Source organism: Myxocyprinus asiaticus, chromosome 30 (assembly GCF_019703515.2).
Source record: "Myxocyprinus asiaticus isolate MX2 ecotype Aquarium Trade chromosome 30, UBuf_Myxa_2, whole genome shotgun sequence".
Lineage (NCBI taxonomy): Eukaryota > Metazoa > Chordata > Actinopteri > Cypriniformes > Catostomidae > Myxocyprinus > Myxocyprinus asiaticus.
The window spans coordinates 7,349,228-7,408,168 of record NC_059373.1 but is presented as its reverse complement, the minus strand read 5'-3'; the positions used below and the strand labels follow the sequence as shown (position 1 = coordinate 7,408,168).

The 58,941-nt window shown below is 37.8% G+C and overlaps 1 protein-coding gene across 1 annotated transcript; it reads left to right on the top strand.

Moving 5' to 3' along the window:
* Nucleotides 1-21,426: 21,426 nt before the first annotated feature.
* Nucleotides 21,427-57,668, top strand: LOC127421082 (sodium/potassium-transporting ATPase subunit alpha-3-like). Its single transcript, XM_051663829.1, has 21 exons — nt 21,427-21,768; nt 30,059-30,172; nt 30,495-30,554; nt 31,709-31,912; nt 33,279-33,392; nt 35,097-35,231; nt 35,657-35,774; nt 39,080-39,348; nt 43,777-43,975; nt 46,021-46,265; nt 46,950-47,142; nt 47,435-47,747; nt 50,738-50,888; nt 51,134-51,302; nt 52,188-52,342; nt 52,649-52,772; nt 53,491-53,636; nt 55,888-56,018; nt 56,147-56,248; nt 56,424-56,515; nt 56,618-57,668. Exons 1-21 carry the CDS (start codon nt 21,763-21,765, stop codon nt 56,644-56,646), a joined length of 3,069 nt encoding a protein of 1,022 aa, XP_051519789.1. The 5' UTR covers nt 21,427-21,762; the 3' UTR covers nt 56,647-57,668.
* The last annotated feature ends 1,273 nt before the right edge of the window (nt 57,669-58,941 follow it).

The following is a 58,941-nucleotide window of genomic DNA, read 5'->3' as shown; positions in this document are numbered from 1 at the left end:
GGTATGTACACGCTCCTGGCCCTCGCTGGGGGAGAGGGTGGCAACGTTCTCCATTGACCACTCGCCAGCTGCAGCGAGAGACAAAACATCATCCTCAGCGTCAGAACCACAGAACATGACGAGGCCATGCGCTCCTCCATAGGGCCGAAGCTCATCACGCACATACTGTATTGGCAAAGATGTAGCATATGGAAATTGAGGGGCTCACGGGGCGTGTGCCGGCATGAGGTCCACCTCAAATTCATCCTGCTCGCCCTCGCCGCCCCACCGTGCTTCCTCGTGTGATCCCTCTGGAATCACAGAAGGCGTGGATAGGAGGGCATGGGAGGATGAATCATCCATTAGAACGAAGGCATTTTGCGAGCGAAGTGTCTTGAGGCTCATGCCCTCACAGTGAGGGCAGTCTGTCTCTATGAGAGCTGTCTCTGCATGGGTGCAGCCCAGACAGTGAATGCAGCTGTCATGCTAATCTGACGGCGGGATGTGTCCCTCATATAAGAAACACTTACGAATTACATCTTTACAAAGATGCAAACACGTAAGTGGCTCTTCTAGTTCCAAATTTAGAATTGCCGTTTTTGTAGAAAGGTTTCAACTAGGTCGTATAGAAGGACACTCCCCATACCGTCAGCTTCCTGATGCAATGTCAAGTGTACTGAGTCATAAGGGAACAACTTTTATAAGGTTACTGATATTACTGGAGTCTTCATCTCACGTGAGTGGTTATAATTTCAAACATATATTGCAAAATTACAATTCATTTCTTAAGCAGTAAAACTTTATTTTATGAGGAAAATTACTGAGTGCACTTTTAAAGCATTCAAAAAATTCAGTGGGGTGTGGGTTAAGCAGTTTATAGATCAATTTTGTGCAATTTATTCAATTCTAAATCCTTCCTTTCCTCTTTCAACATTTAACCTTCATACATATTCAGTACATCTAGGTAAATGTACTCATACATATATGTTAATATAACTCATAAACACATTAGCACCTACATGTAGCCAACCTGTTTGTTTTGCTTCATCCATCCTTTTTTGGCATCAGTACCCTCAATCCATTCTCCCTCCCACCATTCCTCTCTTTCTATTTCACACACACACACACACACACACACACACACACACACACACACACACACAATCCTCACATTTTCTCATCAACCATCGTTGCCCCATCATTTCCCCGGTGACGGCTTCAGCAGTACCGTCGATAAACCATCACCATGGAAACAGCCCAGCAACAGGGTGGCCCCTCACGGCCAATGAGAGCGTGAGGTGTCCTGGATTCTCCTCCAATGGGGGCGGAAGGCCTAGTGAGCTCAAGGTGAATGCTCAGGGAGGTGTGAGCACGCACTTCCTTTCTGGTATATTTAGCAGCCAGCGTTGCTGCATCTCTCTTCCTTTCATTCTCCTTTTCTTTTCTTCCCTGTGCTTTTGATAATTTGGATGCAAAAACACAATACACTTTTCTCTAGTAGATGAAAATGCTGTATTCAGCAGTGTAGGTGTTACTTGGATTGCCGTATGTAATTGGTTTGGTAGGCTTGGTTTTCTGGAACAATACTAAAACCTTAAAGGAGGCAGATTGTGCTGTTCTTTGTAGGGGATGGAATTTCTGAAAATATCACTACCGGGTCCTATATTGTTACTTTACCAAATTTTTTGCTAAATGTTTTTTACCTGGCATGTTGTACGTGCTGTGGTGAAATGAACACTAGAGGCGCTACAACAACAATTACTTTTATACACTTTCACACAAATCCAGAGTAAAACAGTGGATTATCAGTTCATAAACACTGTTCGCTCTGTTCCTCACACAATGCTATCTTATGAAATCTAACACTCTTACTATAGCACAATATTGTAAGGTGATATATTTTAACATTTGCATGACATTACCAACTACATTTACAAGCTCGTTTGACTGCAAGCGAATTGTGCTGTAGCTCAACTGATGGAGCGTAGCACTTGCAATGCAAAGGTCTGGGGCACGCAAGTCAATGTGAGCCGAAAATGTAATAGAAGCACCACAAAATGACAAGGTTGCTTTAACACAATGTTTTGCATATTACATTTGCTTTTTTATGACACTTATCAGTTAAGTTTAGGTTTAAGTTCTAGGGTAGGGATGTAGGTTTTGTTCATTTAAAACTCTATAAGGCATTAACCTTCAAAACCTCATCTGTTTGGGAGAACAATTAACTTGTGTAACACAGCTCAATGGAAAGGAGGAGGTGAGAACCGGCTTGACAATATAAATGATAATTTAATGAGAAACTTAACCAAAAAGACAAACACACACAGGTGTCGGACAGCTGTCCGTAACTCTCTCTCTGTCGCACTGCCATCACCGGTCGGCCTTATCCCTCTTGGGCTTAATCAGCCTTATTAGGAGCCGGGTGTGCGGAATCATGACCCGGCCCTGTCCTCCGCCCTGCCACATTCCTCCCTCATTCTTTCAGGCCGGGGAGCCCCCGACATGACGTTCATTCCTCAAAACAATGATTGGCTGATGAGTTTCTAGAGAAAGCTGTTTCTTTTTTGCAATTTCTGACCTAATATTTACCTTAACACAAGCCAGTCTATTGCACACTGTGGCAATTCAAAAACAAACACAAATACAATGTTGAGCTTCATTTAACCAATCAAATAGCTTTCAACTGTGTTTGATATAATGGCAAGTGATTTTCTAGTACCAAATTAGCCATTTAGCATGATTACTCAAGGATAAAGTGTTGGGGTGATGGCTGCTGGGAATGGGGCCTGTCTAGATTTGATCAAAAATGACTTTTTTCAAATAGTGATGGTGCTGTTTTGTAGATCAGTAATGTCCTGACTATACTTTGTGATCAGTTGAATGCCACTTTGGTGAATTAAAGTACCAATTTCCTTCCGAAACAGCAAAAGCTGTACATTATTCCAAACTTTTGTCTGCCAGAAAATATATATGATATTGTTAATAAGATTCTGTCTTAATGACTGTTAGGAATACCAATCCCACAAACATACATAACATAACATAACTAAGCATTTGAATATGTTGCATAGATTTGCAAATGAACCCGCATGAACATTCAAGTAAATATTCATAGAGAGCAACTAGTACAGAGGCAACATCAGTGTTGATGACATAATTCAGCCTACAGACAGCTACATGATGAAAGGAATAGATTGAGTCATTGCTTGTATAATGACCTCAAAATACAGAGAAGCAGAAGCTTTCAGTGTTCACACATCTACAGTATAAACAGTACAGTCACTCAATCAACAGCAATTTAATCATGCACTATGTTGCTGAATATCCCTTCTGCATTCCGTTGATGTGGAGTGAAATGGATTATGTTTTAATGCTGATGGATCTTAGTTGTATTCTCAGTATAAAACAAAATGATTGGAGTGTGTGTGTGTGTGTGTGTGTGTGTGTGTGTGTGTGTGTGAGTTGCATCTTGAATGAGACTGCATTCCATCCCAATGCTAGTCATCTCCAGTCACGTGACCTGCCAGCCAGTGGTCTCCTAGCAACCTCCTCCCCTCCCCCTCTCCATCCTCCCCTCCATCTATTTCTGGCTGTATTCTGTTACTCCGAAGGCCGTGTGTGCGTGGGAGTGGGTGTGATGGAGTGAGCCAGCAAGGAATATGATTATTTATAGATCTCATGGAAAGAGGTGGGGGAAATTTCGTGTTTGCTCAAATTAAACTATCTCTTAGGAACCCATCCCAGCAATAATCCATCACACACACACACACACACACACACACACACAAACTTGTTTTTATATCATTGTGGGGACTCTCCATAGACTTCTATGCATTTTATGGATTTTATACAGATCTAACAATAATTTCTATCCACTAACCCTAACCCTACCCCTAAACCTAACCCTCACAGAAACTTTTTGCATTTTTACATTGTCAAAAAAACATATTTAGGATGTTTACTAAGCCATTTCCCTCATGGGGACCGCTGGCTGGGCCCCACAATGTAGGTGATCTCAGGTTTTACTATCCTTGTGGGGACATTTGGTCCCCACAATGTAGCATAAACAAGTGCGCGCACACACACACACACACACACACACACACACACATGTTGGTGCGGTTATCCTGATGAGGACTCTCAATAGACATAATGATTTTTATACTGTACGAACTATAGATTCTATCCCCTAACCCTAACCCTACCCCTAAACCTAACCCTCACAAAAAAAAACTTTCTGTATTTTTACATTTTCAAAAACAAAACATTGTTTAGTATGTTTTTTGAGCGATTTGAATTATGGGGACATGTCCTCATAAACATAATATCCTTGTAATTACAGTTTGTAACATAAAAAATCGTCCTCGTAAACCACCCAAACCCCCCCACACACACACTCATGCACAAGTGTGTAACACACCCTCCCTCTGCAAATTACATTCATAACATTAAAGATTAGATAAGGAGAAATGAAGGAGGGATGTGAGTTGGGGGGATGTAAAAGAGGGCAAACACGTTATGTTTAAAATTAAGAATAAAATTAAGAGGTGTGCCATGAGTTTGGAATTCTAAACAGCTTATATTACATAATCTGGCACATTTTCCTTGACAGTTCTGTGTTAGTTAAATACAGCATATAATTAATTTTATATTTGCATTTTTGTTACCTTCATACATAGTACACTAGAGAGAGGGCAGGAAATGATGTAGGTGTAAAGGGTGAGACAGCATAGGAAAATGCCAGATTCAAACTTGCATCACCCACATAAGCATCACAACTCAATGGCTTCACAACTCAAAACCTAGTGATCTGTCTACATTTAAAATTTTAATTTTAGAACATCATAGGCATAATTTTACATTTTTCTAAGATATCTTATCTATCTTTTAACCAAATTCTAAGGTGCAAAGAAGGCAATCCCATAAATCCATCCAAGATGATGGAGGAAACACCTTGGTCTTTTGATGCAAAATCAAAAGAAATTGATGAAACAACAAACAATGTTCTTAAGATTTGTCCAAAGTTTAACCCTTAACACAAACCCCAAACCTAACCATAAAGTATAACCCACTACCAAGACCCTAAACCTAACCATGATTTAAATAATAAATAATAAATAACTTTTGTGTACCATGGCAGAAAGAAAACATTGGGTTTGGAACGAGAGGAGGCAAGAGGCACCCACACAGACAAGTGGGCACCCTGAACTCCACCAGCCATCTCATTTACAATCACTCCCCACCACCCCCCCGGTAAACAACTTTTGTTGTTTCAACTATTGTTTAGGTGTTGGTTTAGGGTAAGGATGTCTGTTTTGTTTAACTCTTATTTGCTTTTATGACACTATTGTTTAGATTTAGGTTAAAGTTTTAAGTTAGAGTATGAGGTATGTTTTACTCATTACAACCTCCATCTAATATTCACCTTAAAAACCTTGCCTGATTACAAAACCATGTCACTCACTTTTTGCATCCCCTGCTGGACATTTCTCTGGGAAACTGCAGTAAAACGTGTAATAGAACACGTCAACATTTGTTTTGCCAACATTTTTGCCACGGTCATGTAATGTTCATGAAATTAGGGGGGTTAAAATCAGTTGACCGATGAGGTTCGTCAGATGTTTTTCCAGTAACTGATCATGTACTAAGTTGTGGTACAAAAGATTTGAAAGTACAGGTTTGGAACAATATAAGTGACTACTGTAAATAATGATAGAATATAAATTTTTGGGTGAACTTTTCCCTTAACATCAGGAAGCTGATCTCAGACCTTGGACCTATAACTATTTATAGTGCAGTCATATATCTTTTGCCTGATGAAACTGATTGCAGTTGTTTTCTCAGGTAGTGTGATCACTAGCACAGAACCATTTTAGATGGGATTTTTAAAGCAGAGCACTAGGACCCAGTGGAGTGTGAAAGAATATATGGATGTAATTAAAGGCCTTTGTTATTGGTTTGATGAGGTTGATTGGTTTATAATGATAGGAGGTTTGCCATCACTGCTCCTGTTGCGGCTTGTGGCACACTGCCTGATTGATTGACCTCCTGCAATGATAAAAGACAGGTTACTAAGCTTTTCTCTTCCCCCTTTCATTTGTCAGTGGACTGGATTGATTTTTAAGATGGCTTGTAACTCAGACACGTAGAATGGATAAATACAGATGGCGCGGCGGGAGATGAAATTCAGCGTCATCTGTCCAACATCTTGGTGATGCTGACAAAGGTTGTTGCTGACTTGGAGGATCTCGCTGTAATACGTCGATCGATTACGCCGATGGAAACAAAATTCTCTGAGTTGGTCACAAGAGTGACAGAAGTTGAAAAACGAATCGATTCTCTTGAGTCATCAGAAAGGGAATTATCCGCTAATCCACCTGTGACCAAAACAGATTTGGAATTAATTTAGGAAAAACTGGAATACCTCGAAAATATGAGCCAAAGGAATAACATACGAATTGTTGGAATTCCTGAGCATGAAGAGGGCAGAGATATGGTGAAATTCCTGGACGAGCTCTTCCCGAGTCTGCTCGAAATAACAGGCCATAAACTAGAAATCGAACGAGCTCACAGAGTCCCGGCTCGAAGATCTGCTGAGGGAGATAGGCCTTAATCCATTCTGGCCAAATTTCTGAAATCATCCGATAAAGATCTCGTGTTGCTCCAGGCGAGGAGTAAAGGGAAGCTTTCTTGGAAGAACCATAATATTTTCTTGTTCCCGGACATTGCGAATTCAACAAGAGAGAAACGCGATCGGTTTCAAAAACTCTTACACCAACAGAAGATAGCTTTTGCATTGATGTTCCCAGCCAAACTGAGAATAGAAACAAAGAATGGTCGCAAAGTATTTACATGTCCAAAACAGGCACTCTCCTTCATAAATACATTGGCGTAAGCCATTTGATGTTTCTTATATTAGTGGACTGCCTCACGGTTGAGAACTCTATTATCTGAGAAAGCTGGGTGCCATTTTTGTTTCTTTTTGCGCTGGCTCCGCCTAGCGGCTGGAGTTTGTTTTATGTGAATGTGAATGGGTTGGGGCACCCTATAAAAAGAAGGAAGATTATATCTTTTCTTAAACGTAAGAAATATGATATTGTGTTTCTTCAAGAAACACATGTTTTCCTGCAGGAAAATTTGGTAAGATATGGGGTGGACATGTTTTCTTTAGTGCTGGTTCAAGTAAGAGCAGGGGTGTCATTACAATGATAAATAAGCATCTACAATTCAAATGTCTCAAACAGATTAAAGATAAATTAAGAAGTGTCATTGTTGTTTTAGGAGAAATTCAGTGGCAAAGGTTGATTTTGGCTAATATTTACGCACCTAACGTTGATGATCAGGGCTTTTTTATAGATCTTGATGGGATCTCTTATGACATAATATCGGGAGGAGACTTTAATCTTTTGATGGACTCAGTCCTTGATCATAGTGAAGCAAAAGTGTGTAAGCCCCCTAGAGCAACACTGACGCTTCACAGGATCTGTAAAAATGTTGGTCTTGCAGATGTCTGGCAACTTTTGAACCCATCTGGTAGGGATTATACATTTTTTTCATCAGTTCATAAGATTTACTCTAGAATATATTTTTTTTATATATATATATATCTAAGTCCCTCATTTTGTCTGTTGTGGATTGCTCAATTGGAAACATTTTAGTCTCAGTTCACACCCTGGTGAACTTAGAGATCTTGCCACATACAGAGAAAAAGAAATCATATAGTTGGCGCTTTAATGTATCCCTTTTGCAAAATCCTGATTTCCAACAAATGTTAAAGACTGAAATCAATGTTTATATGGAGACCAACTGGTCCTCATTATCTTCTGTGGGTGTGGCTTGGGAGGCACTTAAGGCGGTTCTTAGGGGTCGGATCATACAGTACACCTCAATCTCCAAAAAATCCAAAGTACGAGAACTCGTGGAGTTGGAAGGAAATATGAAAAGTGCCGAGGCAGAGCTGAAGCGCCGAATGTCGTCTGATGGTCTCAGAGAATTGACCTGATTGAAATATAGATATAATACTATTTTGTCACAGAAAGTGGAGTTTTGGTTATTCAGGACAAGAGAGTCATACTTTGAGTCGGGGGACAAAGCAAGGAAGCTTTTGGCTAGATATATAAAGCAGAGAGAGTCTTTTTCTACCATTCCTTCAGTGAAATCTGCTGGTGGTGAAATTTTTACCTCAGCCATTGATATTAATAATGCCTTTAAAGAATTCTATCTTGATCTCTATAGTTCCACGTCTTCGTCTACTGATGAAGATATTAGGAACTTTGTGGAACCATTAGAACTCCCTAAACTGACGAATGAGCAAAAAAATTCTCTTGATTCTGAGATAACCTTGGAGGAGCTTGACAAAGGTAATTAAGTCCTTACCTACAGGCAAGGCTCCGGGGCCAGATGGTTTTGCCGCTGAGTTTTTTAGATCCTATGCTACAGAACTGGCTCCACTTTTGTTAGAAGTTTATACCGAATCATTAAAGAATGGAAAGCTTCTGCCAACCATGACACAAGCCCGGATCAGTCTGATTCTTAAAAAAGACAAAGATCCAAACGAGTGTAAAAGTTACCGTCCAATTTCCCTGATCCAGCTTTTTTGGCAAAAATTTTGGCTAAACGATTAAGTAAAGTTATGACATCTCTTATACATATAGATCAGGTGGGGTTTATTCGGGGTCGTAGCTCTTCTGATAATATTAGGCGTTTCATCAATATCATGTGGTCAGTGGCGAATGATCAGACTCCGGTCGCTGCCATCTCACTTGACGCCGAAAAGGCATTTGATATGGTAGAATGGGATTATCTTTTTTACATTTTGGAAATGTATGGGTTCGGGAATACGTTTATTGGTTGGATCAAGTTACTTTTTAGACACCCTGTAGCAGCGGTACAAACAAATGGATTAATTTCAGATTATTTTACTCTAGATAGGGGCACCCATCAGGGTTGCCCTCTTTCCCCATTATTGTTCTGTCTTGCCCTGGAACCATTAGCAGCCGCAACAAGAAAGGAGGATGATTTTCCAGGGGTGACGGCGGGAGGCGTGGCACATAAGCTTCTGCTTTATGCAGATGATATTTTATTATTCGTCTCTGACCTTACTAAATATATGCCTTGCCTCCACAGGCAAGGTCTTTTCCAAATTCTCAGGATACAAAGTCAACTGGTCTAAATCCGAAGCTTTGGCTTTGACAGCGTACTGTCCAGTAACGGCCTTTCAGCCAGGCGCCTTCCAGTGGCCCAAACAGGGCATTAAGTATTTGGGCATTATATTCCCAACAAATTTGTCTGATTTAGTCAGAGTTAATTCTGACCCTTTAATAAAACGGTTTTCGAGCGATGTAGACAGGTGGGCTTCATTACATTTATCGATGATTGGGAAGGTTAATGTTATTAAAATGAACTGTATTCCAAAATGTTACTACTTGCTACAGTCTCTCCCGGTAGATGTCCCCCTCTCTTATTTCAAGCAATTTGAGAGCATAGCGAAGTCTTTCATTTGGAGTGGTAAGCGCCCCAGACTACATTTCAATAAGTTACGTAGGCCGATTGACAAAGGTGGGCTAGGCCTACCCAAGATTTTGTTTTATTATTATGCATTCGGTCTCAGACATTTGGCTCATTGGTCACTTCCACTTGAAAGGGCCCCTCCCTGGTTCTGCATTGAACAAGAACTTCTTGCCCCTATTTTGCCATTGCAAAGCCTTTCCATCAAACTAAATAGAGAAGTTAAATCACACCCCATTATTTCACATTTGCACTCAGTATGGACAAAAGTGTCCAGAGTGTTTAATTCAGATATTTATCTAAATGTTGCCTCGAGCCTATGGCTAAACCCCAAACTATGCATTAATAAGTCCCCTTTTGTTGGTCAGAGTGGATTGCGAGGGGGGTTAATTCACTCGGTGATCTTTATGAGAATGGTGTGATGAGATCCTTTGAAAATCTGGTTCAATATTTTGGGATCCCCAGATCTCAGTTTTTTAGGTATCTTCAGTTAAGCCATTTGCTCTGTACTATTTTTGGGAATAGCATACACCCCCCCTAAAGCAGCAGATACTCTAGGAGAGGTGATTTCTGCTTTTGGAAAGGGCCATGAGGCATCAGTGTATTACTCCTTATTAATTCAGAGTCTGAGGGACGGAGTCTCAACCACTCTCAAGAGATTAAGGGAGAAATATTTAAACCTGGAACTGGAGGAGAGAGAATGGGCTCGGATTTTAAAAAACGTAAAAACTGCATCGAGAGATGCAAGGGTGCGCCTTATACAATTCAAGATTTTACATCGGTTCTATTGGACCCCCTCTAAATTGTATAGGCTTGGTCTTAAAGACACACCAACCTGCTGGCGATGCCACTCAGAGGATGGAGACATGGCCCATGTTTTTTGGTGGTGCACTGAGATTTAGGAATTTTGGTTGAAGGTACAGAGTGTTCTGTGTGACGTGTTGGGCATTCGGATTTCGTTTTGCCCCAGACTCTGTGTTTTGGGTGATGGGGCGGTCATTGACGTAGGTGACAAATACATAAACAATTGGGTCCCCACCAGTGCGATGATAGGCAGGCAGATTGTTTTAAGGGGTTGGAAGTCGGTGGGAGCACCTTCAATTCGGGAGTGGTGCGAGGAGATGGGAAGGGTGGCAGCCTTCGAAGAGGTAACATGTAGAAGGCTGGGGATATGGGATTCTTTTATTGGGAAATGGGGTAGATATTTGATGTTTTTGGGGGGCTCTCGCAGTGGGTCTGTGGAGAGAGAGGTATAGTTTAGAGTTGTATGTTTATTATATGTGTATGTATGTATGTATGTATGTGTATATATATATATATATATATATATATATATATATATATATATATATATATATATATAAATTATTTTATTCTCTGTATATGTGTGTACTTATGTAAGACCACTGGGATGTTCGTTTGGGGTCGGGTGGGGTTCTTGATTGGGGAAGGGAAGTAGTGGGAGTTAATGTTGAGTCATTGTATATATGTTTTGTTTTTCTTTGTTTTGAAAAATTAATAAAAATGTTAATCACAAAAAAACAAAACAAAAAAAAAACAAAAAAAACAATGACTTGAATCTGTCCATAAAGTATTAAATTTAACAATAAACTAGATTTTAAAATTTTCTGAGTAAAATGTGAGAGGTGCTTGCTTGTGCAACATTTGACACTGAGGCGTTTTTGTTTTTTATAGGGCGCATTTTTTTTTTAATATGCTGTTAAAACTGTTTGCTAGGGTATTCTGGGTGGTCGCCTACTGGCCCAAGTCAAAAAGACCATCTCCAAGTCTCTATGATGTTGTGGTCTCAATATATGACTCAGGTCCCTCCTTCAATACAAGTCTTGGAGATTTTTTCGCATGTTTTGTCATCCAAAATCGTAAGTCTAATCGCTTTAAAAGTAATAGCACACCTCTTCTCAACAAGCTGTATGATTTGAGGTATGATTCATGTCTGTAACACAAATGGTGTAGGGCAAGATACGCACTTAAGTTTAATACTTATGGTTTCAGCCAGGGTTTGTTCAAATCCAGAGCATATGAATGCAATTCCTGTTCACAATTGTGTCTGACCACAACTCATAATGCACTGTAAGTACAAGTTGCATTCTCAATGTTGTCACAAGGAGCACTATTGTTGACATTAGCATAAACTATGTTCAGTTATAGCTAGATTTCTCTTTCTTGTCAAGTACTGTCATGGCGGAAGGGCTTGGTATTGATACAGATTTCTTGATTTGATGGTTTCAGATTCACAAGCTCTTGATTCGATTCAATTTCAATACAACTCAATTCTGATTCATTTGGATATATTTCAGTTATAATGTCCATTCTGCTCATTGGCAAATTCTCAGGGCCAGCAAAGCCTTCTCTGCTGGCCTAACTAATAAATAAATATTTTTTCATCCTATCATTCTCATTCACCTTTATGCCTATGCATTTACAATCGCTTTCCACTTCTTATTTATCTACAAACGAATAGCAAAAAATGAAAAGTTTATCCAATCAGAATGTATTCCTTGATGCTTACAAGCGAAGCGTGACGGCTGTTTCAAAAATTGCATGCTGAAGCAGCACGAGTCTGAGCTCCACCCAATTAGGCCTTCAGAATTTCTACAGAATCCCTCAACAGTGCAAGTGAATCAGCCAGTCAGATTGATTTATTTGTTTTTGTTGGGTGTGGTCTTTAGAATATGTCCCAGTCGAGGCCTTCTAGCTTTAAGTGATGAACGGAATTTGAGATCAAGCTGACAAGTCGGCTGTCATCACTGCCACTATCACCACTGAAGAAGAGATCCTTATGATTAAAAAACCCGAGATCTAAACAGGAAAGGAGGGTTGATTTTGACTTCAAGTAAATTGGTAAGGGATTTTTGCATTGTTGTAGCAACATCAAGAGTTTTCTAACTGTAAATTAGGCTGGCTGGAGTATTCAGTGTAATTTCAAGTTTTGAAAAGTAACTGTGTACAAAACAAAATTTATTGCAAGCAACATTTAAATTGCAAATATTATTAGATAGCTTTTTCCTGGTATTGTAGACCTCCTTGGTTTTGGCTTTGTGCATGAATGTGTTGGTATTTCTAGTTGACTGCGAAGTAATGTATGATGTCCATTGGCACAGATTTTCTTATTAATTGTGAAATGGTGTTTTCTTAATGGCATGAATCGCACTGAAGGCCTAGACTTAAAATGCACAGCCCGCCACTGATTCTGCTTAAATATGAAATTAGCTCTCAGCAAATTCTGTAAATTATACAGGGAACCTAACTTGGTACACTACAAAAATATTAATTTAAAAAATAAACATCAGGCCCCAAACTATGCAGTTCAATTGCTATTTATTTAACAGATAAGATGATCAATACAACCAAAACTTAAGCAACCTAAACTCGAATGCGATTAATCAGAATAATTTTTCTTTCCCCCAGGACAACATGGCAGAGCAACAGTTTAAATAGAACCTTGCTAAGCACATTAAAGTTTACTAAAGTGCTCAAGCACTGAATGCGTACGTCCTGACTTTTCTAACCGCGCATTCTATGAACGCACAGAATGCGCACGCGCCTGGAATTATTTGTACTGATTAATGGGTCCACAAAGTAGCAATACTCTCAATTGAGTCTTCGCTGTAACGAAACAATAGGGGACGTGCTTGTGAAAATAATGAGTAGCGAATTTGCAGCAAGTTTGCAGCATTTTGCAGAAACTCTAGATTTTATGTAAGGGAGTACACAAAATGGAGGCTGCCATCTTTGCTCATGGGCGCTCAGTTCCAGGATCAGCTGTCATGTGACCGATTGCTCGTAAATGGAAACAGATTGCAACTTAAATCTTGTCTGTGGGGGAAAAAATCATCAGAAAACATTGCTTCTTTTGAATGGCTGTCAAAGGAGAAACATGCTTTTTGCCATCACAGGGTGTTGTTCCAGCATCTGACAGCAGGGGCTAACAGGGACCTGCTAACCAGGCTATTCCTGACACCCTGAGTTTAATAGCACTGACAGTTTAGGTAACTATCACCCCTTGAGCACCGAGGTTTATTGCCACAAGCAAGAGCGCATGCTGTGTTCAGAAGGAACTATGCAATTGCAACACATGGGCCAAGCATTCACATGTGCATTGCTGTACTTGGGTAAATTATGTTTCTGGTCAACGTATGAGCAATATTACCAGTGATGCCTGCTGTAGCAAGAACGACTACCTATGATGCAGGAGAAATATGTAGGATCCTGCTTCCACCGGCTGCATATTACAAAATGTATTTCCTGTTAAATGGAGTGGCATATAATGCAGGCAGTGCCCCTGTGATTCTTTGTGTGTTTGTCCTACCAGTACCTGGCAGTAATAATGTGAAATTGCTCCGGAAGACCACCTGTCAAACCCAGCCATCTGTAAGACAAGGAGTGGAGGTTAGAAAGAGAGAGCGAAAGAGAGAGAGAGAGAGAGAGAGAGAGAGAGAGAGAGAGAGAAGCTAGGGCTTTTTCATTGATGTGCGTTTTACAGACTGAAGCTCTTGACTACAAATGTAGAGATTATGAAACATTTACGCACATGGATGTAGTGAGGGAGAGTGGGAGGAGGTGAGATGGAGGGATGTGGAGGGGAAGAGATGCAGGGGAGATGGGGGATACCAAGCGCAAAAACCATCCGCTGGAGGATTGGTGTGTTTCCCTGTCAACCTTCCCTCCATCAGTCTTTTACCCTCTCTCTCTCTCTCTCTCTCTTCTCCCCATCTCTCCCTCTTCCTCTCTCTTGAATCCCATTTATCGCTGCCTTTTATACACCCTTGTTTTCAGTCATCCTGTTCCCTTCTCATCAAGGTCGCTGGCAAGGACGTTTACAGCATCTCTTCTCTGATTGGCTGACACAATGGCTGGGACTTAAAGAAACAAGAGTGTTTAAAATGGCAGCCATCTTGGATTCTTAGTCTATCTTAGAGCAAATATTTAGCATTTGAAACACAAAATAATCAGAAAGGATTCAACACAGTTAATGTTACTACTCTAAAAAGAAAACGTGTTTTTGTCATTTTGTCATAATGCAGGTAAAATTGCAGTTTTCAAGAAATATTCTTGCAAATCTAATACAGAGTCAAAGGACAAAACAAGGTTAAAAGGATTTTGCATTCACAAGCAGACGACAGTATTGATTTTGAAGAGGCTAGTTTTGTATACTGCACATCTGTTAGTTGTTCATGCTTCTTTGAGATTCTAATGCACTATATTTGATGTATAGAATATTGCAAGAAAATGGTGCAAATATAAAGAGAAATAAGATATACAGAAGAACAGGAGATGAGTTTGTATAATGGAGATTTTTGGCAATTTTATTATAAATTCTATTGTAAAAAGAGTCTAGTTGTACTGCAGTAATGGCTTTAAGTGTGGTAATGAAGGGAAGCACTGTGGTTTCATCACGCTTTACAGTAAATTGATGGTTTTTATGGAGAAACCGAAGCTTTCATGTTTTGAGTCACTGTAGTGTATCAACTAAGCAAACCCAGAGGAATAATAAAGGAAGGAGACACAGAGAAAGACAGAGCTGAGACAGTCTGCACTCACCCAGACATATTCACACACGCACACACATACTATACGTATGCATACACAATGTCGGCACATAAATCGAATTTCTAGATTTGACTTATCAACATCATGCATTTAATCTTGCCACATAAATGAATGTATCCTAGCCAGACGGAAATCTAATTCCATCCTACATTTCATGCAAATCAGACCTCAAATATACTGCAACTACTGTTTTTTTTTTTATTGTTTTTTTTTACCCCACTATACACATTATATATGGCTGGACTGTGCAATTTAACCCTCCAAAAGATGATTTTTTTTTTTTACGGTGACATTTTCCTCTACATCTGTTATGCAAAATAGCACCATCCTCCTTCATGCCTTGTTTGTCTGAGCAGATCTGGTAACTTCCTATCGTTGTGTTACAGCTGGTAGTTCTACTGTATGCGCAGGAAAATGTATTTGAGAACATGTAAATAATCACTCTGTTAATCATTTCTCGTATTCCCTGCTGTAGACAAAGCTTTCCAGACACAATATATGGAGTAGAGGAAGGACAGTGAGAAGAGGTGCTTAACAAGAAAGAGGAAGCTAACAGAAAAAGAAAAAAAAAAACAGCTTGAAGGCAGATTAAGTGCTCTAAAAACGGGAAAAAGAATACGAGAGTGACATTAGCAACCAAGACATGTTCACGGAAATGTGAAGTTCTTACACTTGTGGAATAGTTCCAGCATTAATATGAGCATTACAGCAGTTTCAGCTTTCTGGAAACATCTTCCAGGTTTTCAGAGAGTTTACGCATAAATGTACATGGTATTTTGATATGTTATGTTAGTATGAACGGAAGTAACACTAGCCGAGACTTGGGGATGTTTTGGAGAAGTGCTAGGTTCACATACACCTACATTCAAGTGGCCATACACACAGACACAACTATCAACCCTTGCTCATCACAGGTTATGTAACAGCATCAGGTCTGTGTGTGCCTGTGTGTTAGCCTTTTTGGGTCTCAAGATGTATTTTATGTGGTTCAACGGTGCTTTTTACACATGTTGTTTCTTCCAATTCCACCTTGATCATTTTGTGAATCCTTTAATCTTATCATGTATATAAAAACACATTTTCCTCTATGTATTCTTCCTGTTTTCCACTCATTTCTCTCCTTCACTCTTTATCTTCCTTCTGTTAAATTCTTGAAAACCATCTTGTTTTATTCCTCTGTAGAGAAGACGAGTAGTACTGCTCCCAAGCATATTTTGTTTAATGGATGCATGAGTGCTGGTGTTCACACCTTTTTGAATATATTTACTATACCAGAAAGACTACCTTGGTAAACTGGCTTCACTAATGTTGGTTGAGCTGCTTCACTAGCTAATTTTTTGCTGGTCTACAGAATAGCTTCTTTGTTGGTATATGTTTTTGGAAGGTGACCCCACCAGGCTGCTTAAAGGGTTAGTTCACCCAAAAACAAAAATTATCTCATAATTTACTCACCCTCATGCCATCCCATGTGTGTATGAATTACTTTCTACAGCAGAATACATTTGAAGTTGAAAAATATCTTAGCTCTGTAGGTCCTTAAAATGCAAGTGGATGGTGACCAGACCTTTGAAACTGTCAGTGTGATTTTTGGAGCTTCAAAGGTCTGATCACCATCCACTTGCATTTTAAGAACCTATGTACTGAGCTATTTTTTTTTATTTTTCTTCATGTGTATTCTGCTGAAGAAGGAAAGTCATACACACCTGGGATGGCATGAAGTTGAGTAAATAATGAGAAAATATTCATTTTTAAGTGAACAATCCCTTTAACTATATTAACCAGCAAGACCACCTTTATTTAATTAGCCTCACTAGAAAGACAATGCTGGTTGAGCAGCTACACCAGTTAAGTTTTGTTGTTAAACAGTGTAGCTAGATCTGCACCACACCAGCACTAACCAATATAAACCAGAGTGCCCAGTGCAGAAATTCCAGACTGATCACACAGTAAATTCAGTGACAGTAGGTTGAAAGTTCTTAAGTGAGAATCAGCCTGTCCTTACCGAAATGTGAACAAACTGCTCCAATGTCCGAAGCGGGAAGTGTTGTTGAACATATTCGGGCACGTGTGAGCTCCAGTTTCTGGGAGAAATGTCCAGAGTGGCAACAAAAGCGAGTTTAGTTGTATATTATGTAATACAGTGTGCTGATTTTGTTAATGATACGCCCGAACTCCAACCCTAAACCTAACAGTCAGTGGAGTAAAAATATCATTTTAGAGGGAAAATGCTATTGTTTACGTAAATGCAATGACGTCCTGGTTTCCACGTGGAATCCACCGGTGTCTCTGAGACTGCTGATGCAACATGCTATCTGTCGCACCACAGGAAAAGGTAAACACATTTGAACTGATTAAGTAAAATCTGATAGGAGATGCCGCTTGTCATTAACACGGCAGAATCGGCTCGGTGTCAGGGTACTGGAACATTCGGTAGCAACATGTCGCTTTTACATGTGATCATGTTGGAAATTCTTGCTGGTCTTAGCTCGTCTTTTCAGCAGGGGACATCCATCCAGTCACGCCAATCTGTCTCTCTGGTGGGCCCTCATGGTGGTACTCAAGACAAATTAAATCCTTTAAAATCCATACATTCAATACATTCTGAAAAAATACACATAACCACATGCAGACCCCTTCACTCCTATTCATGTGTAGGATGGTGGTATTTCAAGGCTCCGCAGGAGTAATCGTTACTGATTTGATGTTTCAAGACATAGTCAGGACACCCAGGTTATTGATTTAACACAGAGAGCTGCTGGTTTCTTGCACTGTTGAGAATGGTACTAATCCATCAGTTGCTTTGTGGCTGCTAATTCTGACATACTTTCAACCCTTACCATGATAATTAATTATTGCCTGATAATTTACTTTTATAGATAAAGGTTAAACATAAACATGACTAAAAACTTCTGCAATGCTTTTTGTCAAAAACAAATCTACATTTAACATGGCATTTATATATTGACCAAAATGTGTCTTGGGAAAAACCTTATTACTATATTGTGCAAGAAAAACAATACTACACTGCAAAAAATGCAGATTTTTATTTATTTATTTATTTATTTTTGTCTCTTTTTAAACATCCTTAAAATCAATTTCCTTGAGAACAAAAATGAGTCTTGTTTTCAGAGAAATGTAACCAAATGTACTGGATTTTATGCTTATAAAAGAAAAGAAATAAACTTTTTGCCATTTGGGTAAGCACAAATAAACTTAATCAAATTTTATTTTTATTTCTTACCCCATTGGAAAAGTTTCAAGTATAAAACCCAGTAAAAAAAATTTTTATTATTATAATTTCTCTGAAAACAAGACAAAATATGTCATTTTGCATCTTAAGTAAATGTATGTTGTTTTAAGAATATTTAGATATGGTCTGAATTTTGACCCACTGTAAAATCTATTGTGTATTTTAGGAACTTCAATAAATATTTCAAGTACCTCAAAAAACACTCCTGTTACTTGGGCCACTAGAGGAAGGTTTGATGGTCTGTAATGTTCTTGCAGAAACTTGTGATTCCATTAAGCACTTAGTTTCAAGCTCTAATGTTCTTAAGACCCACATTGACTCCATTGTGAAAAAGGCCCAGCAGAGGCTGTACTTCCTTCGCCAGTTGAGGAAGTTCAACCTGCCACAGGCGCTGCTGATACAGTTTTACTCAGCAATCATTGAGTCTGTCCTCTGCACTTCAATAACTGTCTGGTTTGGTAAGCTATATAACAGATTTGTATTTGTACATACGTATATATATATATATATATATATATATATATATATATATATATATATATATATATATATATATATATACTTATATTTTCTGTTCGCTTTTTATTTTTTTATTACCTCTGTCTTTTTGTATTGTTGTACACTGGAAGCTCCTGTCACCAAGACAAATTCCTTGTATGTGTAAGCATACTTGGCAATAAAGCTCATTCTGATTCTGATTACCTGAAACTAGTGAACCTAAAACCCTTTTAAAATCTTAAAAGGGTTCTTCTGAAATTTAATTTCAGCTGCAATCAAATGTCAGACGTATCTGCTTAATGTAGACATTTTGGCTTCAAGAGGTTAATTAAACATGTCATTCAGGCCCCAACTCCATCCCCACATATCATTTTCTCAATAACTTACTGGCATGATTAGGGGGCAAGGTTACTTAGCAGCTGTTGCTATGGGGACCTGATAGAGGACAAAATGAGAATTTGAGACCAAGGATTTAGTATATTGTTGCTTGGATGCAGTCAGCCAATTCGTTTTTTGGAAAAAGAACTTGGTTCACCAGACTGACATGGACATAATCAGATGATGCAGACAGAAAACTTGAGTTACTAAAAACAACTGCAAAAGATTTATTGATTGTAGCACTGTATTTCTGTGTTCTCATGTGGCCTTGAGAACACAGTAAGAAAGCAATGCCTAGGATAGAATATATCTTACTGATTAGAACAAATACAAAAGTATTTAAAAGTAATTCCGAAAATTTGATTTAAGGATGATTGGCGTGATCCTGATTGTTCTAGACCTCAATCTATTCTTAGCATCTTGTCGAACACTTATAAACCATCACTTTATCTCCTGTCTTTCTGAGCTATTTTCACCCATTTTATTCTCTTTATGCATCTTTTTAAGGTTATTTTCACTCTGTATTCTCTCCATCCAGACTCTGAATAGAAGGCTGACTCATTCTGTCTCAACTCATTTTTAATCCTCTCACCCTCTTTGTTTGACTAACTTCCTCGCTGCGTTAAAAAATATTGAGGTATCTCTTTTTGCCCTTATCACACTGTCCGACACCCCCCCAAATACTTACAAAAATGTCTCGCCTGTATGACTTATACACAGTAATGTATTGTATTTTCAACCCATTTTCACCCCAATAAACATTTGCACACAAATCTCTGTTTTTCTCTCCCTACCTGTTTTTCAATCTGTAATACACCCACACCGCATTTGTCCCCTCTCGATTCGGCCAGTCCCAGGGTTTAGATAACAACGTAAAATTGGCTTATCTTCAGGAGCAAGTGCTGAGAATGAAAATACGTTTGAGACACCTTGTGCATTGGCAACAGATCACAAGTCATCCACTGAACAATCTTTGGGTGTGGTTTTTGACATCTGTTGAGACGATTTATTCTATGTAAGCTTTCAACATGTTATTAGACTAGAAAGGTATTGCATGGGCTACATACATCTCAATATATCGAAATGGTTATTCGTTTTGGATGTGTTTTGTTACTGTTTAATCAGTGTTTATAGTTTTTGACCATAAAAGGAATAGTTCACCCTAACAATGAAAATTCTCTCATCATTTACTCACCCTCATGCCATCCCAAGTGTCTTCTTTAATCCATGTCTTCTAAACCAATCCAATCGGTTTTGGGTGAGAACAAACCAAAATGTAACTCCTTTTTCACTGTAAATCTCGGCATCAGCAGTGTCCTTGGCGATCATGATTTCAAGTTCCATCACACTTTCTAGTGCTTGACGTGTGAAAAGACCGCTAGATGGCACTAGGAAGTGTAATCAGGCTTGAAATCATGATCGCCAAGGACACTGTTGATGTCAAGATTTACAGTGAAAAAGGGGTTACCCAAAACTGATTGGATCACTTCAGAAGACATGGATTAAACCATGGGAATCTTATGGATCACTTTCATGCTACCTTTATATGCTTTTTTGAGATTAAAAGTTCTGTCCACCATTCACATGCATTGAATGGACCTGCAGAGTTGAGATATCCTTCTAAAAAAATCTTCATTTTAGTTCTGGGATGGCATGAGGGTGAGTAAATGATGAGAGAATTTTCAATTACTTTAAGTTTAAAGCCAACTTCTGTGTTCCGTTGCAGTAATGGTAATACCATGGTACTGAATATACTTATACTTATCAATAGTAACATACCATTATATATACATGGTACTGCAACGTACTTCACAACATACTATGTCGTAGGCTAGATGTCCAGGAAAACATGTTATTTCAATGGTGCATGTTCAAAACACCCTGTGTAATGTCTGAAAAAAGCAATGGTAGTACCATGGTCCTTATTTGCCATTTGGTCTATTATCCTGTTCATTGGTTCTGCCATGATTCAACAAAATTAGCCAACTTAAAAACCAAACAGACAAACAAGCAAAAGTATGCAATTCAAATATTGAATTCAAAGAGATATCCTCATAATTTAACTGTCTTCTGTAGTATAGCCTGACTATAATCTTCTGGAACATTATCTGATTTATTAGAACGCCATTTCTTTACATTCCATGCGTCAATTAGGCGCTAATTTCACACGCGGAGTGATGCAGAGGCATCTGGCACTATAGCGGCGGAGGCACACAGAGAGGCAGACGAAGCGCTTCGACTCTTCGTTTCGCCGGTATCATTCGCCTGCGATTCAGCCAGAGACGCTTCATAATCCTCTGCGCTGCATATGCTCTTCTACCATTATATCAACGGCAGCCACATGCGCTTTTAAAAACCAATGCAGCTTGGTCCATTCTTTAGGTTTTTTCTTCATTTAGACCCGCTCTAGAACATTATTATACATGATACCTACGAGTAATTTGTTACATCTATACATATATCCAAAGAGGGTCGTTTGAGCGTTGTCGTTACTCGTCCAACAGCATCATTCCTTCTTCTATCCTCATTGACCAAACGCAGTTTGAAAGACTAAAGAAACAGCGACTGACGGCTGCAAAATGGGGGTAAGATTCAGTATTCTCAATGCATGCATGTTTTTACATGGATGCACCATTAGAATAACTCTGCTGAGGCAATTGTGTGTTATTTCAGAATTGTATAGTAACATGTCTATATGTACAGAACATTTTCTGAATGGTTTCATTTAACAGGTGCATTTAACTTGAAGCTATTTATTACTAGTTATTTCACATTTACGGCATTGCTGACAACTATACCCATCGCAAATGGCATTTATCCGTTAATCTAACTCCAGATTGTGATCGTAGCATCTTTGACGTTGCTCAATAACGGTGGTCGATCGTTGGGCAATTGCGTCAAATCTGGCCACTTCATATCCTCAGTTTTGCACCCGCTCGGATGCGTCATAACGCGAATACAGGGGGAGAAAGGCGAATTCGGTTAATATAAATGCACAAATCGTCGCAATATGTATATACGTAACGTCATAATATGTTTTGACGCTTGGCATAAAACGTTTGACATTGGACATATTTTGGCGCTAAGCGTGCGTCTTTCATATGGATGCTCGTATTCGTCAGGCGCATTCGTGGACGCGCAAAAATTGCATATTCATGAACACCCTATAATATATCAGAATATCATAGATTATATGTAGGCTACTTTTTTAATTTTCCTACGGTTTCTGTTTGCCCTCCATACCGTTTGATTAAACGTGTGATGACAGCTCGTCAGAAGGATGAGTCTGAGGAGAATTCCTCTCGGTATCCTAAATGAAAAGGCGTTAACCGCAGATGGGGTGGGGGGCGTATGGATTTGGGATGACTGCATCTGTACTGGCCCCTTTCGAAGGTTTTGCACGCGACTGTCTGACATAAACTAGTTTTGTACTTGATCTGTGACACAAAATATATCCAAATGTGCCAAAAATCGAGTAGAATTTGTCAAAATACCAGCGCAGACAACTGCGTCAAAATCGATGTCTGTTGTTCCCAATTTGGACGCTGATTCATGATATAGCCTAAGCACCTTCTAGATTGTGTTATTTTGCGACCTTGCAACTACCAGATTAGTGAATCTCAAATTCTTATCAAGAGAGACCAATTGTTCAAGTAAATATGAAAATAAATGGCGATATGCTATGACGCACGCGCACGACAACGGAGCGGCGCGAGGCCATATCCTTTTTCAAACCATACTTATAATTTTTAATCGCCTGTGAAGTAATGTCGTTCTTACATGCTGATTTCGGTCGTGATGCCCTAAGGGGGAGCCGCGCTCGACACGGTGACTGCGTCAAAGTGGAGGTTGATCAATGACAGTGGAAATTCCCGGACAAGTATTGCGATTGGTCCATGAAGCGCCACGAGGGCGGCAATGCCTAGAGGGCGGGTTCGAATTCACAAGTCACCGATGATTGATCTGCAGCCAGTCAATCAATAGACTGAGGCTGCGTGATTGGCCAGATGCGCTGCCTGAGGCTAAGTGAAGCTTTGGAGCTGGATGTGGTGGTGGGGATTGGCTGATATGGGAAGGGAATAAAATGGGCAGGGAAGGTTAATGATGGGGTAACAGGAGGTGGTTACCTGGTGTCACCTTGAGAAAGGCACAGGTGCATTTGGGTTGTCAGCAATTAGTATGTGGTAATGATGCTTCCAAGAGTGTGTCTCTGAGATGCCCTTGGGACATTAGTGCAAACCCAAATAGCACACCTACATCTCCGAGCTGTCTGTTTTAGATCTTTTCATCTGGAAAGCATCACGATCTAATTAAAGGTATAGTTCGGCCAAAAATGAAAATTCCCTCATCATTTACTCACCCTCATGCCATCCCAGGTGTGTATGGCTTTCTTTATTCTGCAGAACACAAATGAAGATTTTTAGAAGAATATTTCAGTTCTGTTAGTCCTCACAATGCAAGTGAATGGTGACCAGAACCAGAAGAAAGGACATAAAGGCAGCGTAAAAGTAATCCTTAAGACTCCATTGGTTAAATCCATATCTTCTTAAGCGATATGATAGGTGTGGGTGAGAAACAGATCAACATTTATGTCCTTTTTTACTGCAAATCTACACTTTCACTTCCACATTCAGTCACCTATTGGTCGGTGCTGGTCAAAGGAGAAGAATTATAGTAAAAAAGGACTTTAAAATTGATCTGTTTCTCACCCACACTGATCATATTGCTTCTGAGGACATGGATTAAACCACTGCAGCCATGTGGATTAATTTTATGATGCATTTATGTGCTTTTTGGACCTTCTGAGTTCTGCTCACCATTCACTTGCATTATGAGGACCAACAGAGCTGAGACATTCTTCTAAAAATCTTCATTTTTGTTCTGCAGAAGAAAGTCAAACATATCTGGGATGGCATGAGGGTGAGCTAATGATGAGAGAATTTTCATTTTTGGCTGAACTATCCCTTTAACATCTGATAAACATCTTAAAAACATCAGATTTACAAGCATTCTAAATCCTAAACATCTCAAAGACATCTGCTGAATGTCTTATTAACATCCGAGAGGAGACGTGTAAAGATGTATTGCAGATGAGCAAACAACCTAAAAAAAAATCTTCCAGATGTAAACACACATCAAATAGACGTCTGGGTGATATACGTGTGCTATAAAAATGCAATTCTGTCTGAAGGCTCCGAGGCCACTACACATCCCTGATAGCACACGTACATCACCCAGACGTCTATCTGACTCATCTGCAATACGCCTATTAGACATTTCCTCTCGGATGTCAATAAGATATTCAGCAGATGTCTTTGAGACATTTATGATTCAGAGTGTTTGTAAATCTGATCTTTTTAAGATGTTTAGCAGATGTTAATTAGAATGCATCACCTTCCAGATGAAAAGGTCTAAAACAGACATTTCGGAGATATGCATGTGCTATCTGGGTGAATTGAAAAACAGTTCAGGTGTTTAGGTAAATAGGAATGTTTTGGTTTCTGCTAATGTGACATGACATTTAAACCAGCTTGGGAAACTCTATTGGGATATTCACACTGGAAAAGCCCTCAATGCTGAAATTTGAGACCGAGCAGCTTTTTCATACACTAGTATTTGCCACCATTTTGTTTAAAGTATAAGCTTCATTTTGGTAGAGAAGCAGACAAGGGGGTTTAAACATCTGTCACCTTCACTGATTTTTATGTTGCCTGTGTAATCAGCACATTATCCACCCTGCTGTGTGCATTTGTGTATTGTGTAGAGGCTTATAATAGAAGGTTGTGTAATGGACGGCGTTCAATATCTCATTCTCACTGAGTGATTTTGGATATGTACTATGTGTGCATGTAACTTTCCACTAATGCATGCAATCCAGCCTTATTTTGTGCCAAAGCCTGAGGTCAGCAAAGCTAGCAGACACGCTATCAGTCAATTTGCCAGTTGCCAACATGATGTCATATCCTTTGGCACCTTCAAGGTCAGCCAGAAAGCTGATTTGATTGGCCCCCAAATGTCAATAGCAGATTTAAATCCGCTTGTTCCCCTTTAAGGCTGGTTTCCTTTACATTTACTGTAGCTAATCACAGTGACCAGGGTTGCATCAACAAACAATACTTGTTGAATCAGGGACTGCTGTCTGTGGTGCGATTAAATTTAATTCCTTGTAAAATAGGTATGCTTAGATTTAAATTCTGATTACATTAGAATGTTAGAAGTGCCAAGGACAATGACAGGAAGATTTAAAAAATGTGATGTAAGGATTTTTCTTCAGGTCAGGGCATTTAACTATTACTCAACTGAAGATTAGGTTATTTTACAATATGTCAAGATTTTCTTACAGAATTTCAGAATCTATAAATAAGCTAGCGAACAGAGAGGGACTGAATCCAAGAAATGGAAACTGGAATGTCACAGATTGAATGTGGGAAAAAAAACAAGAAATTTATTTTGCATAAAGAAAATGAAGCCAATTTTTGGGATCTTATTTTGTGACAGTATTTTCATGACAGTTGAGCACATTTCTCTCCATGTAAATCTCATTGCCATTAATATCTGGACATTACTATTAAGTTTAACTTGTAATCTCAGTGAGATTCTCATTACTTTATTACAGTATTGTTTACTGTATTACAGTAAAAATACTGTAATCTCAATATTTTTTTATGGAAATCAGCATAAAAGGCAGTTAACAACAAATACCACAATGATGTTAACAAACACGACGAATGCCTCCTGGCATCCACACCAGGCCGGACAGATGGAACAAACCAGGGAGTAGGCAGAGGGGCAGATGACAGACCAGGGGCGCTGCAGCAGACCACGACACAGGGACCCCTCTCCTCTTCCTCCTCCTCCTCCTCCTCTTGTGGATGGAAGGAGCAGCAGGCTCCTCTGCCTCCTGGCAGTCAGCTGCAGGCTCCTCCGCCTCCTGGCGGTCAGCCACGGACCCCTTGGCCTCCTGACAGTCTGCAATCGGCTCCTCCACCTCCTGGCGGTCAGCAGTGACCATCTCCTCTGCCTCCTGGTGGTGAGCGACCGGCTCCTCCGCCTCCTGGCGGCCCGCAGTGAGCTCGGCCGCCTCCTGGCAGTCAGACGCGGGCTCGGCCACCTCCTGGCAGTCAGACGTGGGCTCGGCCACCTCCTGGCGCTCAGACGCGGACTCGACCGCCTCTTGGCACTCAAACGCCATAGATTGAATACTTCCACATTATGCTTCATTTCTTAATATGACTCACTGCACTGCTTAGATATCCATATCCACATCTTTATTCAAACACCCACCACTCTCTTAACCAATTTAGCTTTCCTACTGCTGTGATGCCAATTAATTAGTAATTTAGTCAAAATAATCATATGTGTCGGTTTGTCATGTTTTATTTAAAGTCTTGAATGATAAAAGGAGTAGTTTCTATAAATATTGCATGAAGGAGCAAGGTTTCTTTCGAAGGTTTACGGAGGGTGTCTAATGCATTTTGTTAATCTGCTAGAGCGTGTTCAGGACACAGTGTATTTTCATGTCCTCAAGGTCATTAGATGAAGCCTTGGACAGCTGTGGATAGAAAGAATATATGCTGCTGGTTTTTAGTTGGAGAGGGGGGTTAAGTTGTACATTTGTGGCCTTAACCACCGGATGCATTAACACTTGGCAGAGTTGTGCCTTGTATGCATCTCAAACCTCCTACTGAGGTTTGAGTGATCGGATTGCTATTCATCTCAAATGTATCTCAAACAGCATTTACACTTGATCTTTTCATGACCAAGTGTAAATACCCCGATAGATTTCAGTCCTTGGGCCCTCTTACAGTCAATCTGGGATCTTGTGAACTTAATCAAGTCTAAGACAATATACTCTACTTAAAGTAGAGCAGCAACTGCGTATCAGAAACCTCGTAAATCACGCTTCTTGTGGCCTCAGAGGCACTGTGGCCAATGGTTTTTGGCATTAATGTGCACGTGGCCCTTGTCTGATCTTGGGTCATGACTGAGTATGTACTCGGTATTGCACGTGTGCAGGCGTGCATGAGAAAGTTGTAGAGAACAGCAAACAGTCAAATGGAGGATGTTTCATGAATGAAGATACAATGAGAACACAGTGTGCCAGATGCAAGGCTGCTCTATCAAGCACACTTGATTAGATGATGGTAGAGGACCATTAAGCAGCTTCAGACTCTATAAAGTATATAATGTTTATCATAGAAAATGAGCGATTTAATGTATGAATAAAAGAAAGGGAGACAGCGGGATTACAGTTGTTCAGTAGGTTAATCCAGAATATAGTAAACAGTCTTAATCCTACATTGCATATCACCCAGAGGATATAAAGGGAATCCTTGACAGATGGTCAAACTGTTTCAAAACACTGGCACAAGGATGATACAAATTTGGCCTTTTTGTAATTGTAGTAAAAAATGTTACCCTGCTTTTGAATACATTAACATAAAACAAAAAAACGTATTATGTTTTATGTTTTTCTTTTTGCATTTGCATTGTATCTGTGATTGCCTCCCTTTAAAATTATGTTACTCCATTACATTACATTATCTTGGTAATTTCACTTCTTTGGCTTGTTAGACTTTATAAATAACTACTAATAGTTCCTTATTTTTTCATAATTCAAGACATATTTCATTTCAAATAAAAGCATGCTCATAAATGAAAGCTGTTTCATCATTGTTCAATATAATAAAAAATTCAAGTTAAATATTAACTATCAGTTAAGTTGATATTTTTGGATTGCCCCATCCCCTTTATTTAATATAGATACAATAAAGTTTTAAATAACTGTTTTAATATTAAACCTTATGATGAACATAAATTATTATAATAAATTAATTTGGTTAAAATTAAAAGCTAAATATTAACTGTTATCTTGATTGTTTTTTACACCTTTTTTAATAACATAATAGTTTCAGTTTAAAGCGTAATTGATGGCCAATTTAGTACAAATAAATTCTGCTAATATATAACAGCTGTTTATCATAATTTAATGTTTATATTATATTAAATGAAAAAGTTACACATTAACTACTATATAAGATCCCATCTGCTTGAAGGAAGCTCATGGAATGTCAATAATTCCAGTTAATTCTGAATAAGCTCTACAAGACATTCTGTGATCTGTATTTATTTATCTGACGTTTACTTCACAATCATATATAGATATTTTTTAATGCATTGCATTTTAAAATCTAAGCATCCTGCTGTGCCGTAATGGTGGATTTGACTGTAATGCCTTCTGGTTGTGTTTGCAAGCAAAAATAGGTCACAGAAGCACACATGGCAAATCAGGGAATCAATGAAAAGCCCTAATGTGGATTTAAGCACACTAGACAGACACACACCTCCCCCCATATCCTGCACGGGGTTCCTGGTTAAGCTTTGCAGTTTCAAAGATAATCAGGTTTGTGGATGGGCATTCCCTGATGGTTGGCATTTCCCCTCACCCCCTACATGAGTTCCTGGACTTTGTGTCTCTTGCAGTGCAGCAGAAGGTGTTCAAGTGTGACGCTTAAAAATGAGCCTTCTGTGCAACTGCATCTGTATAATTTTTTTTCTGAGATGCATTTCATTTATTTTCTCTGATACTGTATATACATCAACTTATATTTGTTTTTGTCATTGGTCCATTGACTTTCTAATATGGAATGTACAGTATGTAATGTCCTAAAACAACTTATGCTTGCAAAAATGTGTCAATATCTTTTCATGAAGATATTAACGTAATTGTTTCTGTTTAACAGGAACCCTTATAATTCATTGTAATTCATGATTTTGGACAAATTACAATTTAAATAAAATCTGCCAATAATTAATATACAGTACAATAAGGTTTCATTGGTTAACATTAGTTAATGCATTAAGTATCATTAACTAATAATGAACAATATATATTTTTGCAGTATTTATTCATCTTTGTTGATGTTAGTTGAGAAAAATACAACTGTTCATTGTTAGTTCATGTTAGTTCCTGGTGCATTAACTAATGTTAACAAAAACAGCTTTTGATGAAAAAACATTATACAACATTTGTATATGTTGAAATTAACATTAACCAAGATTAATAAATACTGTAAAAGTATTGTTCATTGTTAGTTAACTTATGTGTTAACAAATGAAACCGTATTGTAAAGTGTTGCCATTATATCTGTTTTCTTTATTGTTCAATATATTTATATTAAAAGTTGAATATCCCCCCCAACTTATTTAATTTAGAAATAATAATGGTTAAATATTAAATCTTATGATGAAAATAAATAATTCTAATAAATATATTCTATTAAAATTAAAAGCTAAATATTAACAATTAACTTGGTCTTTTGGGGATTGTTTTCCCCCCTTTTTAATAAGAAACATATTTGTTTTTGTTTGATATGAAATTGATAAACAACATAGTGCAAATTAATGCTGCTAAGAGACAATAGCTGTATTATGATCATTTAATGTTTATATTAGAAAGTAAAAAAAAAAGAAAAATCATGTTTCCTTTAATGTTGTCCTGGTTTTGCAGTGGGGCGAATAAAATCGAGCTCTATATCAAAATATGACAATGTACAATCTGCAGTCATAATTAATTTTAAAATATACATTTTCTTTTATATTTGTTTGTAACAAGAAACAATTTCCAAGTTATCATCAAGTTCAATGTCAAGTTTGTACAGTCATTAGCAAATGCGAATCATTGTTAAATATATATATATATATATATATATATTCCCCTTAGAGTCTTTGTTATGGGTATTCATATAAAATATTTTGGTACTGAAATTCCTATAGGTATTCCTGGGTGTTCGTTTGAATGCACATGTTTAGTCTAAGCCTTATTTTGGAACTGACCTGAGGATCTAAACATTGTCTACCATTCTGACTCTGCAGTATGGACGGTCAGACAGTTACCGCGTGGCTACCACGCAGGACAAAGATGAAAAGGAATCTCCCAAAAAGAAGGCAGGGAAAGACCTGGATGACCTCAAGAAGGAAGTACCATTGGTAAGCCACACATTGAATTTTTTTTTTTTTTTTTAAACCTATTTTTATTCTATACATTTCTCACAAAATGGAGCAGAAATGGACAGATTTCACCCAGCATCAATGAACACACAATCTCCAGTGCATCTTCTACTGTAATTTCATTTAGCTTAGTTTATTTACGATTACATCTACATTTTGATAGATAAGATTTGGTCCGTGTGATGGTACTACTTTATTGCTCACAAAGCAATTCATTATACATCCTCTTTATCACTATTTGTGTGAATTAACCTTTTAACTCTCCCTAATTTAATCTTCCTCCATGTTCTCTTTTCCCCAGACAGAGCATAAGATGTCGATTGAAGAAGTATGCAGAAAGTACAACACTGACATTGTACAGGTGAGTTCATCACATCGTCAATGAAAAATTTAAAATGTGATTATTTACCGTAAATGCAAATTTTGCTTTTAGTAGCTTTCCCTTTGGTAGATATTCTTTCTTCTTAAAGTGACAGCTAAGCAATATTAGAAATGTACATTTTAAGTTATTAACTGGCAATACTTGCCCCAGGAATAGAATTTTCAGGGTCACTTTTACATTATAGAAAACTATAGAAAACCACACAGTGTCATCCATATCAGATACTTCAAATCTGATAGTTCACCAAAAAATGCTAATTCTCTCATCATTTACTCACCCACATGCCATCCCAAATATGTATGACTTTCTTTCTTCTGCTAAACACACATTTAGACTTTTAGAAGAAAATCTCAGCTCTGTAGGTCCATACAATGCAAGTGAATGGTGACCAAAACTTTGAAGCTCCAAAAAGCACATAAAGGTATTAAGTAATCCATAAGACTCCAGTGGTTAAATCAATGTCTTCTGAAGCGATCCAGTTGATTTTGGGTGTGAACAAACCAAAATATACCTCCTTTTCACTGTACATCTTGCCATTGCATTCTCTAGGCACGGCCATGATTTCAAGCTTGACTACACTTCCTAGTGCTTGACACACACGCAGAGCACTAGATGGCACTAGGATGTGTAATCGAGCTTGAAATCATGATCGCCAAGGAGACTGCAGATGTCTAGATTTATAGTGAAAACTGAGTTTGGTCTGTTCTCACCCAAAATCAGAATTGGATTGGATCGCTTAAGAAGACAAGGATTAAACCACTCGAGTCTTATGGATTACTTTTATGATGCCTTTATGTGCTTTTTGGAGTTTTGGTCACCATTCACTTGCATTGAATGGACCTACAGTGCTGAGATATTCTTCTAAAAATCTTTGTGTTCTGCAGAAGAAAGAAAGTCATGCACATCTGGGATGGCATGAGGGTGAGTAAATGATGAGAGAATGTTCAGTTTTGGGTGAACTATCCCTTTTAGTTAGCATTTTATTATAACTTTGGAATTTTAATGTCATCTTTGTAAGCTTGCTGAGGAGCCCTGGTTGAGAACCATTGCTAGATATACTATCAAGCTCATTTCACAGGAGCCCTGATACATTTCTCCTCGTCTCACCTCTTTTTTTCTTTACTCTCTTGAAGGGTCTGACTAATGCTAGGGCAGCAGAGTACCTCATTCGTGACGGTCCCAATGCTCTCACCCCACCCCCTACTACCCCGGAGTGGGTTAAGTTCTGCCGACAGCTCTTCGGAGGGTTCTCCATCCTGCTGTGGATCGGAGCCATCCTCTGCTTCCTGGCCTATGCCATCCAGGCCGCCACGGAGGACGAGCCTGCTGGAGACAACGTGAGAACATGCACGCACACACACAACTTGTTAAATTACCACAAAAATTTGCCAACGTTTGTTTGATGCATCAAATTGTTACATTATAAATATCAGATCAAATCAAAATTGGAGTTTTGTGTTTTTTAGCTTGTGGCTGTTAGCATTGATTAGCCATCTATATACTAGTATACTCCTAAAAGTTGACAAATTAAATAACATTTTTGATAGCTATACACATTTAAAATTTACAGTCTTTCTCTTTTTGGAATACTTAAAAATATTGGTGACTCATGCTAAACAGATTTTTGTCCAACCAAATGCTTTGTAGAATTACAACCTCCCTCCCCCTAAGTAGCAAAACATAGTTTGGCCAGCAGCCATATCAACATGTAGCTCAAGACTGGTTGCCCTCTGAAGCTAAGCAGGGTTGAGCCTGGTCAGTACCTGGATGGGAGACCTCTTGGGGAAAACTAAGGTTGCTGCTGGAAGAGGTATTAAAGAGGCCAGCAGGAAGTGCTCACCCTGTGGTCTGTGTGGGTCTTAATGCCCCAGTATAGTGATGGGGACACTATACTGTAAAAAAGGACACCATTCTTTGGATGAGATGTTAAACCAAGGTCCTGACTCTCTGTGGTCATTAAAAATCACAGGATACTTCTCAAAAATAGTAGGGGTGTAACCCTTGTGTCCTAGCCAAATTCCCCCCATTGGCCCTTATCAATCATGGCCTCCTAATAATCCCTGTCCATTAATTGGCTGTATTACTCTACTCTCTCCTCTCCACCAATAGCTGGTGTGTGGTGAGTGTACTGGTGCACTATGGCTGCTGTTGCATCATTTAGGTGGATGCTGCCCACTGGTGGTGGTTGAGGAGAATCCCCTGTTCACTGTGTGAAGTGCTTTGAGTGTAGCATCAGAAAAGTGCTATAAAAATGTAAGGTTTGTAGTTCATGGCTGTAACATAAACTAAAGCCTATTGGCTATTTGAAAAAGGATGAGACCTTAGATTTTGAATTGTGCTGGCCAAACTTCCTGTTTCAATAGGAAATACGTCAACACAGGTACATACATACACTGATGTTGTGCTACAGTTTGGACTGTGAGAATTAGGACAATGAAAATTTGCCAGAGAGTAGATAAAGACACAATCTATAATCCTATTCCAGCTCAGTCTTTTATTCGTAATCTGGTTGTCATTCTAATATTGCATGGTCATTTTAAATATTTTCATCAATCTCTTTCTTCTATAGAGTACTGTATAATGTTTTGAGAAAAGCTAACAGAGAGTTTGCTTTAGTTGAGAGACTGCTGGTGTGCCTGAACTTGCCATTATGCACATTAATTTGATAAATTGCACTTTTATTTCTCTCTCTCTGCTCTACAGTTGTATCTGGGCATCGTGTTGTCTGCTGTGGTTATCATCACTGGCTGCTTCTCCTACTTCCAGGAGGCCAAGAGCTCTAAGATCATGGAGTCCTTCAAGAATATGGTTCCCCAGGTATAGAAAACTACACTGAATAAGTCCAAAATACCAAAATACTTATTTGCAAGTGTATTCCTATGTGTTTCTTCAAATTCGGGCACTTTTAACACATTAAAGAAAGTAAAGTCTCATTAAACATTTTTCACACTCTCACTTTTTTTCAATGTCCAACAATGTATGCACATACATCACAGGAGATTTATGTCATTTTGGTCATTTTTTCATTTCACAGATTCACAGTCATGAAAAGTCCTACCACAGTATCATTTCAGCACATCTCAAATTCTCTGTTGTGTTTCCTACTTAAATTTGTATTATTGTTTGGAAAAGCCAAGTCAAATAGCATGCTTACACATGCAATAAATAGAATATGACTTCTAATTCATCATAGCTTTTCCATTTATTTTATCAAACAAACCAAAAGTATTTACAAAAAAGAAAAACTAAAGTCGATAAAAAAAAAGAAAAAAGAAAATATAAACACACACACACACACACACACACACACACACACACACACACACACACACAAAACATACATTAGACAGCAAAGAAAAAAAATCTATAAAAGGATTTAAAAGGGGGAGATGACAATTTCACATTATTATTTAAAAAAAGAAAGCAAATCTATCTGTATTGTGTTTAATAGGATTATGTAGTGGAAATGATGATGATGGAAATTGCATTTTTAACATTTTGGTCCTTTGTCTTGCTAAGGCTGAACATTTAATATATCCTAAACACATTTAGTTTAAATGATATTTTCACACTTTTGCTTAATTTGGCAAAATTGTAATGGTTTGGAAATGATGCCAATAAAAATGTTCTGCTCATAAGTGATATTTAACTTGAATTTTCTTTGTTTTCTTCAAACATCACTTGTCTCATATACTGTATTATCTCAAGCATGCTCTTCACTGACACTTTGCTGACTCGATAAACAAGTACACTAACTTTTGAAAGTCATTTGGGGCAAAATTGGGACACACGTAATTAAAAAAAAAAATCACACAATTAATATTGAAATAGTCTGTGTTTATTTTACTCTGTTTAAATAATCAAAGTTTTATTATAGATTTTCCTTGTGTAATGTTGAATGTCTGGGTCTGGGACAAGAGTACAAACGCAAACGCAAAAATCAATACATAAAAGGCATTTAAAAGGTACCAAAAATAAATGATCAAGTCTTGTTTAAAAGTTTCCAATACAGTTTTAATGAGAATTTGATATACAAAAAAATAAAATAAATAAATAAAAAAGTCAAAATCTGTTTGTTGAACTCATGGGATGTGAAATTGCCTGAAGTTGAAGAAACACTTCTTGGGTATATTTTTCTTGGATATATTTCGTCCTAATCCTAATATGTCCTAATTATAATTCAGAAGTGACATACTGTTTCTCGATCACTGACAAACTTTGACAGTTGTAAATCTTTCCAGATATAGATAATAGATTACACTCAAAATGCTTTCTGAACTGCTCTGACCTTGAAAACAACAGTCTCAGTGAATCAAGAGGAAAAGTAGACATAGAGCAGTATTACCAAAATGCTCCAATTAATCTCTATCCCTTGTTTGCCTTTGTTGTCATAATCCTGATTATTATCTCCCACTGCTGAGTCTCTGAAGCTTCTAGAATGTATTAAAACACCCTCTAATATCTCCTGTGGCCTCACAAGTCCTGAGAGGTTGAAACTGGTGTTTGTGTGTGATCTCAAAGCAAGCTTTAGTGATCCGTGAAGGTGAGAAGCTCCAGATTAATGCTGAGGAGGTGGTGGGTGGAGATCTGGTGGAGGTGAAGGGAGGAGACAGGATCCCTGCTGACCTCAGGATCATCTCTGCCCACGGCTGCAAGGTATCCAGATACACTTCTATGGATATGCCAGGCTCACAAATTCTGCAATGGTTCTTTGTAGCAGTTTAGATTCAACAAAATTCTTCTTATCAAGAATCATATTTGCTATATTGGGTTCTTGAGGTAGGTATATGGATCTTTGGAGAATTAAAATGTTCTTCATTACATTATAGGTTCTTCAGATCAGATATTGGTTTCTGGGCTCTTTAAAGGACCAGTACATTGTTTGTTTTCCCCCCATTTTTTTCTACATTTTCCCTTTTTTTTTCTAAAGAAAAATAAAAAGTTCTTTGTGGAACTTAAAAAGGTTATTTTATGGCATCAGGCAGTTGGATGGATGGATGGATAGATAGATAGATAGATAGATAACCTTTATTTTTAATAGTGTCCAATGATTTAAGCTCATAATATTCTTTATTCTTCAGGTTGACAATTCCTCCCTTACCGGCGAATCAGAGCCCCAGACCAGGTCACCTGACTGCACCCATGATAACCCTCTGGAAACCCGCAACATCGCCTTCTTCTCCACCAACTGCGTTGAGGGTATGGTTGCCATAGCAGCTGCATCACTGCTCCATTTTTTCCCCTCACTTTATTATCTTGTTTTCTATTCTTTATTAACTCATCCTCGGCAATCGATTTTCGATTTTTTCATTTCACTCTTTTGCCCATTTCTCTTTTTTCCGGGTCATTTTTGCCAAGAACCGCCGCAGAGGAAAGATGTTGTCATGACAACAACCTCTCACTTTTGTGCCCAGTCTTGCCATTCGTCAGTTGCCCACGCGATTGCTCATACCCACTTTTTTTTTTCACTCTGGTTTTCCACACATTTCTCGCTCTGTCACTCATTCTTTCACTCTCCTTCCCTCTTTTTTTATTGAATTCAAATCTGACTGAATAAATGAATAATCTTGAAGTTGCAAAACACAATTTCTTAGCTCTACCATAACTGAAAATCAGTCAAGTTGTCATTTTTTATTAAAAGGTAGTTTCACAATGTTTTTATTTTATTTTATTTTTTACTGTGAATATGATTATGAACATTCCCAATAACAAATTCAAATGCTTTATTGCAATAAAGAAGGCAATTTATATTTCCGACTGTGGTTTTGGTCTCTGTCAGTGAGTTTAAAAATGTCTGTCTCAGCACTTGTCAGTTGTGTAATGCAGTTGTTTTGAAAGGCCAACAGATGTTGCATATGCCCAAAGCTCAGTGCTGTCAGAAGGGTGTCGGTGTTTCGTGATCTCTGTCAACAGACCTTTTTCACGCTAAGGCCATCTTTGATTTTTTGATGGGAATGACAATGAGGCTGTGAGGGATAAACTTGCCAGCTCTCAATGGCACAAACGGTTTAAAGCTGTGTAAAGCTCCTAGATCACATCTGATTTTCCACAACTCATGTTGCCTGAAGTTCTTTGTAGGCTATACTGAATGCTCTTGGACCGATAATTTATCAATGTTTTCTTAGCAGAATGATCCAAAAACACTTTAAACTGCAGTACAGCCCATTGCAGAGACTGTTAAGTCTATCCCTCACAGCCTCATTCCCATTAACAATCAAAGATGGCGCTAGTGTCAATCAGTTGAATGATGTGGCTCAGATTCTTGCTCCAGTATGAATCTCTCCTGACCTCTTGTGGTGAAATACGGGATTACGTAAAAATAACCATAGGGCTTTCAACATGCTTTGCTTGTAAAGCACAATGACATAATACCAAAACAAACATCTCAGATGGAAAGTTTTTACTTGCAGTTTGAGGTTATAAAAATAGCTAATATGAGTTTTTTTTTTTTGTTGTTTTTTTACTATTTGTGTCAGATTTATTTAGTCGAATTTAATTGTCAAATAACATTATTCAGTTGTGCAGTCAATTAAAAAAAATATATAAAACGAAAAAAAGTGATAACACGTTTACAGTGGTAAAACTGTTTAACATGTTTAGTAACAAGTAATAATAAGTGTAATAAAAAGTAATGGAAAAATTACCTGTAGCGCAAGATGCCAAACTAACAATACTACTAGTCAAGTCAAGTCATTTTTATTTGTATAGTGCCTTTCACAACACACATCGTTTAACTACCAGTTGCAAAATAATAATCTAATCTAATCTTATCTATAATATAATATAATATAATGGGTAACACTTTACAATAAGGTTCTATATGTTAGTATTAGTTAATGCATTAGGTATCATGAACTAACACTGAACAATATTTTTAAAAGCATTTATTAATCTTGGTTAATTTTAATGACTGAAAATACTATTGTTCATTGTTAGTTCATGTTAATTCATAACACATTAACTAATGTTAACATATACAACTTTAATAATATAATATAATATAATATAATATAAATTATAATATAATATGCAACCCCAATTCCGAAAAAGTTGGGACAGTATGAAAAATGTTAATAAAAACAAAAAGGAGTGATTTGTCAATTATATTCACCCTTTATTATATTGAAAGCACAACAACTACACATTATATGATTTTTTACTCTGTGAATTTCATTGTTTGCTTTTTTTTTAATGTACAGTAATTTCAAAACAGATGATTGCAACGCACTCCAAAAAGTTGGGACAGTCAAGTGTTTACCACTGTGAAACATCACCATTTCTAATAACACTTATTATGCATTTGGGCACTGAAGACAAGTTTGTTAAGTATAGAAAGTGGAATTTTCTCCTTACAGTATACAGTACTATGACACAATTGCCTCACCTGTTTAACATCTCCTGTTTCACATCGTCTTGTTACTTCAAACTTGTTACTGTTTCACTCCTGTTACGTCAAATCTGTCTTAAATTGCCCCTGTCTCAACTTTTTTTGGATTGAATTGGGGTTGTAATATAATATAATATAATATAATACAATTTAAGATGTAACACTTTACAAAAAGGTTCTGTATGTTAGTATTAGTTAATGCATTAGGTATCATAAACTAACAATGAACAATATTTTGTAAAGCATTTATCAATCTTGGTTAATGTTAATATAAAAAAATATTATGGTTCATTGTTAGTTTATGTTAAATGATAATGCATTAACTAATGTTAACATTGAACTTTGAATTTTAAAAATGAATTAATTGTTAAATTAACATTAACTAACCATTAATAAGTGCTGTAAACATATTATTCATTGTTAATTCATGAAAACGTCTGCAGTCAACAAATACAAACTTATTGTAAAGTTATACATATACAGTATAACATAATAAAATATAACAATGTAATGTATTCAAATCAGTGTTGGGTGTAATGCATTACTAAATAATTAATTACTATAAGGAAAAAGTTAAGGGATTACTCTTGATATTTAAGTAATTTAATTACAGTTACTTCTGATGTAATTGTGTTAAATAATCTATAGACTATATAAAACAATAGTGAATTTAAAATAGAAATTTTAAGTGTTATGTTAAAATGTATGTTTTCTAATCAAATCATAAATAATTTATTTGATTTTATATGATTTGTTTGAAAGAATTAAAAGAACAATTTCATGTCTATCCTTGTATTTTTCATCTGGTTGAGGTTGATCAGGGTTTTAGAAAGTAATTAGTAATAAGTAATGCTATTACTTTTCAGAATAATTAGTACAGTAATCTAATTACACTGTAGAAGATGTAATTAGTAGTTAGTAATTAATTACTTTTTTAGAGTAACCCAACACTGAATGTAATGTAATGTAATGTAATGAAATATAATATAATATAATCCTCCATAGGTTGCCTACTAATCTGAATATTTAGGGGGAAGTATCTCCCTAACTGTCAATGTTGATTACAGCCCTGTATTATAAAATATATTATTAAAACTCCCTCTTCTCTGTCTGTCAGGTACTGCTCGTGGTATTGTCGTATGCACTGGTGACCGCACTGTAATGGGCCGCATTGCCACACTGACCTCTGGCCTTGAGACCGGCAAGACCCCTATCGCCAAGGAGATCGAGCACTTCATCCAAATCATCACAGGTGTGGCCGTCTTCCTGGGCATGTCCTTCTTCATTCTGTCAATCATCCTGGGCTACTCCTGGCTGGAGGCCGTCATCTTCCTCATTGGAATCATTGTCGCCAACGTGCCCGAAGGACTGCTGGCCACCGTCACTGTGAGGATTCCTGTAGTTTTCCCTCTCTTCCACTGTGTGTTTTTGTGTGTGTGAGACATTAAAGGGATACCCAAAAATGAAAATTCTGTCATCATCCTCTCACCCTCATTTTGTTCCAAACTTATATGAAATTCTTTCTTCCTTCCATGGAACAGAAAACAAGATGTTAGACAGAATGATAGCCTCAGTCCCCATTTACTATCATTGTATGGAAGAAGATGAATGGATACTGAGACTTTGCATCCCCAACATTTTTGTGTGGCATGGAAGTTATACATGTTTGAAACAACATGAGGGTGGTTGAATATTGACAGAATTGTAATTGTTGATGGTTCCTCAAACCTCCTTTTTGAATTTGTTGGTATATTTAAATTTTAAGTGTATATTTGTGTCACATCTAGTGCCTACCCACGTTTTTTTCTCTGTTCTTGTGACCACGTAAATGTGTGTTATTATTCTGTTTTCCACTTTAATTTGTGTGTTTGTGTGTTGGTCATTCGGTTCTGTTGTACCTTTAGTCTATGTTCAAATGGAATACTATAGTGTACTGCTGCTTACTAAATCCTGCATAGTATGTACTGTAACACTAAGTTAACATAAGAGCTGTCTATTTTAGCATTTCTTTTCTTATTTTAATTTTTTTACTTAAGATTATAATATATGAACTGGCTAAATCTTTAGATTCAAATTTCATGTGTTTTAGTTCTTTATTGTTTTGGTTTATGTATTTATTGAGACTTCTAGTGGACTTAGGAGACAACGTCAGTTAAACAACTGACTAAAAATGGGCTATTTCCCCCTAACTGAAATAATGTCTTCATGATTGTAATATAACTAGAATTTTAATAATATTTGAATTTAAAATGTTAAAACTTAGTACTTATGCTGCAAGATGCTGATGCAATGGCCAAAGACCTCCATTTAAAGGTGCAATATGTAATATATTTACTGTACTAAAGCATACAATTATCATAATATGTTATCAGAGATTTAGGAAACATGCTAAGTTGAAATACTGGCTTCTCCGAAAACAATGCTACAGCCAGTATATTCTACTTTAAAATGTCCATTCTGAGCCGGAATTTCTGTTTGTGTTTTGGCCTGTGTGATCCCGCCCATTTCCCAGTAGTATTTCAACACCCCGGGTTGCCAGATTTGAAACAAGTTGGTGGGCAAACACAGCGCGCTGCAGCCATGGAAGCCAGCAATACATCTAGCTAACATTGACAGATGTTTTAAAAAATCCACATGAGCTGGTTTATAATTTGCAAACAATAAAAACATTGCAAACGTGTACATTAGCTGATCAACTTACAGTGTAAGGCTCGCCACTTGCCATTGTCAGTTTGCTCATTCCTGTTGCGTGTCCTCAACCTGGCAACCCGCGTGAGCTTCGAGTCTGGGGAGGAGGGGGCGGTGGAGACAACTCTCTCCAATATTTTGAATTTGGACTGCAGTACCTATTTTAAACGCTTAATGTCAATGTTACATATTGCTCCTTTAAATCATCATCAGTGCATGGCAAAATTCAAATGCTCAGTTTTTAGCATTCGAATGTGCATTTCTAATCTTAAATTTGACAAATATTAAAAAAATGTATTTTAATTGGACAGCCTCTGAGCATATTGTATTGTGGGCTGCAGGATGTGGGATGTATACTGCTCATTTTGGCTAATTTAGTAAAACATCCAGATGTTCCGTGCATACATAATGCATACTTAAAATAGTAGTACGATAGTATGCCATTCCGAACATAGTTTGTTAACCATGGATATCTGTTGTCTGTCCTTTTCGTAAAATTACATTTGTGCCTCTGGTTTATTTATTTTATTACTCGGTGTAACTCTGTACAGTTTCAGTGAAGTGCTGTGGCTTCTTGTCTGTGATTGTGTCGTGTCTGTGAATGCTTGAGTAGTGTTGTATATTGATTACAGTGCTTGTGATAGCGTGCATCAATGACTGTGTTCTTTAACTGTATTCCCTCTCTCTAATTTTCTGTGACTTTTTTGTGTGACTGTGAATCTATCGCTATCTTTATGTGTCTGTTCCTCTCTCTTTTTTTCCTGTTCTTTTACAGACTCATACTAGGCCAATATGACAGTCTGACAAAGTATTACTCTGTGGTATCTCTAGTTGCCTGTGCAAGCTGGTGGCTGCCACATTAGCTTAGTTCACACTGCAACCAATTCTGAGTTTCAGATCTGGATCTTTATGGCTGACTGTCTGCAATGTCAGTTTGCAGATGATGAAATTAGATTTGTTTGTTCAGACAGTTTAGACAAAATCTGGCATATCTAAAGTAAATTTCCATAATAATGACCCAAAAATAAAAAATCTGTCTTTTGCTCACCCTATGCTGTTTCAAACCCATATGACTTTCTTTTATGGAACACAAAAGGAGTTATTTGGCAGAATGATTCCTCAGTCTTAGTCCCCATTCACTTTCATTGAATAGGACAAAAGATGCCATGAAAGTGAATAGTGACTGAGACTGACATATTGTATGGCATAACATCTCCTTTTGTGTCCCATGGAAGAAAGTCATGTGAGATGAAACAACATAAGGGAGTAAATAATGACAGAAATAAAACTAAAATGTTTTTTTTTTTTTTTTAAAGCTGTTTTTTTTTCTCTTTTTTTTAATTTTTTTTTTTACTTCAAATAGGGCTGGGTGATATGAATACAAAAATTATATCTCTATATATTTTAAATTATAGGAACCATCATTTCAACCAACCAGCCATTGTAAGCTAGTAGATTCAAAATGTGCAATGCATGAAACTAAATTCTAGTTAAACATAAATAAACACACAGAGGAATGATATTTAATCTTTTTAATTTATATGCACCAATACAACAATACAGTAATAAAAAACAATATTTACCTACATATATTTGTACTAAAACATTCTTTTTTGAAAACACGCTGTGTGAAAAAACTACAAATTCACTTTTTTTTTTTTTACCCTGTTGAATATTATCATAATCCTGAAGTATTATTATGGGACACAGTTAAGTTTATTATTATAATATAATACAACAAGGCAGAGTCGGAGCCAGGATAATTTACCCGCGGGGGCATTTAAAATTTCAAAGGGGGCACAGATTTGTGACTTTACCCAAAGATGTAACGATGCTGAAAATGATTTTTATTTTTCACCCTAATACTTTTGTTGCAGTCTGAAAGGCAGCATGAGTCATGGCTTTCATAGATATGCACATGCATAAGCCCAACTGAAACATAACCAAATGTTCCAAATAAATAAAATCTATTCAAATGAAAAAGCTTTGACAGTTACAATTTCTTATATGCTCATTTTCTCACTTTCCTAATGAGTTGTTTAAAAATAAGCATGAGGCAAATGTTAATTAAAAATGATCAGTAACTAAAATTACTAATGAGAGAACTTTCCATGGATGTTTAATGGATTGAGCATGGAAAAAACTGGATTGAGGCTTGCAAACCACACTAACATAAACACTTCCTAAAGCAGAGCGCATGATATATGTTAACTTCCTGGTGTTGTGAAGCAGAGGCTGCAGCCAGAAGATGCTTCTCTAACCCTTGTCTGTACATGTGTCTGAAATAGTGGCATGTCAGCACTTTAAAATGTGCCAACAATATACAAAATAAACAAAAAGCGAAATCTAAAAATGGTTGTTTAATAAATGTCTAATCAAATGATCCTCTGGAGTGTACACTCCAAAAAAATGCCTTTATTTAAGATTTATGAATTTCAATTTGTATATCAAAATTCCATTTCATTTAATTGAGTAATCTTAAACTAAATGAAATAAATAAAATCTCAATATATTTAAATTGTATTAATTTAATTTTTATAAAACTTAATTCAATTTGGTGGAATTTTGTTTTGAATTTTGTTTGTTTGAGTGCATGAAATTCTATCCATTTATCAACCTAAATTATGTTTAAGACAACTTCACTTAAATTTGTAAACAAAACAAATCTGATTTCAGTGCTTTTTGCTGTTCAGAATACAAACCAAATGAATTTGAGTTGGATGCACCAAATTTTTTTATATTTCTTCTGCCTGTCTGAACAAATCTATAGAGACTGACACTCTTGTAGACTGAGGCTCTCGCTGCGACTTGATTGGCTGTGTTTGCATGTGCGTTTGTTTGTGCTGCTAAACTAGCTGTGCTTTTACTATCTTTGCTGCGGCTTTGCTGTACTCCTCAGAGCCTCTTTCTGCAACACTGTCCTATAACTGCACGATGCTGCATTGTAACACCAAAACACCCAATGTAATGTCACTAATGCTCTTTTTTTGTTTGTTTTTTGGCTCTCTTTGTCTCTCTCTGCTCATGTTTCAACTTCTGCCTCAACTGCACTTCTTTTTTGTGTTCCATTTTTCCGGTCCTCTGTTTCCATCTCTCCCATTCCACCTCTCTGTTTCCGTCTGTCAGGTGTGTCTGACCCTCACGGCCAAGCGTATGGCTCGTAAGAACTGCCTTGTGAAGAACCTGGAGGCTGTGGAGACTCTGGGTTCCACCTCCACCATCTGCTCCGATAAGACCGGCACTTTGACGCAGAACCGCATGACTGTCGCCCACATGTGGTTCGACAATCAGATTCACGAAGCGGACACCACCGAAGACCAGTCCGGTGGGTAATTTAAGATTAGTCATAGAAGAGGGATACTGTGTAAAACATGTTCACATCAACGCCAGGGGGATTTACATTTAAATTCAATTGATTTTTTAAATTGCAATTCAGTTCCTTAAAAGGGTAGTTCACCCAAAGATGAAAATTATTTACTCACCCTTATGCCATCCCAGATGTGTATGACTTTCTTTGTTCTGCAGAACACAAATTATGATTTGTAGAAGAATATTTCAGCTCTGTAGGTCCATACAATGGGTGAATGGGTGCCAAAATTTTGACACTCGAAAAAGCACATCAAGGCATCATGAAAGTAATCCATACGACTTAATCCATATTTTCCGAAGTGATATGATAGGTGGGGGTGAGAAACAGATCAATATTTAAGACCTTTTTTGCTGAAATTCTTCTCCCTACCCAGTGGGGGGATATGCATGAAGAATTTGAATCACCAAAAACACAAGAAGAAGAATGCGAAAGTGAAAGTTAAAGTGGAGATTGACTGAGCAGGGAGGGTAATTTATAGTAAACAAAAAACTTAAATATTGATCTCATCCACATCTATCAGATCTCTTCTGGAGACACTGATTTAACCACTGGAGTTATATGGATTACTTTAATGCTGACTCTTGTGATTTTTGGAGCTTAAAAATTTTGGCACCCATTCACTTGCATTGTATGGACCTACAGAGCTAAAAAATTCTTCTAAAAATCTTAATTTTAGTTCAGCAGATGAAAGAAAGTCATACACATCTGGGATGGCATAAGGGTGAGTAAATTATGAGAGAATTTTCCTTTTTGAGTAAACTATCCCTTTAATTTGAATTGTCGTGGCAAACAGGATGCAGAATTGCAGTTTGAAATTGAATTTAAGCAAGCAGAATTAAAATGGAATGAAATTCAAAGGAATTTATATAACTGTAAGTATAGTTTTCAACGATACATTTGTGACGAGGAGGAGGGCGTGGCCGGGCTGAGAGGATGCACGCCGGGCGCTGAGTTGCCCAATCAGCGGGAGAGAGATAAAGGAGGAGCCAGGGATGCCAAAGAGGGAGAGAGAAAGACGCATACAGCAGTCTTGTGTATGTGTGTTTATGTTGTGATGTAATGCTTTCAGTTCAGCATTTGTGTTAATTAAAAGTTTACGTTGACTGCTCAGCCGGTTCCCACCTCCTCATTGCCCATTGTATGAATACGTAACACTGGTGCCGAAACCCAGGAGGGAGGAGGGATGTGCCGCCGGAGAGCCCTCGCCGCTGATGGAGGGTCGCGATGCAGAGGAGGTATGGTCCGCTGGAACTGGAGCGGTTCGCCAGAGGGTGGAGGAGCCCGCTGCCGTCCGCTGGGAGACGAAGGAGTCGCTGCCGTCCACCAGGAAGCAGAGGAGCCACTGCCAACCGCCAGAGGGCGGAGGAGCCGCTGTCATCCACCGGGAGGCGGAGGAGCCGCTGACTTCTGCCGGGAGGCGAGGTCCAGTGCCATTGCCCGGCATCGCAGAGGACCGCTGCACAGCTGGCTGAGGACCAGTCGACAGCGTGTTCGGGAACCAGCTGAGCAGTCAACGTAAACTTTTAATTAACACAAATGCTGAACTGAAAGCATAACATCACAACATAAACACACATACACAAGATTGCTGCGTGCGTCTCTCTCTCTTTCCCTCTCTGGCGTCACCAGCTCCTCCTTTATCTCTCTCCCACTGATTGGGTAACTCAGCGCTGGGCGTGCATCGTCTCGGCCCGGCCACGCCCTCCTCCTCATCACAAATTTTTTCAGTATAAATTACCCATTAACACGTTATCATACATTCAACATATGGGGTAGTTGATATTAATAATCAATGAATAAAATGCCACCTATAGACATTTTTATTTTATTTATATGTACTGTATGTAATAAACTTTCATTTTGTGTAATGCTCTAATTAACCCCAAAGTCTTCAAAAGTGAGCCAAACAACATGAAACAATTCAACATTTGGTGGGGCGTAACCAGTTCACTTCAAATGTTGTCTACATTGTACATCATTTTGAGGTCTTTCTACATCAGGTGCGTCGTTTGATAAGAGCTCTGGGACGTGGTTGTCTCTGGCCCGTGTTGCGGCGCTCTGTAACAGAGCTGTGTTTAAGGCGGCTCAAGACTCTCTGCCAATCCTGAAGCGTGATGTGGCGGGCGATGCTTCTGAGTCTGCCCTCCTCAAGTGCATTGAGCTTTCCTGTGGATCAGTCAAAGCCATGAGGGACAAGAACAAGAAAGTGGCTGAAATTCCATTCAACTCCACCAACAAATACCAGGTTTGTATAATGTTTTATATGCAGTGGTTAAATTTACTCTTGAAGCCTAGCATCCATAAATGTGCTGAAACATCCAGTCAATGCATTCTTTATTTGCTAAATATTTAAGAATAGGAGACATGGCCTAGTGGTCAGTAAAATGCTCCAGCACAATGAGTCATAGTGCTCTTGTTGGGCAACATGAGGTCGAGCCAGATGGCATTTCCTAACTCAGTTTCCCACCTCTTCTATGTTTCTTCTCTACTACTGCTCTCTCTACTATCTGTAAATGTAAGTGGCAAAAAAGCCAAAATAAAATATATAAATACTTCAAATAATTTGTATACTTCAAGTTGTATACTTATTATTCTAGGTAAATATTATGCAATTCAACCCACATTTTAAAAGTATGGCAATATTTTAGCTTTCAATACCAACTTTCCAATAGCATGTGAAACCAAAGTAATTACAAAGTAACAACATACTAAGATTTTTTTTTTTTTTTTTTACAATCGTCAATACTAAAATCTGTCCTGTAAATTATTATTGATCGAATTGATCAATTGATGTTAACTGAAGATAACTACAGGCTTGTTTAGTCCATGATTAAGTGATGCTATTTCCCCAATACTTTTTCCATGAAGTTTAATGAATCATTAAACAGGATAACTCATTCTCACGTGCTTGAATTTGTTTTCACATTAGCTGTCAGTGCATGAGTCAGATGATGAGAGCAACAGCCACTACCTGCTGGTGATGAAGGGGGCGCCAGAGCGCATCCTGGACCGCTGCACCACCATCATGGTGCAGGGCAAAGAGCAGCCCATGGATGAGGAGTTGAAGGAGGCTTTCCAGAACGCCTACCTGGAACTCGGAGGACTGGGAGAAAGAGTTCTAGGTGAGACATAGGGATGAGGGAACGTTTGAGGGACAAATACATTATCAGTCAAAAGTTTGGACACACCTACTCATTCTTTATTACTACTATTTGCCACATATTCGAATAATAGGAAAGTCTTCAAAACTATGAAATAACACAAATGGAAGTGGGTTGGGAATTACACAGTGACCAAGAAATGTTAAACAAATCCATACTAACTTAAATTTAAGCTTCTTCAAAGTAGCCACTCTTTGTTTAGATTACAGCTCTAAAAGACTAATGAAATTGTGTTTTTTATTCATCCATCCAGGCTTCTGCCACGTGTTCCTGCCTGAAGACAAATACCCCAAAGGATTTGCCTTCGACACTGATGACATTAACTTTCAAACTGACAATTTGTGCTTTGTGGGTCTGATGTCCATGATTGACCCTCCTCGAGCCGCTGTCCCCGACGCTGTGGGCAAATGCCGCTCGGCTGGCATCAAAGTCATCATGGTGACCGGTGACCATCCAATCACAGCCAAGGCCATCGCCAAAGGTGTCGGCATCATCTCAGAGGGTAACGAGACAGTGGAGGACATTGCCGCACGTCTTAACATTCCTGTCAGCCAGGTCAACCCCAGGTAGAGTATTAAAACACAGAGAATATATTAAAAAGTATTTCTAAACTGTGTATCAGTCATTGGGTCTTATTCACAAAACACAAGCGAAACATACTCAAGCAAAACGTATGGTTTTACGTACACAGAAATTCATTCTGCTAGTTTTTCTTGAAAAAGGCCCAACGATCCAGACAGTATATTCAGTAAGGCTTATAAAGGTCATGCAGGTTCAAATCTGGTGTGCAACATTTCCATATTCCATTGCTCCCTGATCTTGCCATCATTTTCTTTCTTCTCTTTACTGTACTGTGAATACAAATGGCAAAAAGGCCATAAAATGATCTAAAAATACACTACTGCACACGCTTTGAAGAGGACTGTGCTTAACGCCCATTGTGATTTAGCCAAGGAGGACATTCATTCCTGGATCAGCATCCTTATTGGTCCTGAAACAACATTCATATCAACCAAACAGATTTTTGGGGTTAGTTGTGTGATCATGTTGTGTTCACATCATGTCAAATTATTGTAATTAGTACTGTATGTTTCTGACTATAACACTATGCACTGTGCACTTACACTACTCACAATGCCATCTAATTTATTATTTTTCAAAGTGTAGTATCGTCTTAAATTAAACATTAGTGGATTTATACTATACAGAAGCATTCACCGTTTTACAGCGAACTTGAGTGATGTTTCACATACTGTATATGTGTTGTGTAGCTTTAGCACGTTAGCCAAAGTCACTCCAACATTAATATTTCAAATAATGTATCTACTACTTTACAAAATGGCATAGAATAGTATATAAGTGTGCAATTTGGGTTGCAGATTTTGTCTTTGAAACTTTTATGACTTCTCACCACTTGACTGTTGTGACGTCAAGTGCGAACCAAAATGGTGACTTCAACAATTAAAGGGCTAGTTTGCCCAAAAATGAAAATTATCTCATCGTTTACTCACGCCATTCCAGATGTGTATGACTTTCTTTCATCTGCTGAATTTTTAGAAGAATATTTCAGCTCTTTTGGTCCATACAATGCAAGTGAATGGGTGCCAAAACTTTGAAGCTCCAAAATCCACATATAGGCAACATAAAAGTACTCCAGACGACTCTGGTGGGTAAATCCATCTTTTCTGAAGCAATATGATAGGTGTGGGTGAGAAACATATCAATATTTAAACCCTTTTTCCTTCACTTTTACTTTCTGCTTCTTCTGTTTTTGGTGATTTACATTCTTCATGCATATCGCCACCTACTGGGCAGGGAGGAGAATTTGTGATAAAAAAAGGACTTAAATATTGTTCTGTTTCTCACCCACACCTATCATATTATGTCTGAACTCATGGATTTAACCACCAGAGTCATATTAATTACTTTTATGATTTTGGAGCTTAGAAATTTTGGCACCCATTCACATGCATTGACAGGACCTACAGAGCTGAGATATTTCTCTACAAATCTTCTGCAGAAGAAAGAAAGTCACATGGGATGCCAGGAGGGTAAGTAAATCATGAGATCATTTTCATTTTTGGGTGAACTATCCCTTTAAGGATGGTTAGGTTGCAACCTGTACTCATATTCTGGTTTAATATAGTATCCCATTTTATTAGCCAGTGCTATCTGGTGCACTTTCTTTGCTCTTTGATGTTTTTCATGTAATGTATTCATGTAGTGATAAAGTATTTTGCAGTAATTTCCAACAAAGCTGCACATGGATCTATTTTGGCGTTATAATCATTGCCATAGAAACAAAACATTTCAAAATCCGAGAACATGGACAGCTTCGAGTATGATCTCCAAATTGGCAAAACAACCTGAACACAGCAAAGACCTTTTCATCATTGCCTTCTGATTTTAGGGGTAGGTTAAGGTTGTGGTAATGTAACCATGTATGTTTTCTTTTGCTGTTGGTGAAAATAGTAATGCAAAAATAATATTTGCTGTGGTCTCTTATTTAGAGGTTGACCGATTTTGCAGATACCGATAGGTGGTGGAAAAGGCTGTTAACCGTCCTGTAGTTCTTTAAAGAGATTTATAGAATGTTAAAAAAAATTCTCAGTCTTTACTTACTATGAGTCCAAAATTTAAAAAAAATTGCAAATGTATTTATCGTTTAACCAAAATCCCAATAATAATCAGAATAAAATGAAGATATGGTGCATAACAGAGGATTTTAAAGGAATAGTTCACCCAAAAATGTACATTCTCTCATCATTTACTCACCCTCATGCCATTCCATATGTGAGTGACGTTCTCTCTTCTGCAGAACACAAACAAAGATTTTTAGAAGAATATTTAAGCTCTGTATGCCCATTGAATGCAAGTGAATGTAGGCCAGAATTTTGAAGCTCCAAAAAGCACATAAAGGCAGTGTGAATGTAATCCATAATACTCCAGTGGTTAAATCCATATCTTCTGAAGCGTTATGATAGGTGTGGGTGAGAAACAGATCAATATTTACGTCCTTTTTTACTTGTTTTCCTCACTGTCCAGTAGGTGGTGATATGCATGAGGAATGTGAATTGCCAAAAACAAAAGAAGAAGAAAGTGAAAGTGGAGATATATTTATTTTGTCATGCTGCAGAACCAAGACGTTTTAACAGTAGAATCGTCCAGCGCAGGCCACAAAGGAACACGGAGGAATAAAAATAAAGAAAACGTCTGGCAACTATCTGCATAGATTTTTGCCAATAAACTGATAGTCGGTAAAACAAATATATCCTCTACTCCAGTTCACCGCTGTTAAAGATCCAAATAGATCTGCTGTAGTTTATTTCCACGTTCCAAACCTGGAAATGTGAAAAGTGTCTGGTTTGAACACATACGAGAAAAAAAGCATAACAAAACAGAATTGTGGATATTGTGAAACTGATTTTGAGTCATTTAGATCTCTTGCGTTTTGCCGTTTAAGTGACAGTAACAGCCGTGCATGTACTACATGCTGCTTTTTATCCTATTGGAGAGCTTTGCATCCATTTTGTATTCTCCATTTGTGCATTATCAGGGATGCTAAAGCCTGTGTGATCCATGGCACTGATCTAAAGGATCTCAGTCAGGAGCAGATGGATGAAGTGCTGAAGAATCACACAGAGATTGTGTTCGCCAGAACCTCTCCCCAACAGAAACTCATCATCGTGGAGGGATGCCAGAGACAGGTATACACACACACACACACACACACACATTGCAACAACAAATGCCTTCAGACAATGGCAACTTGTGGCAAAACGTTCCTATATATTGTTATAAATGGGGACTCTGCTGAGGCACTCTATTCTATAAAGATGTATTCTAACAAAAATTAAGTTCCAGTTGAAGTGAGGACTTCACATGGGACTTTTGACTCCAAATTGAGGTTATTAAGATTAATATTCTCTTTCTTACTATCTGTGTCTCTTAGGGTGCCATTGTGGCTGTGACTGGTGATGGAGTGAATGATTCGCCCGCTCTGAAGAAGGCTGACATTGGCGTTGCTATGGGCATCTCTGGCTCAGATGTCTCCAAACAAGCTGCAGACATGATCCTGCTGGACGACAACTTTGCATCCATTGTTACTGGAGTTGAGGAGGGTAAGACAGATATACGTTAGAATATAAGTAACACAAACTCATATTTAAGAGTCTTTCCACAATCACACTACAAGAAACCTAGTAAGAAAAATGTTGGAAATTGTAATACTCACCTCTAGAAACCATCACAAAATGAACAAATCATTTTGTATTTAATAATATTAATTTAATATAATTTAATATTTAAAGGAATATTCCAGGTTCAATACAAGCTAATACAAGGCAGTTACAGTGAGGCACTTACAATGAAAGTAAATGGGGCCAGTCCATAAACGTTAAAATACACGTTGTTTTAAAAGTAGAGCCACATGACATAAACATTGTTTGTGTTAACATGATTTTAGTGTGATAAAATGTTTACTAACCTTTTCTGTATAAAGTTCTATCCAATATTACAAGATTGTTGCCGGTAAACCGTGTAATAATTAAAACATTGTAATGCAGGTAAATCCCTGATTTTATCACACTAAAATCATGTTAACATATACATTATAATGTTTACATCTTGTGGCTCTACTTTTGAAACGGTGTGTATTTTAATGTTTATAGACTGGCCCCATTCACTTCCATTGTAAGTGCCTTACTGTAACCTGCTATTTAAAAAAAAAAAAAAAAATTTTACAAACGAGAATTTATTTTTTATTTTTTTGGTAATTAACATTATGCTACAAATGCTGTTGATTGAGCTTAACTTGTATTGAACTCGTAACATACCTTTAATATATTTATGTATCCTACATAAATGAAGTCTGGCTGCTTAGATGAGCTAGTCATTTTCTTATTCCCTAGATTGTGCTTTATGTAGACAATCAAACCGAATTGTAAGTGAATGAGCTGTTTTAAAATCGGTATTGATGGAAGTCTGTTTCTGTTTTTCCTCCGCAGGTCGTCTGATTTTTGATAACCTGAAGAAGTCCATTGCTTACACATTGACCAGCAACATCCCTGAGATCACTCCCTTCTTGTTCTTCATCATAGTCAACATTCCTCTGCCCCTCGGAACTATCACTATCCTCTGCATTGACTTAGGCACTGACATGGTGAGGCACACACGTCATGTATATTTTTTGTGTGTATATGCTTTAATGTAACAGTAAAAGTAAGACTGACGTATTATTGATGTTGTGTGCATGATATAGCATTAACATTTTCTGCCTTCCACACAATATAATTTATGAAAATACTTGAAACGTACAGCGAACTTGTAATTTCAGCCAAAATACTGGCTGCAATACACCACCAACACAACACACAACATGACCAACTCTTGTCCTCTTTTAACACGTTTTACTGAAATGCACGCATAAATTATGTTGATCAATCACAGTTTTTTTTTTTTTTTTCAGGTTCCTGCAATCTCATTGGCTTATGAAGCAGCAGAGAGTGACATCATGAAGCGCCAGCCTCGAAACCCCAGCAGGGACAAGCTGGTCAACGAACGTCTCATCAGCATTGCCTATGGACAGATCGGTTAGTGAGCTGCTGCATCATAATATACTGAAACAAGAACAATGTTTGATTAACGGAATATTCAGGTTTCAATATTAAGTTAAGCTCAATCGATAGCATTTGTGGCATAATGTTGATTACCACAAAGATTCCTTTTGACTTGCCCCTCCTTTTCTGTAAAAAAAAAAGCAAACGTCTGGGTTACACTGAGGCTCTTTCAATGGAAGTGAATGGGGACCAATCCGTAAATGTTAAAATACTAATTGTTTCAAAAGTATAGCCACAAAATGTAAACATGAAGCATGTTAACAGGATTTTAGTGATAGTTATAGCCAATTTTACAACTTTGTTGCCATGATGATGTAATGTCAGCAAACCGTAAAACCCTAAAATGACTGTAAAAACTTTAAATAGTACATGTAACGGAAGCCAGCTGGTATGTGATAGCTGTGTGATATGAGTAAACCTCACTCCCCTGGCCTCAAGAGGCGCACTAGCAACTGACGCTAGGGGCTGTAGCATTTAGCCTCCTCGTTAGCATGCCCGCTAGCAGATTTTTGCCTTTTTTCTTTTAAGAAAACGAGTGACAAGTCAAAACTAATTTTTGTTGTAATCAACATTATGCCACAAATGCTGTCGATTGAGCTTAACTTGTATTGAACCTGGAATATTCCTTTTAAAAGACCAGCTATCTACAGATCTGAACTGACACTATCTCCCTCCATCTGCGTGTATATAGGTATGATTCAGGCCCTGGGAGGATTTTTCAGTTATTTTGTGATTCTGGCTGAGAATGGCTTTCTTCCAAGTTTGCTTGTGGGCATTCGATTAAATTGGGACGATCGCTCTAACAATGATCTAGAGGACAGCTACGGACAGCAATGGGTATGCATGCTTAACTACAGTTCAATGCATAAGAGTACACAAATTATACACAATACAATATATTTAAAATAAAAGGTTGTTTTAAACAGGCTCAAAATTAAAGAATGGATCATGGCTAATTTAGACCATCAGATTACTTTTGGTTTCTGTATTAAAAAACACTGTTGAAATCTCTATTTGGAATAGTCCAAATTATTAATTAATAGTGAGTGGTGGCGTAGTGGGCTAAAGCACAGAACTTGTAAGCAGAAGGTTGCCGGTTACACAGCCACCACCACTGTGTCCTTGTATTGAACAACAGATTGCTCCGGGGGATTGTCCCTGTAATAAGTGCACAGTAAGTCGCTTTGGATAAAAGCATCTGCCAAATGCAAAAAATGTAAAGTTAAATGTAGTGTGTGATGTCATCGGTGGGAGGAGCCACTGACCTGACCTGACATGTTTGGTCCAACCTAGAATGGTCTAGTGTTGCAAAGTGTACACTACACGACTTGCAATCAGCACTCTGCAACTCGCAGTCTTGTTTTCCGTCATGCTGGTGCAAACATTACAGGACTGTACTGTGTCAACTACACGACCATTCGTCATTTGTGATTGAGCATGTTCATGCATTCGCTTTTTTAAATTTTCCTTATTTCCCTATAAATCCGCATGCAACCGGTGAAAAACCATCCGTTACAGCTGCCTTTAGCGTCGTCCTGTTTCAAGTGGATCGTCCAAAATGCATCTTAAAATTAAGACAATGAAATTCATTCACAAACTCACGCAGTTTATTCTTGATAACATGTCAACAAACAAGAAAGAATGGCTCTCGGCCATTTTCATGCATATTTGCAAAGGAAAAAAAGACAAACAGCTAAAAACAATAAAGACAGCGGGTAGGGAGATTTGGGTGAAGTTTTACTTTATTTTCTAATTATTGTTTGTCTTCTGCTTCCTAATAACTTGCCCTCCTCTTGCGTTCTATCTTTATTTCATTGGCTTTGGCTAAATTGTTGGCGTCTCGCTCGTCTGGACAGTGCACACGCCTGACGACAAGACCTCTAGATATCAAGCTATCAAGACATTTTGAAAACTGTTGTGTCTGGGACATGTCGCAGGAGTGCACACACAACAAGACCATTTGTTGTGAGATCTGAGACTTCTCATCGCAGACCAGTCAGCGACTCAAATCATCAAAGGAGATGAGCTGGAGTTTTGTTGTGTACACTTGGCTTTATACCATTTGTTTGGATGTGTGTGCGTTCTTGACGATGTAAGGGTGCCTACACACTTGAGTTTACACTGCATCAGAGAACCTTGCGAATGCATTGATTTCAATAGAAAGGGTGCGTTGGAAGGACGGAGAAACCAAAAGCTGGGAGCATTTCAACTTTTGCTGCAATGCATTCTGATGTAGGCATGCATTGACTAATGAGAATCTCATAAAGGCGGGACTAGCTGCGCTGTAAAATAAAAATAAAAAAACATGCCGTTTTCATCAAATTGTTTATGTTTCCAGGATTACAGCTGATTGTCTATAAAGCTGAATAAATAATTCTTATTCAGAGTAATGGCCAGCATCATCCAATCACTGCCAACCATGTTAAAATAAAATGTAGCATTATAAAATTCTGAATCTATGCACTGGTCTCAGAACAGTCGAAATGCAACTTATTTTCATCCTAACTCCATATAAAGTCTCTTAAAGCAACATTTTTCAGCTTTTGGATGAACCCATTGATTCTCAATGTGAACACGCACAGTAAAAATAGGGAGGCATTTACTATTGTTAATTAATAGAACCGAATTGTACAGTGATAACAAATTAAAATATAACTAAATTTATATTAAAATGAAGCAAAATGACCAACAGATGTGTCAGATGTGTTTATTGATGATACATTACATGTTAGCTATTAAATTAGCCCTAGCAAGGCAAAGGAGTCTGCTATTTTATTTGAAAAACGTTAAAAAACGTCATTTCCATCAGCATCATTTCCACCTCAGAATTCTATTCAAAACAATACAGAATTTGAGATGACACTGTAGTGGCATTGTTCATGACTTTCAGAAAATAATGACAAAAATGACATAAATCTGCTATCTAAAAACCTATTGAGAGTGTGAAAAATGTTGTAATGAGACTTAACTTTCTACAAATCCACAGTGCCAAAAATGCCCTTATACTGTATATGTGTATTAGTGTGTGTTGTGATAAAGAATAGTGATTATACATGATGCTAAGGTAGTCATTCCGTCTCTCTCCCAGACATATGAGCAGAGGAAAATTGTGGAGTTCACTTGCCACACCGCCTTCTTCGTCAGTATCGTGGTTGTGCAGTGGGCCGATGTGATTATCTGCAAGACTCGCCGCAACTCTGTGTTCCAGCAGGGCATGAAGTCAGTATCTCTAACCATCTCTCTCATTCTCGCTCGTTTGCTGTCCTCCAGAAGAACGAGTTCTGAGGCTTTGCAAAGACTGAAACAAATTAGCCTTGCTAAATATTTGTCTGCTTTGTTCTTTGTAGGAATAAAATTCTGATCTTCGGCCTGTTTGAGGAGACAGCTCTCGCTGCTTTCCTGTCTTACTGCCCCGGTATGGATGTGGCCCTTAGGATGTACCCTCTGAAGTGAGTGTTACACGTTAAAACACCTGCACACTGAAATATTACAAAGCATCATTGCCGTAGAGATTGCTACAGTTGTATATTTTGACAAAACGCCAATTGAGCTAGAATGACTTAGGTGATCTGTTGTTGTTATTGACTAAATGTCTCTTTTTTGTTCCCTCGTTTCTTCTCTCAGGCCCAGTTGGTGGTTTTGTGCGTTTCCATACAGCTTCTTAATCTTTGTTTACGATGAGATCCGAAAACTCATCCTGCGCCGAAACCCAGGAGGTACAGAGCTTAAATGACTCGTAAACAAATGTACACTGAGGAATTGCGTTTATCATTATTTGCATTGTAAAATATTAATGATACATTTTTCTCTTGTTCCAGGTTGGGTTGAAAAGGAGACATACTACTGAACTGTCAAATACTTCCTCATTCCCTCACTCTCTTTCTCTCTATCTCTGTCTCCTTCTGAATCTATCCATCCCTCCTTTATAAACTAAAAGTTAAACCAACAAAGAATCAACTGTATTACATTTCACATCTCTTTCCCTCTACCGAAAAAATATGAAAATGAGAGGACCAACAACAAAGGAGGGGGAACAGATGCAGTCGTTCTCTCCTCCCGTCTTTTTTTAGTTTCCACCCAAAGAATACAGCTCAATCTGCCAGTGTCATAGTTGTGAGGTGTGCTGATCCTGATAAATACACTGTTAGCATGTGCATCTCTCAAAACCCGGCAGCTGCGTTTAGATTCCGTCACGCTAACAGGAACTCCTGCATTAACACTGCCACGCTATTTCTCTGACTTTGATAAATCATTTTATCCTCCATTCTCATTTTGACGAGAATTCGGGAAACTGAATTTTCCGTCATTAAATTCATTTAGACTCCCCTCTGCTGGGGAAAAGGAGAAAGACACCCTCACCACGTTGTCTGCTGGTTTACTTTTCTGTTGTGTTTTTGGAAAGCTGTTTTTATTTTTTTTTAATCATTCATAACTTTTTCCATTCGTTTTTTTCTACGTTAGAAGTGTGTCTGGGAGCTGCTTGTTTTCATTTTTCTCAGACATGACAAAGCACACTGCCGCCCTCTCACTCTCTGTCTCTCTCTCTCTCTCTCTCTCTCCCACCCCATTTATCCTGCACACCCCCTCCCTCCCTGATCTTGCTCCTTCTGTCCGTCCCCGTCTGTTTGTCTGTTTGTGAACAATGTGACGAAGCCTCCCTTCTCTATCCTGCTCTCTATTCCTCCCTCCCCTGTTTCCCCTCAGCCCCTGTTGAAAAAAAAAATACAATCTTTCTGTGTCCTACGAAAAAGAGATTTCTCTGATTTCATTGTTTAAATAAGTGCAGAAAATGTGGAATAAAAGCAATGTACCTAACACGTGAAACAACAGCAAAAAATGAAATAAAAAAGAAGGATCTCTCTTTCCTCAGCTTTGCGTCAGTTTGTTTTTGTGTCTGATGTTTGGCATGAATTCTTTATGAAATATTAAACTTTAATTCACCAGCTCATGTTCAAACTCTTGTTGTTACAAAAATGTATTTTGGTTTAAACTATTACCCTTATATGAATTATTAGAAAAGATTTTTAAAGGATTTATACACACTGTAGTATAGGATGAAAATTGGATGAAAATTGAGTGTAATGCATCAGGATGTTTTACTTTAAAATTTGTTCGTAATTCAAATTTTTCTGAATGATGATTCTCATTAGATTCTCTTTAATGTAATATAATAATTATAATCATCCTTTCTGGAGACAATGATTTTTTATTATTTTTATTAAAATCAGCATTAATATAGTACAACATATACTACTATAATTAAAATGAATGCTTCACAGTTTAAATACAATATTTATTTGCATTACGGTAATGAGAACCAGATTTGTTTTTATATTATGCTAAATAGAGTTTGAAAATGAGCTTAATTATCATGTAAATTATGATATAATGCAAAAATAATTTTCATTATAATATATATATGTGTGTGTGTGTGTGTGTGTGTAAATATTTATAAAACAATCGGTAACAATATACAATAAGGTTGTATTCTTTAAAGAATAGTTCACCCGAAAATGAAAATTCTCTCATCATTTACTCACTCTCATGCAATCCCAGATGTGTATGACTTTCTTTCTTCTTCAGAACACAAATTAAGATTTTTAGATGAATTTCTTAGCTCTGTAGGTCCATACATTGCAAGTGAATGGTGACCAAATCTTTGAAGCACCAGAAAGCACATAAAGGTAGCATAAAAGTAATCCATATGACTGCAGTGGCTAAATCCATGTCTTCAGAAGCAATCTAATCGATTTTGGATGACAACAGACCAGTATATAACTCCTTTTTGACTATAAATCTTGAGCTTGGTGATCATGATTTCAAGTTCGATTACTAACGCCATCTAGCACTCTACACACGCATCAAGCACTAGGAAGTGTAATCGAGCCTGAAATCATGATAGAGACTGCAACGGCAAGACTTCTCAATGTGCGTTCTTTTGTGTTCTTACGTTCTCATGGACTCGTTCTACATGATCATCCACTGCCGAAGTTCGATTCCAATCCTCAAGAACGCAAGTACAGAGAACGCAGATTACCCGGATGTGTCCTTGAATCGAGGATGCATCGGATGTGGGCAAGAACTCGGTACTACAGTGGCAGACGAAGGATATTTATCGTTTTGTTTTGTTTTCCTCTAGAGA

Coding starts and splice junctions, on each gene's coding strand:
- LOC127421082 (XM_051663829.1), top strand. Junction 35,775..39,079: donor CTCCACCAACTGCGTTGAGG/GTATGGTTGCCA, acceptor TCTGTCTGTCAG/GTACTGCTCGTGGTATTGTC. Junction 52,773..53,490: donor CATTGCCTATGGACAGATCG/GTTAGTGAGCTG, acceptor GCGTGTATATAG/GTATGATTCAGGCCCTGGGA.